Below are 68,144 nucleotides of genomic sequence, written 5' to 3'. Positions count from 1 at the left end.
TCTCTTTCTATCATCTCTTCCAATCTCTATCCCTTAGTCATGGTTTCTTGGCTTATCTATCTTTAGCTAAGTCCAGTTGTGATATGTTTACTTTAAATTATTTCTAGAATTATACTGCTATAAAAGTACAAAGTACAAGTTACAAGTTTATACACTAAGTAACTAAACTAAATATTTAAATTACAATTCTATTTTAAAAAATAAAATAATAAGGAAAAACAAAGAATAAAAGGGCTTTAGCTTAATTTTAATATTGATGAAGACAAAAATAATTCAAGCCCAACACCAGATCTGGCCCCAATCCAAAAGAAATGAGCCCAAACCAATCCCTTTCTTCTTCATTGACCAAGCGGCCGCTCACTCTCTGTCTCTCCCTCACGGAAATCCGCCCAACTCCCTCTCTTCTCCGCCCTCCAATCACCCCTCCGGCGACCGCAGTAACTACAGTCGCTGCCCTCGTTCTCACATAGACTACCGGTTCTCTTTAATCCAGCCGCCGCTCCCCGAACCCTCGCTCACACAAAATCCCTCCCCCCTGCAATTTCCGGCGAGCGGCGGTGAAATTCGCCACCACCGGTCTCTCCTTCGTTCCCGGTTCCAGCCGACAACAGCAGGGCTATCCGACTCTCCCTCTCCTCTTCTGCACTCCGGCGAGCAGTATCGATTTAGTGCTCGTTTGGTTCAAGTAGAGAAATGGAAAGGGAATGGAATCAAATAAAGGAGTGGAATGGTAATAATAACCATTACTTTTATTGAGTGTTTGGTTTAACAATGAAAATGAATCATTAGTAAGGGATTCTCTTTCTTTTGTTTCCCCTCTATTTTGAGGGGTAACAAATTAGGTGATTGGATTACCCTCAAGTAAGGGTAATGATTATCTCATTACCCAAACCAAACAACAAGTAATGAATTCAATTACTTGATTCCCTTTCCAACCTCTAAAAACACCCAACCAAACGGGGGCTTAGTCGTCACCGTCGCCGCCCCCTCTTCTCCCCAGTCGGACGACTCACGGCCACCCAACCGTGCCGTCCGTCGACCGCCCTCAGAAATCCAGCAGCCTCACCCCTCTGTTTTCGGCGAGCTTCGCCGCCCCTCCACCGACTCACACACTGACACACATACCACACAGACTTCCCCCCACAATACTTTTTTTTTTTTCAGCGAAAGCCATGTTTTTGAAATCATTGAAGGATATGCAAAAATTGGTGATTTACTATCCCAAAATACATGTATGCGTTCTTGTAATAAGTGATTCATAAAGGGGCTCAACATTCGGATTTCGGATCGAATTTTTACCTGATTCGATACGATTTGAAAATTTTACCTAATTCGATACGATTTGAAATTCAAAATTTTCCTAAAATTCAATCCGATCGAAACAATAATATCCAAAAATTTGAATTCGATAATTCAAAAAAATTTGGATACAATTCGATTCGAACTGAAAAATCCAAAATGTTAAAAGAAATTTTGAAATATGAAAAAAATTTGAAAACCGAATAAATTCGAACAATCCAAAATGCATATCAACCTAACAAATTTGATAATTCGGTCCTAATTAACAAATCATTAATTAAAATAAATCAATATGAGAGTATAGGGTTAAAATTTAGAAATATTTAACTATTTAAAAACTAATAATTATATATATATATACATATATTTATATATATAAAATTATAAAATTATTTATATTATAAATATAATTTGGATTTCAAATTTTAAAAGTGTCAATCCGATTCGAAATTTGCATAAAATTCAATCCGATCCGATTTGCAAATCCGAACAAAATTTTAAATTTTAGTTTGGTTCGAATCGAATATTTGAATTTCAGATATTCGGATTTCGAATATTTTGCTCAGCCCTAATTCATATCCGATGTATATGTGAAACATGTTGGAAGAATGAGTCGTTTGCATGATTTGTTGATATAGGTATATGATGCTTTTGTTTTCACATGGTATCGACATTGATAAAGAGAAGAAAGGTTTAGATGGCTGTAAAGATTGGATTTTTGTTTGTATTGCTTGATTACTCTTGTGTCAACTACAAGACCCTTTTATAGGGTAGAGAAAGATTTACATAAGGAAAAAATAAATCCTACTCTTAATCAAGGATTTTTGATTGTTGATTTTTATCCTTGATTGAACTCATCCAATATTTTCCATAAATACTTTCAACACTCCCCCTCAAGTTGAGTAACGGGATTTTCGATACTCAACTTGTGAAGAACTTCTGAAAAACTTTTGAAGTTCACAGCCTTGGTTAGGATATCAGCGAGCTGATCTTCGGACCTCACAAACGGGAGCTCCACAATCTTTTCCTCAATCTTCTCTTTGATAAAGTGCCTATCCACTTCGACATGTTTAGTTCTATCATGTTGAACTGGGTTCTCAGATATGCTGATGGCAGCCTTGTTGTCGTAGTACATTTGGCACGTCTTTGTTGGGTGAAGGCTTAATTCCATCAACAATCTTCTTAGCCAAAGGACTTCGGTTAACCCACTCTTGATCCCTCTGAATTCTGCTTCTGCACTTGAGAGAGCAACCACCTTTTGTTTCTTGCTTCTCCATGAGACAAGATTTCCTCCCACAAATGCAAAGTATCCTGCTGTTGATTTCCTGTCAACTGGGTTTCCAGCCCAGTCAGCATCAGTGTAGGCTTGTATCTCGAGATGTCCAGTTTTCCTGAACAGTACTCCATAGTCAAAGGTTCCTTTCAAGTATCTCACAATTCTGAGCGCAGCTTCCATGTGGTCGGCTTGTGGTTGGTGCATAAACTGACTCACAACTCCAACAGCATACGCAATATCAGGCCGAGTATGGGAAAGATAGATGAGTTTCCCTACCAAACGTTGGTATTTTCCTCGATCCGCCAATTCAGCTCACTTCACAATCTGTAGCCCATGATTGACAGCCATCGGCGTCTCAGCTGGCTTGCAATCTAGCATCCCTGCTTCTGCAAGAAGGTCAAGAGTATACTTCTTCTGACTGATAAATATCCCTTTCTTCGATCTGAGTACATCGATTCCGAGGAAGTACTTTAGTCTCCCAAGGTCCTTCATTTCGAACTCCTTAAAAAGATTTTCTTTCAACTTCTGAATTTTTTCTAAGTCATCTCCTGTTATGATCATGTCATCAACGTAAATGACTAAGCAAGAAATAAGATCACCCTGTTTCTTCAAGAATAAGGTGTGGTCTGAATTGCTTTGCTGGTACCCGAACTTCTTCATAGCTGTGGTGAATCTTCCAAACCAAGCTCTGGGAGACTGTTTGAGCCCATATAAAGTCTTTTTCAATCTGCATATCTCCCCTTCTTCGAACTCATCTGAAAAACCTTGGGGTACTTCCATGTATACCTCCCGTTCTTCTTCAAGCTCACCATGAGGAAAGGCATTTGTAACATCAAACTGATGAAGATCCCAATCCTTGTTTGCAGCAATGGAGAGGAGCACCCTGACAGTGTTCATTTTTGCCACAGGCGAGAAGGTTTCTGCATAGTCGATCCCATATGTTTGTGTGTAGCCTTTTGCAACCAGCCGAGCTTTGTATCGCTCAATAGATCCATCGGGTTTTCGTTTGATTGTGAAAACCCATCTTCATCCCACAGTTTTCTTCCCTTTCGGCAACCGACACTTCTCCCATGTGTGATTCCGGTTTAGGGCTCCTATCTCTTTCTTCATAGCATTTCTCCAATGCTCGATCTTCAGGGCTTGCTCTGTTGTTTGTGGAATCTCCTCATCATATAAGGCCGCTTCATAGGCTGTGGCATTTTTGGACAAGTTTCCCTTGGCGATATTCCCAATTGAGTATCGGGAATTCCTCACAATTTTCTCTGGGGTATACCGTTTAGGAGGTACACCCCAATTACTCCTGGGTGGTAGCACATATCTCCCAGTATCTCCATCTACTGTATTATCCTCCTGTTCTTCTTCAATGACTTGAGAAATATTATCAGCAAAATCAAAAGCCACAATAGTAGGTTCAGAAGCTCTTACCTCAGATATCAGTGGCGGAGAAGATATAGGCTCATGCAGCGGACTAGATTGTTCTGGAGTGGATGAAACATGCTCGGTGGCAAGGCTAACTTTTTCTGTTGGGTCTGCTTCCGGGCCTGGCATTGGTAACCAACTTAACAGGTCGATCTCACTCTCTTTCTCACTCTCCCCCTGACTGTTAAGGTGGGTACTGTAAAAATACTCAGCTTCAAGAAAGTCGCAGTTCATGGTAGTTATGATTTGACGGGTTTTAGGATTGTAACATCTATACCCTTTTTGGTTAACACCATACCCGACAAACACACACTTAATGGCACAAGGAGAGAGTTTAGTCCGTTCATGCTTGGGAATATGAACGAATACGGAACTACCGAAAACTCGAGGTTGAAGAGTAAGAGCGAGAGGTATATCAGAAAGAGTGGATAATTTCTGTAAAGGAGTTTGAAGCTGGAGGGTTCTGGTGGGAAGGCGATTTATAAGGTAAGCAGAGGTAGCGACAGCTTCAGGCCAGAAGTGGGTGGGTACCTTAGACTCAAACATCATAGCACGGGTCATTTCAAGGAGAATTCTATTTTTTCGTTCAGCAACACCGTTTTGTTCGGGAGTATAGGAACAAGTGGTTTGATGAATTATCCCTCTTTGTTGACAGAAATCTTGCATGGATCGATTGACAAACTCCCCCCCATTATCGGTTCTAAGGGTCTGGATGTATTTTTGAAATTGAGTTTGAATCATTTTAAAGAAATGAGTGAACTTTTCAAAAACTTGAGATTTATTTTTGAGAAAATACACCCATGTCATCCTAGTGCAATCATCAATAAAGAGTAGAAAATGTCTAAAACCTTGACCCCCCACAACAGGTGAAGGACCCCAAACATCAGAATGAACAAGAGAAAATATGGAGTTCACTTGTGTGTCATTAGGCTTAAAAGTTTTTCGGTGGCTTTTAGCTAAAACACAAGTCTCACAAGATAGAGTCTCATTTTTCACTAATTTAGGAAATAAGAGCTTAAGATACCCCGTGGATGGATGCCCTAACCGACGGTGCCAAAGCCAGGCTTCCCGGTCAGCAGTTCCGTGAGCCAGCATCACCTTGCCTTGCTGAGCTATCTCATCCACATAGTACAATCCATCCCGCTCAGTGCCACGCCCAATAATCTCCCCCGTCCTGATATCCTGAAGAAAACAAAAGTGGGGATGCATTATCATGGTACAATTGAGCTCTTTTGTAACATGGCTAATAGACAACAGTTTATGGGAAAGAGATGGAACATATAGACAATTTGAGAGACGTAGTGTAGGAGAAATTTCTATAGTTCCGGCTCCTTCAACACGAGTCAAATCACCACTTGCAGTTTGAACATGTGTTCGGTGGGATATTGATGACTTAATAATATCAGTTTTATCAAAGGTCATCGTATCAGTAGCTCCACAATCAAAAATCCACCCTTCCTCTCTATCCCTATTATCACAAGAGGTTTGATATGCAGCGGAAAAATTTAGGGACTCTCTACATAATTGGAAAGTGATTTTAGTATTATGTAGAAGATTGGGGTTTTTCTGGAATTTTCGAGAACTTAGGGGGGCAGTTTGCATAAGATGGGGTAAGTTCTGCAATTTAACAAAACCTCGGGGTAGCCTTTGTATTTTATTGAAATTTAGGGGGACAGATTTTAAGGGATGGGGTAATTTTTGCAAATAAAGGAAAGGAGGAGGGTTTAGTGTGAAAACACTAAACCCTATACCTAATTTTAATTCCTTATTTGCTTCTCCAGGCGCCTCTCTCTCACATTTGCTCCTTCCATTCTGCCCAGCCGCGAGCTTCCGATACGCGGCCACAGCCGCTGCTTTCCCGGCCACCGCTGTTGTTCTCCCGGCCACCGCCGTTGTCCTCGCAGCCACCGTTTCTACTCCGGTTGTTTGCTGTAAGTGGACTCGAGCCACCTGCTGAATGAGGCTGTTGACCTCGTCCTCGGGGTTGGAGAGCGAGGTGCTGCCGGCCATGGAGCTCTCCATTAGGTGGACGGCGGCCTCGGCAGATCTGTGGACGGCGGCCTCGGGATGGATGGCGGCTTCGGCAGATCTGGGGTGAACACGCTCCTTCTTGGCGAGGTGGGATTCCGGGTTGTACGTCGGAAAGCGTTGCTGCAGCTGCTGTTCAACATCTGCTGCTGAAGATGGGGTGGAGAGAAACTCGTCGGAGATGCGAGTCAAGCTCCCGGAGCAGTACATCTTTAGCTAGAAATTTGAGAATTTTGGGAAATTGAATTTGGTATTGCTGCCTTGTTTTTTTTTTTTTTAGGTATTTGGAACAGTGATGAACTATTTCTGAGTTTCCAGAATTATGCCTGCTCTGATACCATGTTTTCACATGGTATCGACATTGATAAAGAGAAGAAATGTTTAGATGGCTGTAAAGATTGGATTTTTGTTTGTATTGCTTGATTACTCTTGTGTCAACTACAAGACCCTTTTATAGGGTAGAGAAAGATTTACATAAGGAAAGAATAAATCCTACTCTTAATCAAGGATTTTTGATTGCTGATTTTTATCCTTGATTGAACTCATCCAATATTTTCCATAAATACTTTCAACAGCTTTAATCATATTTGCAACAAGTAAAAGAGTTTGAAATGAAACATTGTAGATGTTTGCTCAAAAGCTATGAAATTGCTTGGCTGTTGAAAACTGAGCTCTTCTTCGATAGAGTGCATTGTGGGAATTATTGAATAGTGATGATAGGGATTTGGATGAAGTATATATTAGAGTTGTCAAAATTGATCCGGCCCAATGGATCGGCCCGACTTGCCCAAGTTTTGGGTCGGGCTGAGGTTGAAAAAATGAAGCCAAAAAAAACTGGGCCTAGAAAGCTCGCCCAAATGGCCCATCAAGCCGATCGGGTTTCGGGCTTTTTGGCCCGTCCATTTATTTATTTTAGATAACATCCTTAGGGCCTATTTGATATGGGTTTATAGGTAGGATAAATTAAATTAATACAGATTAGTGTGATGTTTGATATCATGTGCAGTTAATATGGTCAACTCCTACTTAATCCTACTTCTCCATGCTATTTTGTGGGATTTAACCCATACTAATAATCCGCCCACCCCCCATCGGATAAATTTAATACTGAGAAGTTGGATAAAAATTCTGCTACCCTTCCTCATGCATATCGATGCAAATGCCCAAGTAATGGTGGACATACATGATATTTTTAAAATTATGTGAGGATAGTTTTGGTATTAGATAATATAATCCAACATATTCCTATGGATATCAAACATAATATAGGATTAAGTAGCCATGATATCAAACACCCATGAAAAAATATAAATCCACACTAATCCACACTAATTTCTCAAGATAATTTTAATCCTAATCAATCCTAAACTGCAAATCAAACGGCCCCTTATAGCTTTTGAAGCTATACATTCTATGAAGAGGAAAACTAGAGGCAAGTTCGGTACTTTTGCTTTAAAAATTGACATAAGCAAAGCCTATGATCGTGTGCATTGGGGTTATCTTGACACGGTTCTGAGGCGTCTTGGTTTTTGCGATAAGTGGTGTGATTGGATGAAGTTATGTGTCCAGACCGTGACCTATGATATTCTTGTTAACGGCGCTGCAGTGGGGCCTATTACTCCGGGTCGTGGTCTTCGCTAGGGGGATCCACTTTCTCCCTATCTCTTTATTCTTTGTGCTGAAGGGCTTTCGGCTATGATGCGTCATGAAACTGACAGAGGCACACTACATGGTATTCAGCTTGGTAGAGGGGGACCGACGATCTCTCACCTCATGTTTGCGGACGACAGTATGTTTTTCTGTCGTGCCACCACGTAGGAATGTGGTATCCTCAAACGGGTCTTGGGTATGTATGACGGGGCCTCGGGCCAGTCGGTGAATCTTCAAAAGTCTGGTATATTTTTTAGTGCAAATGTGGGTGCAGCAGATCGTGGTGATATTTCTAATCTGCTTAGTGTTACTCTCCCCCTTAACACGGGCCGGTATCTTGGTCTTCCTTCCCTCGTGGGACGTAAGAAACGTGAGATATTTCAGCATCTTCGTGACAGGCTTTGGAGTAGGATTCAAGGGTGGAGCGATAAGAAGCTCTCAAACGCGGGGAATGAGATTCTTATCAAAAGGGTTGCTCAGGCTATTCATTCCTATTGCATGGGGATTTTCTCTCTCCCTATCGGTTTGACGGACGAGATGGAGCGTTTGCTTAATGCTTTTTGGTGGGGTAATAAAGGCTCAGCGGGTAAAGATATCAAGTGGTTGAAATGGGAGCGGCTTTGTGTGGATAAGAAGTTAGGTGGTCTTGGCTTTCGCAGTCTCCAGTTACTTAATGTCGCCATGCTCAGAAAGACGGGCTGGCGTCTCATTGAAGAGCCGAATGCGTTGGTTTGCCGTGTTCTAAAGGCAAAATATTTTCCTCATGGTGATTTTCTTTCGGCTAAGATTGGTTATAGTCTGAGTTACACTTGGCGTAGCATTTGCTCCGCTCAGGATTTGGTAAGGAGAGGGACTAGATGGAGAATTGGCGATGGTTCGGGAATTAAATTTTTTGAAGATCCTTGGCTGCATTCTAATACTTCCTTTAAAGTTTCTTTCATCTCTTTGACTGAGCTTACTGGGCTTACAGTTAAAGAGGTTCTTATCCCGAGCTCTCTCTCCTTGGACGTTGAGTTACTACATCATCTTGTAAATGAGGATGATTTCAAGTCTATTGTCAGTATTCCAGTGATTCCAAATTCGAGGCAGGATAAGCTCGTCTGGTACTTCTCGGATGATGTGAGGTATTTTGTTAAATCGGCATATAAACTCGCTAGCTCTCTTACTCTTGATGGTTCTCATAGAGTTGAAGGGCATTGGGGGAATCTTTGGAAACTTGATGTCCCGCCCAAGGTCCGTAACTTTTTATGGCGGGCGGCACGAAATAATTTTCCTTCTAAGGAGAGGTTGTTGTCGAGAGGTGTCGAGGTGGGTGGCGAATGCCCTATGTGTCGTAGTGGCTTTGAGAATCTCTGGCATGTTTTTATTCACTGCCCTTTCATGAAGGATTGTTGGCGTTTGAGTCGTTTGTGTTTGGTTTTGGAACCCATTATTGATAGCTGTGATTCTGTCCAGAGTGTTCTTTTCCAAATGTTATGCAGCGTGAATGATGATGTTAAGCTCAAGGTGTGCATGCTATTTTGGCAAATTTGGAAAGATAGAAATTCGATTGTTTGGAGTGGTAGTTCCCTGCTTCCTGCTCGCTCTATTATGGCTGCAGCTGTGTCTTGGTCGGACTGGAAGCTTGCTCGTGCTAATGCTTCTCAGAGGGTTTCAAATCAGCCGTCTATTGCTGTTTGTACCGGTTGGCATCCTATTCCCGTTGGTGATGTTAGATGCAACGTCGATGCGGCGTTCTTCGCCCAGGATCATTCTATGGGTATTGGTCTTTCCATCCGTGATCATAATGGTAACTTTGTGCTGGGTAAGTCGATGAAAATGCCGGGGAGTCGGAGTGTGGAGGAAGGCGAACTTATAGGCATCAAAGAGGCGTTGTCATGGCTAATAGATCTTGGTTTTTCAAGAGGTTCTGTGGAGTCGGACAGCAAAAGGGCGTGCGACTTAATCGGCTCTAATATGAGGAACAATTTAGAAGCTGGTGTTCTTGCTTCTTTCTGCCGCCGTAAGCTCTTGTTGCTGCCGGGTTTCCGTATCATCAAAGTTAAGCGAGAACAAAATACAATCGTTCATTGTTTAGTGAAAGCTGCGAGAGAAATTTTAACACATCATGTTTGGATTGAACCCCTGTCTACTGTAGAGGGTCATCTCCATCTCCCAATTGATTTCAATAATATTTTCTCTCTTTTACCTCCAAAAAAAAAAAAAAAAAAACGTAAACAAATACAAACCAATATTCTTTATAATTTACAAATAAAAATATTAACATTTTCAAGGGAACATCGAAATAGAATAGATTTCAGTCTGCAAGCAACAAGGTTTAGGATTCAAATACAACTACTTCTTAAAATGAGAGCTTATATTAAAAGAGAAAAAGAAAAAACAACCAAGAAGAACCCTTGAAAGCACAAAGACGCAGACTAAGAGCCGAGCCTCATTAAAACCCCTTTAAAGAAAACCCTAAGGGAAAAACTTTACAGGGGGAAAAGAGTACTCGTCAAAAAGGAAAACACCAACGTGCAAAAAGAAGCCAAAAACATAAAGCCAGAAGGGAGTGGAAAAACTTCGGGAACTCCGGCCTAACCATCGTCCCCAAGAATCTCCGGTCTCCCAACTCGCAACCACAAACCAAACCTCAACAAAAAACCCAAACGCAGCCATAATAACTTGTTTCCAAAGGTTAAAACCTTGCAGGAGGGCTCGTCGACGACCAATCCAGCGCTCCGCGGAAACAAGAACAAATACAACTACTTATATCTCCCATAGTAAAATGAAAAATTACAAATGTCTAGCACTCATTTTAATTTAAAATTTAATATTACACACAATTTAATAAATTTAATACATGCATCATAATTTACTCAATCAACGTTTGAAAGAATATTTGACGAGGCCTGGAATGTGAGTATGCATAAGATAATCATCCCAATTTATACTTTTCAGATCAAAGTTAAAAATCTCATTCTCGATATCACCACACATCTCGTTTACGGAGCTTTTCAATTTTTCCATATTCATGTCGTCGAAACTGCATAAAAATAATATACAAAAAATAATTAATAGAGATATATATGATGCTCGATTTGCATAGGAAATGAAAATTTGCTAGGATACACTTACACTATACTGAAGAACATATAAGGGCTAAATAGATCGAACATCCGCATCAAGAACTTGACCTTTCTTGAACGATCAATATAGGTTCTATCAAAATATCCAAAACTTGCTGCATTTACAACACATAGAATCTGAAGGGGGTCGATAATTAGCATTAAAATATACGTGTGAAAAATAATATTTGAAGTTTAATTGAATTTGTAATTTATATTAAAATTTATTCAAAATCAAGTAATAGTTGAGACGGGAAATGAGGAGCTAAAGATATGTATTGAATATTTATATGATACTTAAGATTTGTTAGTGGTGGATACGAACCTTAATGGGAATCAAGTAATTGAGGTTGATGTATATTTGGATAGCAAGCTTAGTAGGCAACTGTGTGCCCCTTGTAACAATGACAGGCTTTCCATCTCGGCTCATCCATGGATTTTCTATGAAGAAACGAGTGTTGATATCTCGAATGCGAAGATATGATATCGGGTTTGATGCCGAAGATCCGACGTGGTAAATCATCGGTGTCGTTTTGTGCACATGTGTGGCTATTGATACCATCATAGCATTCACCACCATGTCTACCGGAATCTGCATGCACATTAACCAAATACTTGTTAATTAAACTGTATTTTACAATTTCGATAATTGGGGGCTGCAAATAAATTCCAATAAGTTTTACGATTTCGGCAAGAGAGAGAGAGGAAAAAATGGCTATTGAATGAGGGAGTGGTCTTTCTAACTATGTCCTTCTGCATAAAATATTGATACTATATGTGTGTATGTGTGTTAAAATGTCTTGGATATGAGAAGCCTTATTTAAAGTGTGAACATGAGAATCATTTTTAACCCATCAATCACCAAGATCTATAGTGAATGTATCACCTTGAAGGATGAATGCATACATCACCTGATTTCGATCACATTAATTAGGGACAAAAATTATATATTTTTTTAATGCAGTTAATTTCACGTACAAAAAATACAATAACTTTATACATTCACGGTAGTGTTCTCGGTCAATTTTCACGACAAAAGGTAGGTTTCACGATAATCAACCACTTAATTATATAATAAATATATAATATGTGTTTAATATTATCTCACCAGGTCTAATGTAATTTTGGGATTGCCTGGATAGCAAGTCAGTTTTCCAGTCCCAAATCCAATGATAAAAGCATCAATGGTCCTACATGCAATCCCCCAAAATAAATGAATAAGACATAATTAAGAAACACACAACAATACATGATGCATATAAAATTCTATGAATACTACATACCCTCTCCGTCCCCCCAAATAACTTTCTAGAAGGGAGGGGCTCGTGTTTTAAGACAAAGTTGTTGAGTGTATTGGAAGTGGTGAAAAATATTATAATTAGTATTGAAAATAGTGAAAAGGTGAAAAGTAAGAATGAATAGGGTATTATTAGTGGTGGAACTATGTTCCAAAATGGCAGAAGTTATAAGGGGGACGACCTAAAAATGAAAGATAGGAAGTTATTTGGGGATATATCATAAACTTTTTTTTTTAATAAGAAATACTATTAAAATACTAAATTTAGTAGTGTGTTATAAAAAGTATTAGGATATAAGATTCGAACTACAAAATATTGGGACAATGGATCCAAACCAAAATTCAATGTAACTCATGTGTGTTGTGTGTTTTTTACCTGACTCCTTCAGTCCAACCCGGAAAGGGTTGTTTGAAAGTACTAGTTACTATGGTAGGACGGATTATTATGAGAGGTATATTTTCTTTGAATTGTTCCAACATCATTTCTCCCATTGCCTTTGTGAAAGTGTAAGTATTTGGCCACCCATATTTCCTTGCCCTGTCATAATGAATCAAAAGTACAATTAAATTCAAGATAATTAACCCATCAAGTAATTAATTAACATTTTTTCATAGATTTATTCATTTTTCCACAAAATACATGGTTAATTAGGCTCGATGGAGCTCGAACTCTTATAGTAATAGTAAAAAAAAAGTAAAGAAACACTAATTGACTGATATGTAAATGAAATTCGACAAACCTTTGGAGACCTAATTCTCTCATCATTGATTTAATATGATTTTCTGGTGCTGAATGTAGCGATCGGAGATTATCGTCGACAATTTTCTTTTCCATGTCAATATTTAATCCCGGAGTCATGTTTAATGCCTCACCCATTTTTAATGGCGTTTCTGGAATAAGTCCCTCCTTCTCTCCACACACATATGCTGAAAATTAAATCCACACTTCATTAGTCCCCTAATATTCCTCCCCTTTGTAAGAACACAAAATCTTGGGTACACCCGAATGTACCGTACAATTGGGTTGACCCGTACCCAAAATAGTGTTATTTATATGATTTGGATCAATATATGGGTTCAAATTATGGTACGAGTTAAAGTCTGAGTGAATGTGCAACACAGTTGTACGGTACACTCGAGTGTACACAAGATCACCTCTTGTAAGAATGAGTGAAAAGTGTTGGAATATAAACTTGATTTGTATAGATATTTTATAAAGAGTATTCTAGATATTTTGAAAAGTAGATAGAAAAAGAAGAAAATTCTAGAATAGTTGAGAATGATGAGGAGATGAAGAAAAATCTAGAATTGTTGAGAATGAGTTAGGATAAAGTAGAATTAATTAGTAGAATAACCTAGAAATAGAATAATCTAGAAGGTGGGTATGTACCACTATAAATATGTAACTATGTTGTGGAATTGTAAGTAAGCAAGTAATTAAGGAAGTGAATTCAAGGAAAATTGTGTTAGTAAACAACAATCCTCCCACTCAAATTTCTAAGCACACATACGTCCACAACCAATTTCTCCAAATTTCCTCCTACCAATCAAACAAATTCTCCATTATATATACTTATATTCCAACAAATTGGTATCCGAGCCATAAAATCCTACCTGTGGAATGACCAACCTACAATTGTTTCAAGTCCCCATGCTCAACAAGAGCAACTTCGACAATTGGAGCATCAAGATGAAGGCGCTATTGGGAGCCCACGACGTTTGGGAGATCGTGGAGAACGGCTACGAGGAGCCGCGGGACGAGGCCGCTCTATCCCAACAACAAAAGGATAGATTACGAGACGCGAGAAAGAGAGACAAGAAGGCTCTCTGTCTCATTTATCAAGCGCTGGGGGACGACGATTTCGAGAAGATCTCGAATGCGAGTACCGCCAAGGAAGCGTGGGAGAAGCTCCAGAACGCGTGCAAAGGAGCGGAGCAAGTAAAAAAGGTACGACTTCAAACTTTAAGAGGAGAGTTTGAGTCTTTGCATATGAAAGAGTCCGAATCGATTTCGGATTATTTTTCAAGAGTCTTGGCAGTGTCTAATCAAATGAAAAGAAATGGTGAAAAATTGGAGGATGTTAGAATTATGGAGAAAATATTGCGCTCACTAACCCCAAAGTTTGAGCACATTGTGGTGACGATTGAAGAAACTAAAAATTTGGAGGAGATGACGATCGATCTCTTGTTGGGGTCGCTGCAAGCATATGAGGAGAAGCAAAAGAAGAAGCAAGAAATTTCAGAGCAACTTTTAAAGTTGCAAGTAAGCCCGAAAGAAAAAGAAGAAGGTCCGAGCAATGGTCATGGACAATTCGGGAGAGGACGTGGTCAAGGTCAAGATCGAGGAAGAGGTCGTGGACGTGGACGAGGACGAGGAGGCTTCGTCAATAATGGTGAAAGAAATGAGTTTACAAGTGGTCGGGGGAGGAGCAACCCGCAGTCGAGGTACGATAAATCTTCGATAAAGTGTTATAATTGCCATAAATTTGGGCACTATGCTTCCGAGTGCAGAAGTGAAAAAGTAAGGATTGAAGAGAAGGCTAATTACGCCGAAAGTACAAATCAAGATATTGGTAGTGTGCTTCTGGCATATAAAGGAGAAGCTGGAGGATAAGATGACACGTGGTACCTCGACACTGGTGCTAGCAATCACATGTGCGGGAAAAGAAATATGTTTGTGGAGCTCGATGAGTCGGTAAGTGGCAACGTCTCCTTTGGTGATGAATCTAAAATTCCAGTTAAAGGAAAAGGAAAAATTTTAATCCGCTTGAAGAATGGAAATCATGAATTTATTTCCAATGTTTATTACGTGCCCAATATGAAAAATAATATCTTGAGTTTGGGACAACTCTTAGAGAAAGGTTATGATATTCACATGAGAGATTATAACCTTTCAATAAGAGATGGAAAAAATAATCTTATTGCCAATGTGCCAATGTCTAAAAATAGAATGTTCTTATTGAATATTCGAAATGACATGGCAAAATGCCTGAAAGCGTGTTACCAAGATAAGTCTTGGTTGTGGCATCTTCGGTTTGGGCACTTGAACTTTGGTGGTTTGGAGTTGTTATCAAAGAAAGAGATGGTGAGAGGTTTACCATCCATCAAGCATCCCGATCAACTCTGTGAAGGTTGTCAACTCGGGAAGCAGTTCAGAAAGTCATTCCCAAAGGAGTCAAGCTCAAGAGCTCAAAAGCCACTGGAGTTGATTCATGCTGACGTGTGTGGGCCAATAAATCCAAGCTCACTCGGTAAAAATAATTATTTTCTGCTCTTCATTGATGATTTTTCTAGAAAAACGTGGGTATATTTCTTGAAGCAGAAGTCAGAAGTATTTGATGCATTCAAGAAGTTCAAAGCTGCCGTCGAGAAGGAGAGCGGATGACAAATCAAGGCCATGAGGTCTGATCGAGGGGGAGAATTCACATCAAGGGAGTTTCTAGAATTTTGCGAAGCAAATGGAATTCGACGGCCCCTGACAGTTCCGAGATCCCCCCAACAAAATGGAGTGGCAGAAAGGAAAAATAGGACAATCATGGAGATGGCGAGGAGCATGCTAAAGACGAAGAATCTGCCTAAAGAGTTTTGGGCCGAAGCAGTGGCGTGCGCGGTGTACCTATCCAACCGATCGCCGACAAGGAGCGTGTGGGGAATGACTCCACAAGAAGCCTGGAGCGGGAGAAAGCCAGGAATTTCCCACCTAAAGGTATTTGGGAGCAAAGCCTACGTGCATGTACCAGATGAGAGAAGGAAGAAGCTTGACGATAAAAGCGAAGCATTCATCTTTATCGGGTACGACTCTAACTCTAAAGGCTATAAGTTATATAATCCGAATACCAAGAAAACAGTGATAAGTCGAGATGTGGAGTTCGACGAAGAAGGAGTGTGGGATTTTAATCCCAGTGGTGACTTCACCTTCATCCCACAATTCGATGATGAAAGGACAGTCGAGCAAGTTGGAGAAGTCCAACAAGAGGTAGTGACTCCACCAGCTTCACCAGTGCCAGTCACTGAAGACTCGTCACCATCTTTCTTAAATGAAAGAGCCACACCACGAGCAAGGAGTTTGGGCGATATATATGAGGATACTGAAAGGTTAGAAAATCTTACCTTGTTTTGCCTATCTGCTAATTATGAACCTGTTAGCTTTAAAGAAGCGGCAAATAGTGAAAATTGGCGAGTCATAAGAGACGAAGAGATCAAATCAATAAAGAAGAATGATACGTAGGAGCTCGTGACACTACCGGAAAGGCACAAGGCCATTGGAGTCAAGTGGGTGCATAAGGTTAAGAAGAATTTTAAAGGTGAAGTTGAAAAATATAAAGAAAGGCTCGTCGGGAAAGGATTTCGCCAAGTTCGGAGTTTTGCTCAGAATGACAAATCAAGTTTAAGGGGGAGTGTTGGAATATAAACTTGATTTGTATAGATATATTATAAAGAGTATTCTAGATATTTTGAAAAGTAGATAGAAAAAGAAGAAAATTCTAGAATAGTTGAGAATGATGAGGAGATGAAGAAAAATCTAGAATTGTTGAGAATGAGTTAGGATAAAGTAGAATTAATTAGTAGAATAACCTAGAAATAGAATAATCTAGAAGGTGGGTATGTACCACTATAAATATGTAACTATGTTGTGGAATTGTAAGTAAGCAAGTAATTAAGGAAGTGAATTAATTCAAGGAAAATTGTGTTAGTAAACAACAATCCTCCCACTCAAATTTCTAAGCACACATACGTCCACAACCAATTTCTCCAAATTTCCTCCTACCAATCAAACAAATTCTCCATTATATATACTTATATTCCAACAAAAAGTATGTGAGTACCAATCCTCATCATATCCTCCAATTAAAAATAAATAAAAATAATAATATAATGTTGATTGTCTTAAAAACTCACAACTGTATTTACTAGTAGTATTTAGGTTAAATTACACGATTTGACTTTGTACATAGTTAATTGGTTCAATTACAGCATCACCTTCAACAATTTTGCAATCATGATTGGATTTTTACTTTGTACCGATGATATGTGATTGGATTTTTACTTTGTACCGATGATATGTCTTATATATGTAGCGGGATTGAAATGGAAAAGAAACACAAAAGGTAAATATGAGTTGAAAACAATTTTTGTTGAGAAATGACAGAGTTCGAGGGTTTTTTAGGACAGTAACTTAGATTGATTTGGAAATTAGGACAATAACTTTCGAACTTGTAAAAATATGACACTAATTTTTTTTAGAGTAAAATAGGACACTAATTAATAAGTGTTGCATCCGCAGGACATTTTTTAGCCAATTATTGACTGAGAAATGTCCTATTTTTACGACGCTTATTAATTAGTGTCTTATTTTACTCTAAAAAAATAATTAGTGTCCTATTTTTACAAGTCCAAAAGTTATTGTCCTAATTTTCAAATCAATCTAAGTTAATGTCCTAAAAAATCCCCTAACTCTTGCCATATATGCATTACTCATCGATCGACTTTGTCAATATGAGTATTATTCAACTATAATGTTTGAATATCAAACAATACTAACCAGTAGAAACGTGAAGCAACGTCCTCAATTTGCTGCATTTTTTCGCAAAACTCAAAACATTTGCCGCTCCAACTGTGTTGATTCCCAACGCTATATCGTATCTGTAATAATAATAATAATAATAATAATAATAATAATAATAATAATAATACGCTGAAGGAACGATATAACATATACTCCCCCACACACCAACAATTTTTCGGCAATGAAATTCATAAATATAGAATCAAGATTTAGCTAGTTTAATTTACTAATAAAAAATCAGCGTTAACAATCAAAATTCAATCGTTAATTTTTTCTGTAAACGATCGATTTTTCGTTTATTTAACGATAAAAAATTCAGTCATTAATATATTTTTATTATTTTATTAATTTTTACTTTTTAACGATCGAAAATTTTCGTCGTTAATATTATATTTTTATTAGACATATATACCTTTCATCAAAATTTGTAGTTGCGGCTGAATTGATGATAATATCCACTTGTCCAAACACCTCTTCCAAAATGGAGGTTTCTAATCCCAAGCAATCACGAGTGATATCGCCGCATACCACACTCACCTTTTCCTTAATAATGGAATCCAATTTTGCTCCATATTTCTCCCTCACCACCTTAAACAACTCATTCTCCATCACCTGTCAAATTATCTAATCATCAAATCTTGGGAGCGAATTGACCCGGGTTCGATCCCTCTTGAGAGCAAATTGGAGATTGGAGATATAAGGTGGATTTGGTGAATGGAGAGATAAGGTGGTTCTTGGAGTGGATGGGGAACTAATTACTAACATCTAACATGACTTTGCCCGATCAAAAAAACAAATCTAATCATCAAATCTTCATATTGCATGCATGTCATTTCTTTAATTTCCGTCGAAACATATAATTGTTGAATTATGTGCATGCATAATTATATTTTATGTAGTTCAAAAATACATAAATTATTTTAATGTCCATCTCGATTCCCTTTTGATGGAGGAATCTTAGTTAAGAACAAACCTCTGTATTGAAACGATGTAGAGCTGACGAAGAATCCACAGCCCTCAAAAGAAGATATAGTTTCTTCACTTCTGGTTGAACCCTCATTATCTTCTCAATTACAACTGCACAACATATATATAATTAAGTGTCACGTTACATTGTAATCTAACTTAAAAGTGCATGAGCTGTGTGCATATATGATATGCATGTTACCCTTTGCTAAAAAGCCAGTGGCACCAATGACAAGAATGCTCTTGTTTTCGAAAAAATGAAGAAACTTGTCCATTGCAAACAATAGGAATTTAGTTCAAGAATGAAGTAATTAATGATATATGTTGTGGAATTAATTAATTGGTGATCAGTATATATAGAGAGAATATAGCTAGGTTGGAGTGAGCCAATTAATTTAGTTTGATAATTTTCTACATCCTCGGTTGGTGGGACAAAGACAAGATTAGGTTTTAATTAAAAACGTTTTCCATATCTTTGGTTTGGTGATAAATTAAAAGACAAAAGGTTCTAAAAACGTTTGTGTGTACGATTTCTTTTTTTTTTCTTTTATGAAGAGAAAAATTCACTAATTAACCATGTTGTAGTGAATTTTGGCCTTTTGGTTAATATATGTTTGAGTAGTTTTTTCATCCAATGGTGTGGTTGTAAGCTGAAAAACTGTGATCGCAGATTAAACTGTTGTCTATTTTATTAGAAAAAAATTGCTGAAAGACCACGGTGTTTTATTAGCCATGTCTTTTTATTTGGTTTTATGTGAAATTTTGTGGCTAGGGGAATGATTATTTTTTTGTACTTCAAATTCTGCAGACATGGCGATGCTAGAAGTTGACGCATGAAGAACTTTGATACTATTTTTGTGCACGTAATTGAGTAACTTGATTGTTAGACTTATTGTAATGATGATATAAAATGAAAAAAAATTCATATACAATTTAGATGCAAAAATTGATGCTTGAAGAACATATTGCATTTTTGTACGTGTAGTTGTATAACTTGATTGTTAGACTTATTGTAATGAATATTAAAGGGTTAAATGCATGTAATATCATGAACTTTGCCCGAAATTCATTTTCCCCACGATCTTTAAAAAGTTCATTTCACAAACTTTGACATTTGTTCTATTTTCCCATGGTTTTTATTTTCCCTCAAATCAGAATTGACGTTGCGATGATGTGGCTCGTTGGCACGCGTCATACACTCATACTTGTTCCATTCTGGCAGTTAAACGCAACGTTTGATTATTCTAATTAAATCTCAAGAATTAAGCATTAAACCCTAATTTTTCGTCCTCCCCCATTCTTCCTCAGTTGAACGCACAGATTGCTTGGAATCTGCAATCGTTTCCTCTTTCTTTATTATCCTTCTTTCTCATTAGCTCCCTCCTCGCGTTCTACGCCATTTTCCCCAACTTTGATTGACCCTTCTGTCACCCCGCCAGTAATCCACCTGCCTCCCACTGCAGCGGTGGCGGGAATGCTGCCCACCGGCATCGAGAGATTGGCGAAGCACCAGTGCCAGCGATCGGCGAAACACCCTCCACCGTCGAGAGATTCGTGAGGGAGAAGAGGAATTGGCGAAGGAGATTTATTAATTCACGATGAGTCAGAAAAAAAAAGATGAATTTCTTTTGAAACACCAAGGAAGAATATATGAAGAAGATGTGTAATTTTTTTATGAAACACGAAGCAATTCCAACAAACTAGGGCTTTTTTATGAGTATTTAATATTATATGTGTAAATAATTTTAAATTTACATATATTCCACGTCAGTGTTTACGTGTAAAATTAAATCCACATCATTGCCATGTCAATTTTAAGGTCACCGGAAATAAAAACTGTGGAAAAATTGAACAAATGTCAAAGTTTGTGATTAAAAATTAATGAATTTTTTAAAGATCATGGGGAAAATGAATTTCGATCAAGGTTCGTCATATTAAATGCATTTAACCCAAAATTGAATATTATTGGTATTGTGTGATTTGATTTGTCTTTATTATTTATGAAATTAATTGGATATTAATTTATCAAATAATTGTTATAGCATTAGGACCATATTGAACTATCTGGGGTGTGCATTTCCACCCTTGCATTTCATAAACCCCATTCAGTTTAGTTTTATTGAAATAGGGTATGGATTCCTGTGATGGCATCGTCAAGTACTCGATCGACAGTTGAAAGTTGTATACGCCAAGCAAATTTTTTAAAAAAAGGAACAATGTTTCCATATAAAATCTAAGACAACGGTTTTCCGCTTCCGATTAACACTAATTCCGATCTGTTACCACAATTTAAAACTATGATCTATTAGTGCAATAGTTAGAAAATGGTTAATTTACCACTACGGTCACTACAAAAAACCGAGAATTACCGGGGAAATTACCGGCGGCGAAACGCCCGCCGGTAATTATCGGCGGCCCAACGACGCCGAAAGAAGGCGGGTCGGTTTTTTTCTTTAACGGCGGTATTACCGGCGGCATTATCACCGCCGGTAATTAGAGGCGGCTCGCCGCCGGTAATGTTAAATTAATTTAATTTAACTTTAATTTTAAAAAAATTGTTGATTAACGGCGGCATTGCCGCCGTTAATTAACGGCGGCAAAATGCCGCCGGTAATTCTTTAAATAAAATCGACTTCAGATCCCCTTTTCTTTCACAGCAATCACGCGCAGCCCTCAAACCCTTCTCCCTGCCCCCTGCCGCGCCTCCTCGCCGACCCAGCAGCCGCCGTCGACCGCCGCCGTCAGTCCACCGCCGCCGGCCAGCCACCCCTGCAGGTATTATTTCTCTCTCTTTCTCTTTAATTATCTCTCACTTTCACATTTAATTAATTTATTTCTTTAACATTTAATTAGTTGAACGACGCCGCGCCGTTGCCGACACCGCCATCGCCACCGCTCCGCCTACCACTACCGTACGCTTTCGTTCTCGTTAATTATTTGATTTATTTATTAATTATTTTGTTAGATTAAAATTAATATTAATTAGATTAATTTTAATTAATTTATAATATTTGAAGTATGATTAATTAATTTAAAATTTGTTTTTTAATATTATTTTGTTAGAATCTAATTAATGTTAATTTGATTAATTTTAATTAATTTATAATATGTGAAGTGTGATTAATTTTAATTAGTTAAATTATATTGAAATTTGTTTTTACAATCTAATTAATAATTAGTTGGAGTTTGATTAATTTTAAATTAAAGTTGTTTGATTAATTATAAAGCATGATTAATTTTAAGTATGAATTTGTTAGAGATTTATTTATGTTAAATAATTTTGTTAAATAAAGTATGATTAATTGAATTTTAAGTATGCTACGTATGTGTTTATCATGAAATGATATGATATTATATATTGTGGGATAGATTTAATCAATTTCTTAAGGATCTTCTCCCTTGGGGATAGAAATTGATTATTTCTTAAGGATCTTCTCCCAACAAATGATTGTTTTAAATTTCAAACTTTATTTTTTATTGCTTTATATGTATTGTATATTGCTTCGACATTGGGGGGCCGGGTAGACCTAGTATAGGCTTAGTAAATTAGGACCACTATGGTCACTATAGCTGCTGGTAGAGTCGAGCACTTGGTAGTTAGGATAGTGTGGTTATGCTGTCGAAATTTCGTTTGATTCAAGTAATTATATTTTATTTATTTTTCTCAATTAGAATTTGCAAGAATGAGTGATAATCGCATGTGGATGTATGCGAGATACAATGATCGTTCTGCATTTGAAACGGGGCTGGAGAGTTTCCTTGATTATGCGATAAATCAAACGGCGTATACAGATGGAGTAGGTAACATTAGGTGCCCGTGTAAGAAGTGTAACAATGAAGCCTTTTTATCTGTACCTACAGTCAGAAAACATGTTACTAGGCGTGGATTTGTCCACAATTACACAACTTGGGTTTATCACGGGGAAGCACCGATGTATATGGCGGCAGAACATGCTGGACCTAGTAATTACCAAGTAATGGATGAGGATGATGGGTCATACAATAACTATGAAAGGATGGTGCATGATCATGCTGGACCTAGTAATTATCAAGATGTGTCAAATCTGGAGGAGCCGCCCAATCCTGATGCTCAACAGATTTACGACATGTTGAGCGCGGCCGATAATCCATTGTACCCAGGCTGTGACACTTACTCACAGTTATCCTGGATGACTCAATTCATGAGCATAAAGACTGAAAGTCACATGTCAGAGAGAACTTACAATCAGTTGTCTTCGATGTTTCGAAATGCTTTACCGAATGATAACAACTGTCCAGAAGACTTCTATAGTACGAAGAGAGATCTGCGCGGTTTGGGTTTGCCCGTGGAAAAGATCGATTGTTGCGTTAATAATTGTATGTTGTATTGGGGGGAAACTAGTGAGCTACATAGTTGTATGTTCTGTGATCAATCACGATATAAGGACAATTTGCGTGCATCTGGAAGTCGTCGAAAGAAACAGGTGCCCGCCAAACAGATGTACTACTTTCCTTTGACGCCCCGACTGCAGAGGTTGTTTGCATCTGCAGCAACAGCCGAGAACATGCGTTGGCATGCGACTTCAACAGACGATGGGGTTATGCGCCACCCGGCAGACTCTCCGGCTTGGAAGCACTTGAATTCAGTTTATCCTGAATTTGCTCAAGAGACCAGAAATGTGAGATTAGGTCTATCTACAGATGGTTTTGCCCCTTTTGCACAATCAGGACGTCAATATTCTTCTTGGCCGGTCATTGTCACACCATATAACTTGCCTCCATGGTTGTGCATGAAAGAACAATTCATGTTCCTCACAGTTCTCGTACCTGGCCCATCCAATCCAAAGATGAAGTTGGACGTATTCTTGCAGCCACTGATACAAGAGTTGAAATATTTGTGGGACGTAGGTGCGAACACTTACGACGTATCTGTGAAGCAAAATTTTCACATGCGGGCAGCTCTTATTTGGACTATCAGTGATTTTCCAGCGTACGCTATGTTGTCTGGGTGGGGTACAGCTGGGAGATTGGCATGTCCACATTGTATGGAGAATACAGAAGCTTTCACTCTAACGAAGAGTGGAAAACAATCGTGGTTTGACTGTCATCGGAAGTTCTTACCTCGTAACCATGTGTTTAGAAGAAATAAAACCTCATTTTTGAAGAATAAGACTTGCAATGTGTATGCACCAGAACAGAGATCGGGGACAGAAATCTTGAATCAAATAGATCAGTTGGGCTTCGTGAAGGTTACAGAAGACTTTGATGGGAGAAATGCTCAACTTGCAAGACATCAAAATATAGGGTGGAAGAAGAAAAGCATATTTTGGGATCTTCCTTATTGGAAAGATCTTTTGATTCGACATAATTTGGATGTCATGCACATTGAAAAAATGTGTTTGATAATGTGTTCAATACTGTCCTCAATGTGAAGGGGAAGACGAAAGATACAAAAAAGTCAAGAGAAGAACTGAACGTCTTTTGTCGCCGGCCTGAATTAAAGAAACTGGATGGAGCCCGACAGTATCCAAAAGCATGTTACACGCTTGAAAGGGATGAGAAGAAGATTTTACTACAATGGATACAGAGTCTTAAGTTTCCTGATGGGTACGTGTCAAATATTAGCAGATGCGTTGATTTGAACAACCTGAAGATGCACAACATGAAAAGTCACGACTGTCACGTGTTCATGCAAATACTGCTACCTGTTGCCTTTAAAGAACTTCTTCCTAAGAACGTTTGGGAGGCAATTACAGAGTTAAGTTTCTTCTTCAGAGAATTAACATCTCGCAACATCTCAATAGATGATATGGGATCGTCGACATTGACGATGACGATGAACCAGAATCAGATGATCAACCGTTAACATCTGATGACGACGATAGTGATGATGACAGTAGTTGATAATGTATTTGTTTGCACTAAGTAGTTGATAATGTATTTGTTTGCACTCAGTAGTTGATAATGTATTTGTTTGTTAACAGTAGTTGATAATGTATTTGTTTGCACCCAGTATTTGATAATGTATTTGTTTGCTTGGTTGATGGATAGTGGGGGTTATGCTGTCGAAATTTCGTTAGATTCAAGTAATTCATCATATTTTGTGTGTGTCAATGCTTATATAAATCATTTTGAAACAGGTAACATGTCTCGCCGTAGAAGTATATTTTCGTTTGCTGCATCTACTCGGTCTGATCGAGATGACCAGCCGACTGATGACACATCTGATGGGTCCGGCACAGGGATTTCTACGACTCCTGAGACCCCCCAGGCGTCTAGTAGTTCACGGGCTAGAAGGCCCATCGCCCCTCCAGCTGCCACCATCAGGGCCAACGCGCCTAGGGAAGCTCATGGGAGGATTGTCTTTCAGAGGATGCCCGATGGGTATGTATTTTAATTTAAATCATTATTTTTCGTACAACAAACAAATCCTTAAAGTATCCTTTACACAATGTTTTGATGGAGCCAGTGGGCATGGCCAAAGCCTGCACTAAAGCATTTAAGAAGGTGGATAACCCAGGCGGGTACACTTGGAGGTTGACTCCCCCGGATGTGAAGGAGTTGTACTATGCCGAATTACAGGTATGATTGAATTTATAGTGCATATAAAAATATTTGATAATCTATTGTAAAATGTTATATATTAAATTAACTATTTCATTCAACAGAAAGAGTTTTCTTGGTCGCCTGCGGACGAGCTTGAGGTCAGGGCCATGTGGGAGGTTAAAGCCAGCAAGAGGTACAGTGACATGATGAGCGACTACAAGAGGAAGCTCAGGGCTCATACTGATGCAGGTCGGGAGATGGATAGACCCGTCTGGATGTCTGCCGAATTCTGGACAGGACTCAAGGCATACTGGAGTCAGGAGGCTGTTCAGGCCGTTTCCGAGCGAGCACGTGCGAACCGGATGTCTGAGCCCGATGGACCCGGTACTGGGATCAGCAGGCACGTGGGAGGGTCTCGGTCCACTCGTGTCCTGCAGCAGAGTCTGGTTAGTAATTATCAAATAAATTCATAAGTATATATATATATATATAATATCGCAAATAATAACTTGTTTATCTTATATGCATGCATGGACAGAGCTTGGACACTGGACTTCCCCTGACTGCACAGAACTATAGCACTTTCCTCCTCCTCCACATGCGCGAGGATAGATCTTTTCTGTCACAGAGGGATGCGGACATTGATGTAAGCGGTTAATTAGTTTAATCAAATATTAGTAATTCATAGTGAAATGTATTTATTTTAATACAATTTTCAATTGTTATTTCTGAATTAGGCGGAGATTCGTCGCATTGCTGTTGAGACTGGGCGAGAGGACCGGCTGCCTGAGATCTACTTGGAGGTCGTACGGCCCGACAGGTCCCGGCTCTACGGCACTGGAAGTGCCGGTAGGAGCCAGGTTAGTAGGGGGTCTTCTCAAAGCACAGGCACTTCCATGATGTCTCAGCAGATGTATGAGACACGGATCTCCACGCTTGAAGAGCGCCTTCTGGCCGAACAAGCAGAACGTGAGGCCCTCCAGCAGCGTATGGCTGAAATCGAGGCGTTCATGAGGCGGTCGGGTCAGCTACCTTGAGCAGCACTTTATATTTTGGAACTATTAATTTAATGTTTTGGACTATGTAATTAATTCATGTTTTGGAACTATTTGTCTGAACTATGTTTTGGAACAAAATTACACTTGCACTTTCTTTTTACATTTATATATGTTATGTTGAGCAACTATTAATTTCATGTTTTCAAACAACATTACAATTAATTCGTAACAAAGTAATAAATTCAAAATAACGACGAATGGAAATAAATTCAAATTACTTATCTTATAACAAATTATCTCCTTGTTTTTTATAAAAATAAGGACGTATGGAAATAAATTCAAAATACAATAATTATCATCATAAAATACTAATGGAGTATATAAACTATATTGATTAAAAAAAATTAATTAATTAATTAATAATAATAATAAATTAATAAATAAATACTTTTGCGACATAAAAATAAAGACAAAAACGAGTTCGATCCGTAATTAACAGCATCTCATCGATATCATCTTGATATATTATAAGGTTATGAATATATATATGATTTTGTATATTGAATTAGACTTTAAATGAATTAATAGGTACTCTATATATCAATAATACGAATGTTCTGTACTGGTGACCATTCGAAATGAACTTCAAAGTTAAGCGTGCTTGACTTAGAGCACAACTAAGATGGGTGACCGACTGAGAAGTTCGTCTAAATAATAAATAATAAATAAATTACAAAAAATATTACCGGCGGTATTTTCCCGCCGGTAATTAGCAGCGGCATTTTACCCGCCGGTGAATATCAATTACCGGTGATACTCACCGCCGCCGTCCGGTGAATATCACCGGCGGCAAACCCCCCGCCAGTAATTAACGACGGCATAATGCCGCCGGTAATGTGCCGCTATTTCTCCGCCTTTCGCCGAGGACAAATAACGTGTCACGACCGCACTTGCTAAGGATAGCAAATTCGGGAAAACCGCGACTAAGGGAGGGAATTTAGGAGCGGGATTTAGAAAGGGGCATATTCGGTTTCTTGATGACTTGACTTGTATAAAGAAATCAATCGAAATATCTAGATATCAATGAAGGCCACAAGGGGACCGTACATAATATTATTCAAAGGGGTACTCAACGAGTTTGAGTACATTATTAAATAGTACATATTGTTTTGACAGATAACATAATGTCTTAGTAAAATCAGTGTTTGCAGCGGAATAATAATTTGAATATATGTATGAAGACATATACTCTACTCTGAGGTACTCATCCTAGATTGACAGAAGCTCCGCTCGCACACTACATCCTCGATCACAGCTCAACCTGCACATTTAAAAATACATGCAGGGCTAAGTACAAAAGTACTTAGTGGACACTTGCCGAAATTTACATACATGCATAATATTTTATTGTCAAGCCTTTCAACAGTAGTAAGATACGAGGGTTTTCCTTTAAAGACTCGTATTTACCAAACATAATATCATTTCTTTCATCAATAACCCGCGCAGGTATTTTATATCATTAATCACCATATCAGTAACTCGTGCCGAGAGGGAGGCCTCCCTCTACGGACACTATGATCGGCCAACCCGCTAGATGACTCACGATCACAAGGTGTACACTAATTCCGAAGGGATTTGCGGTCCCATCCAGAATCCGAATTCGATTAACATCAGATAGGCAATTAATAATAAAACATAAAGCATTTAGGCATTGACAATATCATTTAAATTCATAAGCATAAAGTCTTAACAATTCTAATATATAATTTTAGTTTATACGTAGAAAGCCCACCTGAATAGCAGACTCACGGTTTAGCTCTAACTCTGGTGCTTGACCTTTAATCCGAGAAAATAAAATAAGATTCTAATTCTCGAAAAATCTCAATAAATGAGGATGCGTGAAATGATTATGCATGACTCATATTCCTTTAATTAAATTATGAGATGCTAATCCTATTTAAGGAATTAAAGCTCGTCTTATGAGGTCGGATTATTAATCTTTAATAATCTACTCATCTTAAAATAATCTAATTCACTTACTAATTAATAATTAGTAAGTCTTAAAATTTTCTCTAATTAAACTTAATAGAATAATTATGAAGACCCAATTAAAATAAAATAATCAAGGCCCAAAAGGAATTTAATTCGAGCCCAAAAGAATAAATTCGAAGCTCAGTGCATTAATAATATTAGGCCCAACATCAATTTATTTCTAGAGCCCAACAAATGAGGCCCAAGATAATAAAATCATGAAGCCCAATAAGTGAGCCCATCATCACCCTTAAAAATTAGTAAATTATAATATTAATCTTATCTCGTCAAAACCTTAGACTCAAAACATTATCACATAACTATCATTTAGGTTCGAAACTATTTATTCGAACATCAACATGCGCATTAATCATAACTCGTTCTATTTATGTCATCAAGTCAAATATTTCGTCATTTAAAAACAAAACCTATAATATTACATAGATAAATTATATCATCATAGATCATGCTTTCTCATACATAAAACAATTTAATCATTTTCAAATAATCCATATTAATAAGTCATTTGAAAAGAAATAAGAATTTAACTCAAAATATTTTATTTTAAAAGTTCATTTGTAAATAATCAAATGGAAGACTCCATTTAAATAATTAATTTAAGAGGTTAATATATAATTAAATTAATCAAGCTCAATTTAAATTAATAATTAAGAGCTCAAATAATTTAAATAGATATAAGCCCAAATTAATTAGATAAATTAAGTCTATCATGTTTTTCTTTGAATAAGGCCCAAACAATTTAATTAAAATAGGTCCAAATCCTTTAATTAAAAGAAGCCCATCAGTTAATTAAATAAGGGCCCAAACACTTATTAAAATCGGCCCAAGTCTCGGCCCAAACAATTAATAAAATCGGCCCAAACAATTTAATTAAATTGGCCCAAGAGTTTAATTAAATCGGCCCAAGAATTTAATTAAATCGGCCCAAACAATTAAAAAAAATCGGCCCATACCCGGCCCAAATCCTAACCTAAATATACACACACACTAAATACACTCAAACACACACATAACACAAGCTGCGCCCCATCTCTCCTTTCTCACTCTCTCTCTCGCCTTTCCCTCTCTGTTCGGCTGAGGGCGGCGCCGCCTCCGGCGCGCCGCCTCGCCGTCGCCTCCTCCCCTCCTCTCCTTCGGCCACCGCGACCAGCCACCAGGTGTCGCCACCCTCGACTCCCTCGCTCCCTCGGCCGCTGGAACCAGGCGCAGCAGCGCGACCACGCCGCCGCTGTCATCTCCTCCGCCTCTCCTCCACGGCAGATCCGCCGCCGCCGTTCAACGCCACGGCCACCCCTTGTTCTCCCTCTCTCTCTGTCCCTAACTCTCAACTTCATCTCGATCTCTCTCTCTAACCTCACTGCCACACACGCCGGCAGACACGGCGTAAGCCGCGCCGCCGCGTCGCCCTCCCTCTCGCTGGCTGCACAGGCCCACGGCCGTGGAGGAGCCGCCGTCGCCGGAGACAGCCCAGGTAAACCCTAAGTTTCCCCTTCTCCTTTCATTTTTTTTTTAAAACTTGAAGCTAAAAACCCCCTCTTCTTTCATTTTTGGCAGATCGGAACCACGGCAGGTTCACCGCCGCCGCTCCGTCGCCGGCGACGAGCCACCGCGGCTGCCGCCTCCCTCTGATCTCGACTCACACACACACAGTAGAGTCAGCCCCCCCCTTCAAAGGTTTCAAGCCTCAAATTCAGTCGAACACTTAGTACATAGGATTTGAGCAAAAATCAAATACTGTAATTGCTTAATGAAATCTGAAATTCTTTTCTTGAAACTGAACTAGTCTGTAAATTTCAGTTCATATGTGCATATGTAAACATGTTGTGAAATATCAGAACAGCCGTATGAATTGGTATGAATTGGTGGTTCCCTGAGGGTGATGATACCTTGAGTAGGTGGATAATAGTCTCTGCAGATATTGTATATCACAAAAATTAGGAATCAATTTGGGAAGAGAATGGAAAGATGCAGAAATTTCTTTGTTGCATTACCTTAAAATTGGCTGTGAAATTGGGCTGCAGTAGTTGAAAATGGTGGTGTGAGAATGGTGAAAGTGGCTGTGGTTTTAAAGAAAAATGGGGTGGTTTGGATGGATGAGGATTGTGGAATTTTTCAACTTACAGGTATGAACCCCTTTCAGCCTGCATGTATGACTGAAGAATTTCTTCAGCATGCGCTCAAAATTCTTCAGCATGCTTAGGATTCAGCATGCTTAGGATTATATATGTAATAAAATATCTAAGAGATTAATATATTAATTATATGGTTCCAAACTCATTTAAATACATTAAGACATATAAGCCTAATTCTTATTGAAGCATAAAAATCCATTTGAGCTTGCTTCTAACATAAATTAAATTACTCATGGGCTTAAGTAAACAATCGATAAAAGATTCATATTTAACACTTCAGTGTTAAATTCTCCACAATAAATTAATGGACTCAAAATATATTTTGAGTGCATCATCTATAAAAATAAAAAATAAATAAATCATCACATATATAAATTATCAAATTCATATAAGTTCGTATTTTATTAATGGATGCTGAACTCTAATTACCATAATAAATCCTTAAATCAGTAATTAAAAGTATATAATCCTTAATAAAAAGTCGGGTCATTACATACTATCCCCCTTAAAAGAAATTTCGTCCCGAAATTTGCATACCTATGTGAAAAGTTCTGGGTATTTTTCTTTCATCTGGTCCTCAAGTTCCCACGTTGCTTCTTCCGGTCCATGGTGTCTCCACAGTATTTTGACTGACGCGATCGATTTATTTCTTAACTCTTGCACCTTTCGGTCCAAAATGGCTTCAGGTTTTTCCTCGTACGTCAAGTCTGGGTTAAGAATCATTTCATCTTGGTGAATCACGTGTTTGGGGTCAAACACGTACCGTCTCAGCTGTGACACGTGGAACACATTGTGGACGTTTCCAAAGCTAGGTGGCAGTGCCAACCTATACGCTACGGGACCTATTCTTTCAAGGATCTCATAAGGTCCTACAAAACGGGGTCTCAACTTACCCTTAACACCGAATCTAACGATCCCTTTCGAGGGTGATATTTTAAGGAAAACCTTGTCTCCAATCTTAAATTGTAGTTCAGTTCGTCGGGTATCAGCATAAGACTTCTGTCTGTCCTGAGCCTCTTTAATTCTTGCTCTAATCTGGCGGATGGTCTCAATCATCTCGCTTACTGCATCTGGCCCAAGGATTTTTCTTTCACCTACCTCATCCCAGTAAAGTGGTGATCTACACTTCCTTCCATACAGCGCCTCATAAGGTGCCATATCAATGGTTGCCTGGTAACTATTGTTGTAGGCGAATTCGATTAACGGCAGCACTGATTCCCAACTTCCTCCTCGGTCTAGCACCACTGTCCTCAACATATCTTCAAGGGTCTGAATTGTCCTTTCTGATTGTCCATCTGTTTGAGGGTGAAAGGCGGTGCTAAAGTTTAATCTCGTTCCCAACTCTTTCTGCAAACTGATCCAAAATCTAGAAGTAAATTTTGAATCTCTATCTGAAGTAATGGATATTGGTATTCCATGTAGCCGTACAATCTCACGAATGTACAGTTGGGCTAGTTTCTCCGATCCATGGGTAATTGGAATCGGTATAAAATGAGCGCTCTTTGTGAGACGGTCTGCTATTACCCAAATAGCTGTGTTGCCCCTATTTGTCTTGGGTAAACCCGTCACGAAATCCATCGCTATGTGCTCCCACTTCCATTCTGGGATTTCCAATGGCTGTAATTTCCCATATGGTCGTTGATGTAAAGCTTTCACTTGCTGGCATGCAAGGCAACGCTCTACAAACGAGGCTATATCTCGTTTCATCCCGTCCCACCAAAACTTCTGTTTTAGATCTTGGTACATTTTGGTACTCCCGGGATGAGCGGTATAGGGCGTGTCATGAGCTTCACTCATGATCTCGTTTCTGAGTTCCTCGTTATGGGGAACACACAATCTTCCTTCAAAAAGAACTGCGTTATCCGTTGCCTCTTGGTAGCCTCCTGGCGTGCCTGTTCGGATCTTGAGACGAACTTTTTCCAAGCTCTCATCCGCTCTCTGGGCACTGACGATCCTTTCTCTGAGGTCTGGGACGGCTACTAGAGTTGCAATAATTGCTCTTGTCGTTGCCGGTGGCTGAACCACTTCTATCTTCAATTTGTCAAAATCCCTTACAAGCGTGTCCTCTTGAGTGAGAAGAAGTCCTAACTCGGATTGAGTTTTACGACTTAGAGCATCAGCTACTACATTAGCTTTTCCCGGGTGGTAGTTGATACCGCAATCGTAATCCTTCACGAGCTCGAGCCATCTTCTCTGTCTCATGTTCAAGTCTTTCTGCTCAAAAAAATACTTAAGACTTTTGTGATCAGTGAAGATTTCACATCTAACTCCGTATAGATGGTGTCTCCAAATTTTCAAAGCGTGCACAATTGCTGCCAGTTCCAGATCATGAGTGGGGTAGTTCAATTCATGTGGCCTTAGTTGTCGCGAGGCGTAGGCAATGACCTTTCCTTCTTGCATCAACACACAACCTAGCCCATTTTTTGGACGCGTCTGTGAAGATCACGTATTCTTTATCGGCTGCTGGAACTGCTAGCACTGGTGCAGTTGTCAATTTCTTCTTCAGCTCTTGGAAGCTGGCTTCACACTCTTCGTTCCACTTATACTTGATTCCTTTGCGAAGTAATTGCGTCATTGGTCTCGCTATTTTAGAGAATCCTTCGATGAATCTCCGGTAGTATCCCGCCAAACCTAAGAAACTCCGGATTTCATTAGGTGTGGTTGGTGATTTCCACTCGCGCACTGCTTGCACCTTGGCGGGGTCCACCTTGATTCCATCTGCTGATACGATGTGCCCTAGAAACATTACTTCTTTCAACCAAAATTCGCACTTGCTGAATTTGGCGAACAACTTCTCCGTCTTTAATGTCTCCAGGATGATTCTCAAATGATTTTCATGCTCTTGTTCATTCTTAGAATAGATGAGAATATCATCTATAAATACTAAGACAAATTTGTCTAAGTATGGATGGAAAACTCGATTCATGAGGTCCATGAATACTGCCGGTGCATTGGTTAGACCAAATGGCATGACAATGAATTCATAGTGACCATATCTTGTGCGGAAAGCGGTCTTAGATATATCCTCTGGTCTGATCTTCAGTTGATGATAACCAGACCTTAAATCTATTTTTGAGAATACACTGGCTCCTTTGAGTTGATCGAACAAATCATCTATCCTTGGAAGAGGGTATTTGTTTTTAAGCGTCAGTTTGTTCAACTCTCGATAATCAATGCACATCCTCATGGTTCCATCTTTCTTCTTGACAAAGAGTACAGGCGCTCCCCAAGGCGAGACACTGGGTCTGATGAAACCCAAGTCCAAGAGTTCCTGTAGTTGCACCTTCAATTCTTGTAGTTCCTTTGGGGCCATCCTGTACGGTGCCTTTGATACTGGGGCAGATCCAGGTTCTAGATCAATGGTGAAATCTAGTTGCCTGTCTGGAGGTAGTCCTGGCAATATTTCAGGAAAAACTTCTGGAAAGTCTCGTACTATTGCCACATCTTCCACCTTCTTGTCTTCACTAGCTTCCCCGTTTAGGTAGACGAGATAAGCTGTGCTTCCTTCCTTCATCATCTCTTTTCTGGCTTGTAATGCGGATATCACTGGTACTCTTTTCTTCATACCTATGCCGTGAAATTCCGTCGGTTCCTTTCCAGGTGGTCGAATAGAAATTTTTCGTTCACTACAAAGGATGGTGGCGTGATTCTCAGCTAGCCAGTCCATTCCTAAGATTATATCTACATCCCACATGAGCAGAATATTAAGATTGTTCGCTACCATCTTAAGTTCTCCTATTTCAAATTCTACGTTCGAGCAAACATGTGTGGTGGTAGATCTTCCTCCTGAGGGTGTAGTGATTCTTAAGGCACACTTAGCTCGTTCTGATTCGATTTCTAAGGTATCTACGCAAGGGGCAGATATAAAAGAATGCGAGGCACCAGTATCGAACAGAATCATTATGGAAAAACCTTTAAGCTTGCCCATACCTGCCAGGTTTCCCTGGTTTTTCTCGGGCTGGTTTTGGGTGAGAGCAAAGGCTCTTGCCTGCTGCGGCAATGGTTGTTGCCGCCTCTGTTGCTGTTGGCGTTGTTGGTGCTTGTGTTGGTATTGCTGCTGGTATGGCTGTTGTTGGCGGGGCTGGTATTGGTATTGCTGCTGGTATGGCTGTTGTTGGCGGGGCTGGTGTTGCCCTTGAACTGCTTGCAGGGGCTGGGCATAAGTGGCCCTGATTGCCGCGCCCTGCTGTTTGTTGGGGCATTGTGAGGAGTAGTGGCCCTTCTGGCCACACGTGTAGCAACTGTCAGTTCCAGCCCTACAGACACCACGATGTGGTTTGTGGCATTTTGGACAAAGGGGAACTTCATTTTGTCTTTGGCTGCCTCCAGCTGGGGCAGGACCCTGTTGCTTCCCTTGTCCTTGTTGCTGATATTGTCCCAACGGCGCACTTCCTTGCCATGGCCTCTTGTTAGTCTGGTTTTCATTTCCTCTATGGTCGTTCCAGTTGCGCTTCCCTTTAAAGTTCTGAGGGCGTGCAGGTGGGTTGGCTGGCGCTGAGGTCTGTGGCGGAGCCAACCTTTCTACTGGCATCGCAGCTTCGATGTCCAGTGCCCTGTTCAAAGACTCAGTGTATGAGAGTCCACCATGACTAGCTAGAGTCATCCGAATCTCGTGCCTCAGACCGGCACAAAATTTCTCCGCCATTTTCTCATCAGTATCCACCTGTTGCGGAGCATAACGTGATAGATCGCAGAACTCTCTGTCATACTCTGTCACCGTCTTCTTCCCTTGTTTCAGGCTATAGAACTCAGCCTCCTTCTTCTTTCTGTAGCTCTTGGGAATATACTTATCATATAATCCCGTCTTAAAGTCTTCCCAAGTGTATGCTGCCCATTGTTCGGGAGTCAGAGTCTTTCGGCGGGCTTCCCACCAAAAGTCAGCCGATCCGGCTAGTTGGAAAGACATACACGAGAGTCGCTCTTCTTCTGTGCAGTGTAGGAAGGTGAAGATACGCTCCAAGGCGCGTATCCAAGCTTCGGCCTCGGCTGGGTCGCCTGTCCCAGTAAATGTGGGCGGATTCTGTCGAAGAAACAGTTCTTCAGTCCTTCTAGCAGGGGGTGGAGGGGGTGGGGTAGGTTCCCTATCGTTTCGCCGCCCTTCAGGTATTTCATCGCGATTTCCATCATTGTTAACGTTTCTCCTAGGGGGGCGACCTCGTTTAGGCGGCATTCTGCAAATTACAAACACCCTTTTTAATACATTCTATACAGGAATCTCTAAGGCAATTAATAAAGAACTGTTTGTTAAATTTAACTTATCATAACTCCAAAACTAATATATTAACAGGAACCGTTGCATACACAAGTCACATTATTCAAAGTTACTACATTCTTAACTGACTCGTGAAAAATAAAACCCGTAGAGAAACATAAAACATACACGGGATCGTCGTAGAAAACCCATGCTAGGGTCATTTATATCTCATGGAAAATTGTCTCATCGAGGGCTTTTACATTGTCAACCCAAAATGTAAGTAAAGTCTATCCAGTACTCCCTATGATGTACCGGCTTACTAGTTAAGCAATCACAAAAGGGTTTTTATTCACGGAACGTCCTAGAGACCAACATTTCCGTACTAATGCTAGCTAGAAATAACATAAATAAAATCATAGTCATTGGAACGAATTATAGTTTCCGGAGTACATCCACAAGCTAAAACTATCAAATTTGTGAACTCTGAGTCGCGGTACGACTGTTCCTCGGTGACGCCAGGGGGTCCTCTTCTGGATCCTCCTCGGGGTCCTCCTCCTCATCCTCCTCGGGGTCCTCCTCCTCATCCTCGCCCGGCTCCCAGCTGGGCAACGGAGTCTCTCCCTGGCCCTCGCCTGTCTCCTGCATGATCTGGGCTGAGCGGAAGATATCGTCCACAATCTCACGGATCGGATCGTCTCTGGTGCTGATCCTGGCCGTGGCACGAGGCTTGATCGGAGCTGGAGTTGGCACGGGTTCAGGACGAGTAATCCTTATCGTACCATACTGCGCTGTATCGTCATCCTCCTGCATAGGGTATTTGCCCCTATCTAGAAACTCCCTCATGTTGGCCATGACCCTGTCGACATCTGCCATGGCAGCCTCAAACCTTGCGTCTATCGTAGGTATCAGTGGTGGTGGAGGAGTAGTAGCTCGGATCGCTGAGTCAGGAGGCGATGGGAAATCCCTGCGAGCCCGTGGACGAGAAGGGCCTGTCTCGTCATCGTGCCTACCACGGCACCCTAGAACTGAGGCACGTGGTGTAGAATCTCGTGGCAAGACCATCGGAGACTCAGGGGCAGTAGCGGGTGTCTCCGCTGGCATAGGCGTCCCCACTTGTACGTAGTCTCCCGGAAGGATGTAGGGCCCTAGAGGAGCACGGCCCCACAAAGTGAAACAGATCTGAAGCTCCGCAATAAAGCTAGGGAAGTCTCCCATGAGGTCGTGGTAATCTTCTCGGCGAAAGATGTAGTGGGCAGAAATCTGTCTAGCCCATCCCTGCCACTCGGAAGGTAACAGTAAGATCAACCTCTGGATACCGTCATACCCTGATACTCCATGTGCACTCGCCTCGACCCAGTGTCTGTGAAAACCTGCGAGGAACTGTCCGAGGTTATCCCCGTGACATGGAGCATAGGTGCGGTAGGACCGCTCGACCTCCTCTGGACTAGCCCATGGGGGCAGTGGTCGTCGTCGGGTGAAAACAGTCCTCGCCATCTAACAAAGGAAGTTCTATCGTCAAAAGTAGCACACGACAAGTAACTTAAGGGGATAAGGTTCTAAATATCTAAAATCGGAAAACAAGTTTGGTTCAATAACCATAACGTGCAAAAACACCTCATCATCTAAATCTAGCATTTACACAAGCCATACAGGTTCTTAATACTTAATCACAGATTACCAATTCGACTATCGTATAGTTCTAGTGTCGTTGTTTTCCGAACTTAGGGCTTGTTATGTGATGATGATATTTTCTTAAATCTAGCAACGAGCACTAAAAGTTTCAACAAAATAAGTTCAAAAGGCCAAGCTAATTCGAGATCTCATCGTAGAAAAACACTCGAATATTTAAGCTATGCCCATGTCATCAACGTACTATTGGCGTTCGTTACGCTGTTCAATCTTCATGCTCGTGGTTTCATCATGCGACCCTTCATGTGATTCTTCTTTCTCTATTTCGACCGTCATTGTCGATGTCATCGTAACATGAAGAAAAAGAATTAAGGCATCTCCCTAAGTTCTCTTCTATGTTCCGTCGTGAGAGTGAGCATATATAACTTAACAGTTCTAAGTTCTTGTGATTCATACCATAGTCATACTTATTCATGCTTCATACATTTCAAGAAATTAACTAAATTAAAACTTGAAAGTACTTACCATAACCTCCGTTGAGCGTGACGAGATGTAGTGCCAAGCTTTTGTCAACTAGTTCAAAAGTGTATTAACTTACTTAATCTAGACTCAACTTAGAAGGAATGAGTAGTACTCAGAGCAAAAGAAATGCTCTGATACCATTCTGTCACGACCGCACTTGCTAAGGATAGCAAATTCGGGAAAACCGCGACTAAGGGAGGGAATTTAGGAGCGGGATTTAGAAAGGGGCATATTCGGTTTCTTGATGACTTGACTTGTATAAAGAAATCAATCGAAATATCTAGATATCAATGAAGGCCACAAGGGGACCGTACATAATATTATTCAAAGGGGTACTCAACGAGTTTGAGTACATTATTAAATAGTACATATTGTTTTGACAGATAACATAATGTCTTAGTAAAATCAGTGTTTGCAGCGGAATAATAATTTGAATATATGTATGAAGACATATACTCTACTCTGAGGTACTCATCCTAGATTGACAGAAGCTCCGCTCGCACACTACATCCTCGATCACAGCTCAACCTGCACATTTAAAAATACATGCAGGGCTAAGTACAAAAGTACTTAGTGGACACTTGCCGAAATTTACATACATGCATAATATTTTATTGTCAAGCCTTTCAACAGTAGTAAGATACGAGGGTTTTCCTTTAAAGACTCGTATTTACCAAACATAATATCATTTCTTTCATCAATAACCCGCGCAGGTATTTTATATCATTAATCACCATATCAGTAACTCGTGCCGAGAGGGAGGCCTCCCTCTACGGACACTATGATCGGCCAACCCGCTAGATGACTCACGATCACAAGGTGTACACTAATTCCGAAGGGATTTGCGGTCCCATCCAGAATCCGAATTCGATTAACATCAGATAGGCAATTAATAATAAAACATAAAGCATTTAGGCATTGACAATATCATTTAAATTCATAAGCATAAAGTCTTAACAATTCTAATATATAATTTTAGTTTATACGTAGAAAGCCCACCTGAATAGCAGACTCACGGTTTAGCTCTAACTCTGGTGCTTGACCTTTAATCCGAGAAAATAAAATAAGATTCTAATTCTCGAAAAATCTCAATAAATGAGGATGCGTGAAATGATTATGCATGACTCATATTCCTTTAATTAAATTATGAGATGCTAATCCTATTTAAGGAATTAAAGCTCGTCTTATGAGGTCGGATTATTAATCTTTAATAATCTACTCATCTTAAAATAATCTAATTCACTTACTAATTAATAATTAGTAAGTCTTAAAATTTTCTCTAATTAAACTTAATAGAATAATTATGAAGACCCAATTAAAATAAAATAATCAAGGCCCAAAAGGAATTTAATTCAAGCCCAAAAGAATAAATTCGAAGCTCAGTGCATTAATAATATTAGGCCCAACATCAATTTATTTCTAGAGCCCAACAAATGAGGCCCAAGATAATAAAATCATGAAGCCCAATAAGTGAGCCCATCATCACCCTTAAAAATTAGTAAATTATAATATTAATCTTATCTCGTCAAAACCTTAGACTCAAAACATTATCACATAACTATCATTTAGGTTCGAAACTATTTATTCGAACATCAACATGCGCATTAATCATAACTCGTTCTATTTATGTCATCAAGTCAAATATTTCGTCATTTAAAAACAAAACCTATAATATTACATAGATAAATTATATCATCATAGATCATGCTTTCTCATACATAAAACAATTTAATCATTTTCAAATAATCCATATTAATAAGTCATTTGAAAAGAAATAAGAATTTAACTCAAAATATTTTATTTTAAAAGTTCATTTGTAAATAATCAAATGGAAGACTCCATTTAAATAATTAATTTAAGAGGTTAATATATAATTAAATTAATCAAGCTCAATTTAAATTAATAATTAAGAGCTCAAATAATTTAAATAGATATAAGCCCAAATTAATTAGATAAATTAAGTCTATCATGTTTTTCTTTGAATAAGGCCCAAACAATTTAATTAAAATAGGTCCAAATCCTTTAATTAAAAGAAGCCCATCAGTTAATTAAATAAGGGCCCAAACACTTATTAAAATCGGCCCAAGTCTCGGCCCAAACAATTAATAAAATCGGCCCAAACAATTTAATTAAATTGGCACAAGAGTTTAATTAAATCGGCCCAAGAATTTAATTAAATCGGCCCAAACAATTAAAAAAAATCGGCCCATACCCGGCCCAAATCCTAACCTAAATATACACACACACTAAATACACTCAAACACACACATAACACAAGCTGCGCCCCATCTCTCCTTTCTCACTCTCTCTCTCGCCTTTCCCTCTCTGTTCGGCTGAGGGCGGCGCCGCCTCCGGCGCGCCGCCTCGCCGTCGCCTCCTCCCCTCCTCTCCTTCGGCCACCGCGACCAGCCACCAGGTGTCGCCACCCTCGACTCCCTCGCTCCCTCGGCCGCTGGAACCAGGCGCAGCAGCGCGACCACGCCGCCGCTGTCATCTCCTCCGCCTCTCCTCCACGGCAGATCCGCCGCCGCCGTTCAACGCCACGGCCACCCCTTGTTCTCCCTCTCTCTCTATCCCTAACTCTCAACTTCATCTCGATCTCTCTCTCTAACCTCACTGCCACACACGCCGGCAGACACGGCGTAAGCCGCGCCGCCGCGTCGCCCTCCCTCTCGCTGGCTGCACAGGCCCACGGCCGTGGAGGAGCCGCCGTCGCCGGAGACAGCCCAGGTAAACCCTAAGTTTCCCCTTCTCCTTTCATTTTTTTTTTAAAACTTGAAGCTAAAAACCCCCTCTTCTTTCATTTTTGGCAGATCGGAACCACGGCAGGTTCACCGCCGCCGCTCCGTCGCCGGCGACGAGCCACCGCGGCTGCCGCCTCCCTCTGATCTCGACTCACACACACACAGCAGAGTCAGCCCCCCCCCCTTCAAAGGTTTCAAGCCTCAAATTCAGTCGAACACTTAGTACATAGGATTTGAGCAAAAATCAAATACTGTAATTGCTTAATGAAATCTGAAATTCTTTTCTTGAAACTGAACTAGTCTGTAAATTTCAGTTCATATGTGCATATGTAAACATGTTGTGAAATATCAGAACAGCCGTATGAATTGGTATGAATTGGTGGTTCCCTGAGGGTGATGATACCTTGAGTAGGTGGATAATAGTCTCTGCAGATATTGTATATCACAAAAATTAGGAATCAATTTGGGAAGAGAATGGAAAGATGCAGAAATTTCTTTGTTGCATTACCTTAAAATTGGCTGTGAAATTGGGCTGCAGTAGTTGAAAATGGTGGTGTGAGAATGGTGAAAGTGGCTGTGGTTTTAAAGAAAAATGGGGTGGTTTGGATGGATGAGGATTGTGGAATTTTTCAACTTACAGGTATGAACCCCTTTCAGCCTGCATGTATGACTGAAGAATTTCTTCAGCATGCGCTCAAAATTCTTCAGCATGCTTAGGATTCAGCATGCTTAGGATTATATATGTAATAAAATATCTAAGAGATTAATATATTAATTATATGGTTCCAAACTCATTTAAATACATTAAGACATATAAGCCTAATTCTTATTGAAGCATAAAAATCCATTTGAGCTTGCTTCTAACATAAATTAAATTACTCATGGGCTTAAGTAAACAATCGATAAAAGATTCATATTTAACACTTCAGTGTTAAATTCTCCACAATAAATTAATGGACTCAAAATATATTTTGAGTGCATCATCTATAAAAATAAAAAAAAAATAAATCATCATATATAAATTATCAAATTCATATAAGTTCGTATTTTATTAATGGATGCTGAACTCTAATTACCATAATAAATCCTTAAATCAGTAATTAAAAGTATATAATCCTTAATAAAAAGTCGGGTCATTACATAACGGCGGTACCTACCGCCGTTAATTACCGGCAGCGTGTTTTGCCGCCGGTAATAGTGTTAACGACGAGAAAATTACCGGCGGCGAGACGCGGCCGGTAATGCCCCCGGTAGACTAATTTCCGGCGGCCGTCCCCTCATTACCGACGGCAAAACGCCGCCGGTAATCTCCGGTTTTTTTGTAGTGGGTGTTAAATGATTGTAGATATCTACGACCACAGTTCTAAAACCGTTCTATAACAACAAATTTTTTCCTAGGGTTATAGTTTTAAACATTTGCGAGTATATTTCTTGTAGTGGGTCATGGATTTTCTACCATACCTCTGGAAGTTAAAAATTTTAGTACTCGACAAAAAAAAGAAATTGTGACCGGCTAGCTAGATATTCTTGCTTTGTCTTTCTTGAAATTAGGCTTACTAGCTACCATTTCATAGCTGTCACATAATATTTTGGTGCACAAGCAGTCCAACATCGAAAAATAATGATTGCTACCATGCACCCTACCCTATCATTTTTAAAGGGCAACTAAAATATTTTGGAGTATGTAGGTTGGTACTACTTAAGAAGAGAGTATATTTTAATGGAAACAAGATTAACTATAGTTTCTTGGCTTTATATTCTGATGTACAAGCAGCATTACGTTTACGTGAAATTAATGATTGCTCCCATGCACCCTGCCTTATCATTTTTAGAGGGGAAGTAAATACTGGTAGTATTTTTATTATTTTTCCTCCACAATAAATATGATATTTTTATTTTGATAGGGTGCGGTTATAGTGAGAACCACAATTATCGTGAGAACATAAGAACCAATAAAATTACTGCATCTGCTATACAAATTAATGCATCCGCTATTAAATTTAATGCATCCGAAAAAAATAATTTTTTTGCTCCCTTCAGGATTCGAACCCAGCACCTGCATCCATCCACCAAAATGATGCATCCACCGTAGATCTTGATGATCGAATGGCTTAAAATGGTTCTCCATTCTTATTTTATTAGTGGTTCTTATTTGAACTTCTCCCTATTTTGATATCTATATATATATATATATTCAACTTTATTTTTATACTTAATATTTATAAAAAAAATACATCTCACATACTATTTATTAATTGTCTAACAAATCAATTTTCTGGATCCATTTCTCTACCTTATACACATTAATTTCGTAACATTTTCTTAAAAATTGTGCCAACCAATTCATGCCACATTTTTTCTTCAAACATGTGTCGTCCAATACATACCACACTTATCATGGACAAAAGAAGTAATATATGTTAGTACTACTTAAACAAGATATATTTTAATTGCAAAAAATTGTGTTCATACATGCTAATGAAATTCAATTAGAGTGAATTAATTTCAATTATAATTTATTACTATAGTTAATCAAAATTTAATAATAACAACAATTTAATTTGTGTAGATATTGTGCATCCAGATGCACCGAAACATGCCTCTATTTTGAATTACTCCCTCATTCCCGTAAAAGTGTGCATAATTGTTGGTGACATGAGTTTTAATAAATGTTATGTGAGTGTGTTTTTAATGGAAGAAGGGGGCCTATACTTTTATTAGTGAAAGAAGGAGTTCAAAAAAGAAAAAGTGCACATTTTTGTGGAACGTCTTAAAATGGAAAAGAGTGCACACTTTCATGAGACGAGGGAATAGAAGATAGGTAGTAGATGTTGTCTTGTGAAAATGAGACTATACAAGGTGTAGACATGAGTTTGGCTTTCATTCAAGGTCAATTAATTAATTGAGCCTAATCGTCTTATATATAGCATTCCATATATTTCATCTTTTTATATTTTTCTTTTTATATACATTTTTCGAATGAATGTAGTATATAGAAAAGAACATATATAGTGTGAAAATATTACCTAGAGTCCATAGGAAATCACAAAATGATTAAAGTCTGAATCGACACGCGTTAAAATTTTCTAAAGAAAAATAAAAAAGCTCTAGTGTAAAAAGATCATTCGAAAAAAAATCATTTTGAATAAGCAAGATTGACTATAGTTTGCTCTAAAAAAAGGATAAAATGTTTTGGAGTATGTGGGTTGGTACTACGTACTTAAAGAAGATAGTAGGATATTTTAATGGAAACAAGATTGACTATATATAGTTTGCTCTAAAAAAAAAACAGATTGACTATAGTTTTTTGGGTAAATATCACTTTAAACCCCAAACTATTTCCGCATTATCAATTATACCCTGAACTATTGAAAATAATTTTTTTAACCTTCAACTATTAAGTTTGTATCACTTATACCCCGTGTCCATTTTCCGGCGCCGAAAAACTGACATGGCTCGCCGGATCGCCAAAGTGTATTTTAATTTTTTTTTTAGAATGATGTGGCATTTCAACCATTAAAATGATGTGGCATTTTCAGCCATTAATTTTTTTAAAAAAATACACATTTACATTAAAATGATGACACCATCTATTTCCAAAGAAACATCACACAAAAAGAACATAAGAGGTGCAGCCATCATTTAAAAGGAACAAGGCGATGATTTTTTTTTTTTTTTAAACAAGACGAAGCTCAATGGATAAAAAGAACAGAAAAAAGATAAGCGATTGACACCCATATTTGCTTGAATGTGTAATCGATTAACGGCTTCGAATCTGAAAGTGTGCTAAGAGAAGCGATTGACACCGATATTCGCTTAAATAGATTGACACTCAGATTTAGAATAACTTGTGTCGAATATAAACTTAATCGATTGACGGCATCGTGATGAAATGGTGTTCTTGATTGTTCTTAATTTGTTTCTGCGTATTGGAGGTGGAGTTGGAGTTTGTATTAAATTTTTTTTTTTTTTTTGGTTTTTAAGCTGAGCACACCACCTGCTCGATACAATGCCTACGCGAAAGATTTTTGGATATTCACTACTAGAAAACGACACAAATAAAAGAGTTTTGAATCATGAATGATAATCGCACTCACCGATCGTATGTATCACGCAACACTATAAGCATTCTTATTGTTGGAGATACAGACGAATCTTGGATGGGAGTGAAATCTCTCAATTTTAGGGTTCTTAAAATTAGGTTGTGTTTTTCTTCTTAATTCCAAGAGTGACGATTTGTTTTAGGGAATGAAGATGTTATTTTTGGTGTTAAAGGAATTTTATATTTATTTTATCCACTCCAAAAACTTAATAGATAGGCGTGTCATCATTTTTTTTAGGCGAGGTGTGTCATCATTTTAATGTAAATGTGTATTTTTTTTTTAATTTTAATGGCTGAAAATGCCACATCATTTTAATGGTTGAAATGCCACATCATTCTAAAAAAAATAAATTAAAATACACTTTGGCGATCCGGCGAGCCACGTCAGTTTTTCGGCGCCGGAAAATGGACACGGCTATAAGTGATATAAACTTAATAGTTGAAGGTTAAAAAAACTATTTTCAATAGTTCAGGGTATAATTGATAGCGCGGAAATAGTTTAAGGTTTAAAGTGATATTTACCCTAATTTCTTAGCTGTCGCATTATATTCTGGTGCACAAGCAGCATAACGGGAAATTAATTATTGCTCCCATGCACCCTGCCCTATCATTTTTAAAGGGTAAGTAAAATATATTCCCTACATCCATGTTACCAGTAGTCTTTTTATTATTCTTCGTCCACAATAAATAAGATATTTTTATTTTGATATATATATTTTTTTATTTTTAACTTTATTTATGCTTAATATATATAAAAAATACATTTCACAAATTATTTATTAATTGCCTAACAAATCAATTTTCTGGGTTCATTTCTCTACTTTATACATATTTCGTAACATTTTCTTAAAAAATTGTGTCCTCCAATCCTACCACACTTATCATGGACAAAATGAGTAATATATGTTGGTACTACTTAAAGAATATAATATTTTTAATGGCAAAAAATTGTGTCCATACATTAATCTAATGAAATTCAATTAGAGTGTATTAATTTTTAATTATAATTTATTACAATATCTAATAATAATAATAATAATAATAATAATAATAATAATAATAATAATAATTTAAGTTGTGCAGATATTGTGCATCCAGATGCGCCGAAACATGCCTCTATTTTGAATTAGAAGATAGGTAGTAGATGTTGTCTTATCTTATAAAAAGGAGGCTATCTATACTATATTAAAACAGCAGTTTTCAATTAGAAATTGATTTCAAATCAATTTCAATGGCAATTTTGTGATTTCTTACAAAAGTAATGACTTATTGTATATATTCAAAAATTAAGTAACTAACTCAATTAAAATTGCATAACCCATAATTTTTTAAAAAATGCACACCCCACGTTTAAAAAGAAAAATTGCATAACCCACGTTTATAATTCCATAATAAATTATTGTTTATATGTGTGTATATACACAATTTATAAGGCACTGGTTATAAATAATTTATAAATTTATATTTATATAATAATTTATAATATATTAAGAAGATAATTTTCAATTTCAAATTGATTTCAAAATTAATAAGTGACAATTTTGTAGTTATAAAAAATTGAAGTTTTATTTGTACAATATAATTTTTTCTTTGTGTTCTTATTTTTTAATATTATTTATTTCTAAAATTGTGAAATTAAAATTATTTATAAAATATATCAAATTAAATATCATGATAAGAGCATTAATTTGATATATTTTATGTAAATATTTGATTTAAAATGGAGAGTTATATTTATTTAAAGATTAATGATTTTTAAAAATTCTATCTCATCTCTCCTCTTTTTTTGAATAAATCATTTTTTCTATTTTATTCTTTTTACTTATTATTTATGCCTTTTCACAATATCAATTTTTATTATTGTGAATTTTTCTTTGTTTTTTTATTTTTTTAATATTCAACTCAAATATATTAAGTTAAAATTAATTTTTTTCTTATATTTAATTGAGCTGGTATCAATTTATATATATAAAAATATAAAAATGTTTTCCGTGCATTGCACGGGGTGCAAATGCTAGTATAAGTTGTAGACATGAGTTTGGCTTTCATTCAAGGTCAATTGATTGAGCCTAATCGTCTTATAAATAGCATTCCATATTTTGCCAAAATTATCTTCTTCTTTTTTACAATTTTCTTTTTATATACATTTTTTGAATGACCTAGAGTTCATAGGAACATCACAAAATGATTAAAGTCTCAAATATGAATTGAGACGCGTTAAAATTTTCTAAAGAAAAATAAAAAAGCTCTAGTGGAAAACGGTCATTAGAAAAAAAAATCATTTTCAAAAAGCAATTAAATAAATCTAGAGTAAATAGTAAGTATGACATCCGTCTATCAACCACCCAATTACAGGTTCCGATCCGTATCTATATTAGCTGAGGCATAAGTAACTTTTATTCCTACTCGAAAAATATGAGATATTTTTAAATTGTGTATGAGATCATTACTCACACAAATATAAAAAAATTACTTACACAAAAGTAGAAAAATTATACCGTACGTAGACGGGATTGAACTCAAGATCTCTTATAAAAGAGAGTCTTTGGGTGCCTCAACTCTGCTTCTTGAGCTAAGTCTTATTTACCACTCGAGTGAATTTTAAGACGTCAAGGAACTGCAATTGTGAACAAACTCAATCACATAGTATATCTAAAAAAACATGTAATGCCGTTGCCTTAATCAGTTCTTGCGGTCCTAAAATTATAGGCACGTATTAGCGAGCTATAATTGCATTATCCGCTTAATTTATTTATATTTTTGATAGATATCTATTAAAATTAAATGCTAATTATTTCTCAGGCTCATCAAGTTCGATAAATTTTTATTGCAATTTAATAGCATCCAATAATCCCTTTAATGAAATTTTAAAATTGTTATCCACCCAACATTATTTTAAGGGTTAAGGTACAGATACCCCCTAAACTTGACCCCCCTAGAACGTATACCTCCCATTCTCCAACTTGATACAAATTGCCCTCCAAACTCGATGGAAAGTATACAACTAACCCCAGCCCACAGACGGACGTTAGACGCCGTCCAGAAAATAATTTTTTTTATTTTTTATTTTTAGTGGGCCTCACTCCTCTCTCTCTCTTCTCCACGGCCATTGTCATCAATCTACCACCAGAAAGCAAGCTTTGAATCTCCAATCAAAAATCGGAATGACATCGTCCTCTCTGTTCGACGGAGGGAGCGTAATGGGAGAGAGATATCTCCCCTTCTTCTTCTTCTACTTTCGAACCAGACAGAGAAATCGAGAAAAGATAAAGGGAAAAGGTGCAGATTGGCCCCCGAAGTAGTAGCCCCTATAGCGTATAACCCCTCTTACTCACTGTGTGTGCAACTAAACCCCTGAACTCCGAGAAAAGGGTGCAAATTTCCCCCTCTGACCTAACGCCGTTAAGTGTCCGTTAACGTTTGAGTTTAATTGCACCCTCTACTTCAGGGGTGGATCTGCACCTTAATTTTTTTTTTTTTTTTTTTATTTCAGCAACCCACCTCCGGCATCAACTTAACCACCGCCGTACTCATCGATTCTGACTTGCACCTTGTCAGCTCGCACGTGCTCAATCTCTTGGTTGTCGACTGCCCACCGCTTACATGCAGCAATGCCACCAGCTTCTTCACCGCCCCGCACAACAGCATCTCCTCCAACACCTTAACCTTTGAGGCTTATCTTATGATATTAATTGTGTATATATTTATCTATATAATATTTATTTAAATTTTATTTATTTATTTTTGAATAATTATTAAAACTCTAGATAATAATTATGATTTTATTTTTGGCTAATTTAATATTTATAAATTTATTTTAAAAGAGAAAAAAGAATGGATCCGGGTCAGGACTGTAGACCCTGTGAATCTAATAGATCTGGACATGAATCTCGTTTTTTTGGACCTAATGAATTTGGACCAGATCCTGACCTAAGTAAAAAAATACGGATATGGATTTGGACCAAGCATGATTCGATCCAGGTCCACATCTGGAGTTGGTGATGATGCTGCATGTCGGCGGTAAGCAGTCGACGATCAAGAGATTGAGCGCGCGCGAGCTGGCAAAGTGTAAGTTGGAGCCGATGAGTACGGGGGGCGGTTAAGTTGATGCCGGAGGTGGGTTGCTAAAATTATAAAAAAAAAATAAGGTGCAGATCCACCCCTGAAGTAGAGGGTGCAATTAAACCCAAACGTTAATGGACACTTAACGGCGTTAGGTCAGAGGGGGGAATTTGCACCCTTTTCTCGAAGTTCAGGGGTTTAGTTGCACACACAGTGAGTAAGAGGGGTTAAACGCTATAGGGGCTACTACTTCGGGGGCCAATCTGCACCTTTTCCCAAAGATAAACAATAATCACCTCCAAGTTTTCCACTTCGAATACAACGACCTGAAATTGAACGGTGCCGGCGAACATAGTTCAGTCAACGGAGCAAAATTCCCTTAATTATATTTCTAACTTACATTATTCATTCCAGAAACTTACAAACCAATCAAGCTAATTTCAATAATGAATAAACTAAGACCATTTACCGCATGCAGTGAGAGGTGAATGAGGAGATCGACAAAGGCGCCGACGACGTATTCGTGATTGCCTTTCTCATTGACTCTGAGGTAACACGTCGGCAGCTCCTTGAGGCTGTTCCTGCGCTTGATGCCGTGCGCCGCCAGCATCTCCGCCATCGAGGATCTGATTTTGCCGCCGCCACCGCCACTGTAGGGAAAGGTGCGTGCTTTTGCCGCGCCGTCTCCTGAGGATGGAGCTTATCTCGCCAGGCTCGAAGAAGAGGCAATCGGATCAGAGGCCTCCGATCACGGCGGTCTCATCGGGGAATACATGCGACGCCGCCGCAGAGGCGGAGAAGCTCTCGTTGCGAAAAGAGAGAGTCTTAGGGCTAATGACGCAGGCCGGCCACGGCCACGGCGACGCGGCTGAGGTGGCGGTGGTGGGGGAATCGGTGGCTTTGAACAAAAAGGGTAATTTATTGGCGGAGATATCGTTTGAATCCAAGAGAGAGAGAGAGAGATCAATTGGAGAGAGAGAGAGAGAGAGAGAGAGAAGTGATAAAAAAAATAAAAAAAAAATCGCCGTTTAAACGCCATTTAACGGACGGGTTTATTTGCACCATTGTTTCAGGAGTTCAGGGAGGTCAACGCGCCTTAACCGAGTCTGGGGGTATACGTTCTAGGGGGGTCATGTTTAGGGGGGTATCTGTACCTTAACCCTTATTTTAATAATTGTAGCTAAATTTAAGTATTTTAATGGTGTTCTAAACATATCTCGAAGGTCTTGTGTAGTTGATGTAGGCATTTCTGATGCCTACCAGCTTTTAATAAAGTTTTATTTTTCGAACAAAAAAAAAAGTATTGTGGACAAAAATTACCCTTAAAGTGTATGCACAAAAATCCACAATCTTACTTTTTTCTCACATTTTCTCTTTCACACTGTCACTACTAGAAAAACGCTCATAGATAACGGATTTTATCCGTTATCTATGAGCAAAAAAAGCGTTGTGTATAGTGGTGTTATCTATTATAGGTGTCATACACAACGGTTTAAAAACCGTTATCTATGAAGGGAAAAGATAACAGTACAACCACACATACATAACGGTTATAAAACCGTTATCTATGAAGGGAATAGATAACAGTACAACCACATATACATAACGGTTATAAAATCGTTATCTATATTGATTATACATAACGGTTTTAGACTGTTATGTATTATAATTTATCCGTTATCTATTCCATAATATATATTTTTTCATATTATAGTTAACAGTTTTTTATACTTTTTATAACGGTTTAAACCGTTATCTTTGTAAGAAAAAGATAACGGTTTTCGACTGTTATGTATTAGAATTAATCCGTTATGTATTATATAATATTTCTTTTTTCTCATATTATAGATAACAGTTTTTTATACTTTTTATAACGATTTAAACCGTTATCTTTGTAAGACATAGATAACGGTTTTGTATATATTAGATGACAGTTTTTCGCATATTTTTTATTTATTCTTAATTTTTCCTTTTATGTATATCTAAAAATCAATAAAAAAAATTCAAATAATAAAATAACATTGACAAGATAATATTAGCATATATAACATAGCATCCAACAATTCGAGCTACACAAGTTGCCTGTTAATACATGTTTTACTACATGAAGCATCGGCAGAGCAACTCGTTTCTTCTTGGAGATGGGTACTGGAGCTGAAGGCAATCAATGCCGGCTCGCTTCTTTTCCATTCAGAAGCTGCTGCTTTGTGATTTTAGCACGCTTTAGTGAGTTTGGCGCTTGTACAAGGATTTGTTCTTGCACAGGTGAATTCGCATCCTTCGTCTTCACAAGGTATATATGCCTTTTCCGTAGAAACCTGATTATTCCATTGTTATTTTGATCAGTGCAACACGAACATGGGGGATACCAAAATAAGACAGCGATGAACTAGGCATTTTTACTCGTCAATATTTGACAATGCGCGGAAACATATATCTGCGGAGAAGCCACATATACAAAGATAAACGTATGTATTTGGCTTCATACCTGATTGAATATCATGCATTTCATTGCTCAAGATCATAGCAATCCAACATAAAAAGCAGCAAAATCGCTACAAAACATTACTACAACAAAGAAGGAAACATATATTGCAGACAAGATGTGGACCAAACCATTGATTTCCAAATTGTGTGCCATCAATATATAAAGCAAAGAAACCATACGACATACACCATGAGAAAATCTTGAAGGCAGTTAGATTAAAGGCATACAGTATCTAATCAAATTGCATACCGAACTTCAGCAGCGAGCATCAGCTTCCTCTCTTTCGCCGTCTCCAATTTGCTTCTCATAACATCAGCCTCCTGCAATATCATAAAGTTATGAAATTAATCTCCTAACAATCATTCAGCAACGGAAATTTCTATCTTAATCCATCATCTACCCAAAATCAAGAAAAATATAAACGTAGAAACTCTTCAGACATCTCAACATGAAGAACAGAAGCATAAGCTCCTAATCGTATGTGAGAAATAACTCATATAATCTCACAAATTGTATTAGACCTAAAGAGCCTTCCTTCAAGATGAGATCTAATAACAAAAGATCAAGATGTAAAGAGAAATAGGAATACAAATTAAGGGATTAACAAACAATCAAAAAACCAATAGACAAACAAGAACAAAATGAGGCTGTATTATCAAGCCACTTCATAAGTTGGATACATGACATAGATGGATACATGAAGAAGCCAGTTGTCTCAAACATATGGCAGCATGCAAGACATAGATGGATACATGAAGTATAAGGCACATTTAATCTAAAAAGCAAACAACAAAAAAGAGATTGGGCACGAAAATCACCTTAGCCCAGCTGCCGCACTCATTTGGCTAAGTTCCTTGTCCATTTCATCACTGAAATCTGAGTTCCCTAACCCCCATTATTTAATTGAACCACCATGCCTCTTAGAAATATGTTATAACAAACATTGAAAAACAAGATAGAGAGAGAGAGAGCAGAAACAAAGTGAAGAAATTCTAGGTCTCGCAACTACATTAGCAAATTAAAAAACAAAAAATACCCAAAACCACTTAACCTAATCAGCTGCTTTGTATTTAATTTATTGTTCTCATATCTTCACTCCACTTTCATCTTCAACCAGCAACAAGCTAGAATCTAATCCCTTTTCTTGGTCACAAATATGCTTTAATCTGATCATTTATAGTTAACAAGAAATAGAAAAGTTTAGCAAGCAAACAGTTAGAGTTGCTTTGATAGCTTAACTATGTTCGTATTCAAGCTTAACTAATTCAATACTTTAGAGTTGACTGAGCCTCATCGATTCCATGCCCATGAAGGGACAATTAATTTTTATTTTTTTTAGAATTACTGCTCACGTAGATTAAGTGACGAACTCTCGATCTATTACTTGAAAGAGAATCGTCTTATCAACTAAGTTGTGTTTCCTCGAATACTCGCCTGATCTCATCAGATACCTTGCCCAGCTTGCTGAGCATGAATAGCTTCAACTTGGCCGGATCCTCCACCATCTCTTTCTCTGCACCATTTTTCGCAATGAACTTTAGCACACACAATGTGAAATGGTACAGTTAGAGACTAGGAAAGAAAGATATGAGCACCTTGAGATGAAGGACTAAAGGTGAAAAACCAGTAAACAGTATAATCATCACAGGGGATAACACCAAATCTAACACCCTTCCCAAAGAACTGCATCAACTTTGGCTCGAAAGCATATCCATCCTTAAAATACACGAAGCCCCTAACAGCTGCTCGACCAGCATAAGCCGGCTTACTAAAGCCTAGGAACTTGGACACCACAGAGTTCACTCCATCACATCCAATCAAGACCTATTCAAAGCCAAGAATTCTATGACAATTAACAGTAAACACAAACTAATTAATAACTCGAGTAAGCATTCTTGTTATCTGCATTAACTACCTTAGTTTTCAGGACAGTTCCATCGGATAGATGAATAGATTCGACACGATCCTCAATTTGTATATGAACCACCTTGGAGGAGTACCTGATTGTACCTCTTGGAAGTTCATTTTCTAGTGTTTCCAGCAGCACTCTCCGACTCACACACCGAGACTCCAGATCATCCCTAAATGCAGTCAGACGTAGTCACAATCATGTATTAGACAGTGAAGAAATTCAATCTTTTACTATACACACTAATTTTTATATGAAGTTACCTCTACTCGGAAAATAACACGAAATTGCAGTGTCGCACTTACTGTGAATGCGAAGCCCTAAATGGTAGCTCAGCAGTCTGAATCCCAGAGTTAACCGATGTAGTCACAATTCTGCAAAACAAGGCCTAATTAACTACTTTGAAGATAAACACTTCAGAAATATCAATGAATCACAGTGAAAATCATACAGCTGATCTAAATTTAAATAAAAAAAGGAACAAATCGACGTTACCTGCTAAGTTTGTGGTGTTTTGCGCGAAGTATGTCGCCTACGCCAATAGCATCCAGTGCCCTCCAACCATTTGCTAAAATTCCTAAAGCAAATCCCGAAGTTCTCAAGCTATCTGCTGACTCCACAACTACGCTTCGAATTCCCAATCTACTATTATCAAACAGCAACAGTCTTAAAAAGTTTAGCTCATAATCATCAAAGCGAATCAGTTTCAGCAGCATACATGTTCGATGAAATGTCTGGATCTCGATTGAAAGATTTTTGAGAGGGAATTTTTTGAGGATACCTGTGCAGCCCTAAAGATGTTGCGAGACCTGCAATTCCAGCTCCAACAATCACTATCTCTTGCTCTTCCATTCCAAATTTGGTTCCTTCCTCTTCTCTAATCTTCATCCAACTACCCTTCATCCAACTACCTGAATCCGCTCCACCGTTGCTCGATTCCAATCCAAAGCTCCCCTTTCTCTCATACCTCCTTTGCTTAGAAGAAGGGGCAAAACTCTTGTTCGACGCCTAATTATCAACCTCATCCGCTCTCGATTGCAAATCGGATAATTAGGGCTTTCCCCCTTTCCTGCCTCGATTATGTGGAGTTGAGAAGAGAACCGGCCGTAGAACACCATCGGCTCGCCGATCCTCGGACCACCAGCAACGATGGGCGGGCTCTAGGCGTAGCTCGCCGGTCTCCCTGAGATGGCGACGGCTGGGTTATACCGAATAGAGAAGAACTAGGGCTCGACCTTTGCCCTAGCTATATGTTAGAGGAAAATGAAGAGGCGAGGTCACGGCGACCGATGTCGCCGGAAGAGCGCGAATAGCTACCATTCGCCGGAGAGAGAGAGAGATTTGGGGAAGAGATGAGACGCAGCGAAGGTGGGCGGCAGCGGCGCGACGCAGTGACAAGGGTGGGCGGGCGCGAGGCAGCAGCGAGGGTGGGTGGGCGCGGGGCAGTAGCGAGGGTGGGCGGCGACGGGCCGGCGTGGGGCAGCGGCGCCGGCGGCGGAGTCGAGAGGGGAGAGAGAGAGTCGAGAGACAGGGAGGACGCATGAGGAGGCAGAGAGATTAGATGAGAGAGACGAACAAAACTAGGGCTTGTAGTTTTGGGGGGTTAATTTCTAAATTTCCTAAATAATAGTATCTTATTCCTTTTTTTTTTCATTTTTAATATTCAATTTTTGGTATTTAGATTTCTAATTTAGAATTTATATAAGTGTTACTTAATGATAAAATAAAAAAATATTATGATTTTTTTATTTTTCAAAGTCTATATCTAGGAATAAATTCAGATTTTAGGATAAACAATTTATTTGTTATTTTTAATATAATATAATATAATATATTATTATTTTTAAAAAATTAATAAAAAAATTTATACATAACAGTTTTTATAGACGCTCATACATAACGGTTCAAAAACCGTTGTAAATGACTCTTATACATAACGGTTCTTTAACGTTATAAATAAACCGTTATAAAAGATGGTCATAGATAACGGTGGCATAACGGTTTTGTAAACCGTTATGTATGCAACTAATAGATAACGCAAAAACATAACGGTTTTTCAAAAACCGTTATCTATGGATATAGACAACAGTACATAGATAACGGATTTTTTCAAAACCGTTATCTATTCCTAAAAGTGCGCTCATACATAACGGTTTTTGAAAAAAATCGTTATCTATGCACTATTATGTATGTAAACTTTTGTAGTAGTGTGTCTCTCTCTCAAACCCTAAACTGCCGACACTTCTCTCACTCTATCTCTCTCTCGTCGACGAGTCGACGACTACCTTTTCGTTGTTGCCGACAACATATATAATCATCAGATTCACTTGAACGTCGTCGTCGCCATTTTACTTTCCAAAATCCGAGGAACTCCACCACTGCAACATTGTCGCCAGATCTCTGTGAGATCTATGAGTTCCAGATTTGAAGCGATATTGTATTATAAACCCAACCAGTTGAAATTTATTTCAAGTACAATAATAATGTTAGAACATTTTAAACTCTTGGATAATATGTTAATAAATTAAAGCTGTCAGATATTCGTAATATGAATAATGATAGATAGTGCAATATTAATCATTTAATGGAATAGATTAATATTAATATACTTAAATTTAAGTTCTAATAATTTATGAGGGTGTTTGACTAAGCTTATTGTAAAGAGCTTGTAACCTTCAATAGCTTATAAGATGTTGCAAGAGCTTAAAAGATGTAGTTTCTCAAGTGCTTATAAGTTGTTAAAGTGTTTGGATAATTGAACTTATAAGCTAGAGAGATAATTTTTTAATAGAGAGAAAATATTTGTTTGAGAGATAAAATCGAGGAGAAATGATGTCACAGCCGAACTTAGCTAAGGATAGTTAAGTCGGGAAACTATGACTAAGGGAGGGATATTAGAAGCGGGGATAGAAAAAGAGTGAACAAATAATGAATGATAGAATTCAAATAATTGTCAAAGAAGAAAATCCATAAGATAACTGATGTTTTGTCATATAGACCCAATAAACTTGTAAGTTCGGATGAATCCGACTTAGCTAAAAAGACATAATACTTAAGAGTACACAGCGAAATAACAAAATATGACTACATGTATGAAGACATGTATCCCAAGAGTTCATTTATAATACTACGACAAGAAATCCCGCTCGTCGGATCATTCATAAAAACTGTAAATTGTCATGTCATCACATACAATACAACAAATGAGTTTTTAGCTAAGAGGTTCAAGCTTATTAAATTCATTTGTGATTTTTAAAATTCGTCTGATCAGACTAAGTCTTTTGAGATTCAATCATATTTGGGACTGTGTGTCGGAGAGGTGGCCACCTCTCGTGGACACGTGACCGGCCAACCCGCTCGATGGCTCACGGTCACTGTGTACACTAATACCAGCAAGATAGCTATCCACTCGGGATCCAAATTCGATTATCAAATTGGTAAAGCCAATACAGATATAGATCATACACTAAATTAAAACATTTATGGCAAGATAATACTTAAAATATTTCAATTCAATTGCTTTTGAAAAGAATAACTTGCTCAAATATAACATTAAATGTCATTTGATATATATGAAAGTAAGCTCACCTGATAGCAATTTTTGCTTCGGTGCAGTAGCTCCTATACTAACACTTACTCTTGGACTTGACCTTGACGAGAATATAAAATAAGACATCGGCTCATGTAAAATTCTCAAATAATTATTCAAGAATTATTATTCTAAAATAATAATCCGAAAATTCTATTATTAGTCCTAGCTATTGGATTAAATAAATAAAATAAACTAATTAAGGCTCGTCTCATGAGATAAGATAAATAACTATAATTAATCCGCTAGCTCATTTTAGGGTGTTCTAACACCCTTACTAATTAAATAGGTCTTGCTCTATTTATTCAACTAAAAGTACATAGCTAATAATCCAAATAATAAATTAATCCGTAATTAGAAGCAGTTGAGTCTAATTAATCACTTAATCAATACTGCTCATTAATCTGGCTTAAATAGATATGAAATTAAGAAAATAATAATATCGGCTCAAATAATTAAAAGGCCCAATATAAAGTAGCCCAATGATTAAATAAGTAAAAGTGGGCCTGAATTAAATAAATCATGGCAGTCCACTACTATATAAATCTGCAGCCTACATAAAAATAATAGAAAGGCCCAAGTAATATAATACATCTTGGCTCAAATAGTAATAATAATAACAGCCCAGCTCCACAAAATCGATCCAAAGAAAATGTTCAAGTGAATGAATTAAAAAATTGGGCTTAAATAATGATAATAATGCAAGGCCCAACTGAATAAATCTCCAACCCATTCTACTAACTAAAATCGATCCTCTTGATGAAGTATGGTATGTCTATGATTGATACACACGAGGGTAAAAAGGGTGCTAGTTTTGGTTCATGTTGCTATTCTACTTCGAGGGTATGACCTTTGTTCTTGCCTTGAGTATTAGCTCAAGCTTGCTGATTTTGAAACTACGTTGATTAAGTCATTCATGATTCTCTCAAATGATGCATTTCTAAGTAATGAACATTGGTTTTGTGTGAAACATGTAACTAGAGGTAGTAAACTGAGATAGAAATAAAGTGCCTTGAATTATTTGTTGGTTGGTTGTTGTTGAAGTATTAAATGAGGGAATAACTGAAACAATCAAGGTTGTTGTTCTTTGTATTAATATTGGTGGAATTTAGAATCATGAATTGGAGAGAGTTAAAGAATGCTTACTACCTCTTGAAGTTTTTGGCAGAGCAATGAATGAAGTCTCTGTTCCCTTTGGTTGTTGATGGACTAAGGCATGGATGGAAGGAGGGATCGAAAGTGGTAAAGGTGGCGGTTGGCTGAGGGGATGGCTGTCATAGGGTGGTTGATTGACTCCCTAGGTGTACTTCTTTTGGTATGGTTGAATCTGCTCCAGCTGTAGAGAAGGGATGGAGCTGATGTTGTAGTTGCTCTTGCATTACTCACGCACGTCCCTTCCCCATTTATTTTCTTTCTTTGCATTTGCCCTTTGTTTTGTTAACAGATGGTGTAGTAGGGATGTGGTAGAGGTAGAAAGTTGTAACTTGTAAAGTGTGATGTGATAAATAAAATCCTTTAGTATTCTTTGGTATTTCTGTATTTGTAATACTAGTTCCGATCTTGTAGTTTAATTTGTGATTCGTTTGCGCTCACGAACTTGTAGAGATGATTTACAACTTTCATTTAGATAATTCAGCCTCAATATTTATGTATGTAGATTTCATAAAAGTTTGAGCAAATATCATATTTCACAAGATAAACCAATTTAAACACAAAACAATTATCATAAATTAAATTTCCTACAAAATTGACATCTTAATAACATTAAAAACGATAGAAAAGTGAGTGTTATCACATCCCAATATTTGACATTGTCACACCCCAATTCTTGAAGGAATAAATATAATCGAGGTGTGAATAATTCATAGAAATAAACAAGGGAAATACCTTGTTGAAACCCGAAATAGGATAGAAAGTCAGGCTAGGCCCCTTTGGATCACAAGTTTTGTTTCATGCTTCTGACAACCGACGTTCATTAACATAAAACTATAAATTTTAAATTTAAGCTCAAATGAAGTCATCTTAAGTTGAGAAAACAAAAGATGTATAAGAGTAATTGCTACAGCGGAAGTCTAACATAGGAATTTATCTCTAGTCTCAGCTCCGTCCCGTCAGCACCGGCCAGCCAACCTGAAAACATTTGAAAGTATTTTTGGGCTAAGTACTAATGTACTTAGTGGGCATGCATTTTCATAAACATTTCATATTTTCTTAAAGGCAGTTTATCCAATCATAATTTACATAACTTAGAAGGTTTTAAAATGAAATAACTTCTAAGCATGTTAAAATATTTTCTTTCATTTGTGCGCACATGTCACACTCCCTTTCCGTTACTCGCTGTGATCCCTGACCTTTTAGCCACCGACGGATCCATTACTCCTGCTTTACTTGGACTGAGGGCGTAACCCAGCCAAGCTCCCATTTGGGACCCAATGCTCCGGAACACATCCCGTCGAGCACCCTTATAACGCCTCATACATGATTAGTGCCCGATGGAGATCAACCCACCAGGTCAGCTAATAGGTGTACACAATTCTCAAATAACGTGTTAGGTCAAGAGAGAACCTCGATCGATTCATTGTTGCGAGCCTTAAACGGAGCAGAGTGCACAAAATATTTTATTGGATAAACAGTTTGCATTTAATAGAATAAACAATTTGCATTTCATTGAAACATTTAGAGCTTAATAACTCAATCATACTTTATACATTTGGAAAGTAAGCCCACCTGGATAGGCAAAGCCTGAAGATCATAATCACATAATCTCGTCTTGGGAAAGCAGCGCTAATCCCCTTGGTTCATAAAGCCTACAAGAAATTCTATTCTTAATAGGTCTCCTTGAATCTAATCTTAAGTCATGGTGTAGTGCTTAATATTCTATGATTCACTTAGCCGGGTTTTCAAAATTTAATGAATAAATAATTGAAAACATTTCTCTTGAGTTAAGAACACCAACAATATTCTTACTCGTCTTTCTTTAATAATTGGATTTAATGAAAACCAATTTAAATCATGATGCAAATGCATAGCTCATTTCATACTTTAATCATACATATGAAATTACTTAAAATATACAAATAATAATAATATAATATTATTATGCATATTACCTTTAAACAATTAATCAAACTAATGATAGTCCAATTAAACAAGTAGTGTAGCTCATTTTAATAAAATTCTAATAGTTAAGGCCCAATCCCTTTTTAAAATCTGCAGTCCAAATATTTAATAAAAGTCAGGCCTGGCAAATAAAAGAACACAGCCCAACACATTAAAATAAAACTCGGCCCAGCAGAGAAATAATTTGGCCCATGACAGAGCCCAACACCTAACCCTTCTCTTCAATTCACCTCAATACTCTCTCTCTCACCACTCTCATCGGCTCCCTCTCTCCTTCTCGCCACTCTCTCTCCCTTCCTCTCATCTGACGTCGCCGCCGCCGCCTACAATTCCGCCGGCGCGTCGCCGGCGTACCACCGCCGCACTCATCTCTCTCTATCTTTCTCCCTTCTCCCTCAATTCGCCAAACCCCCAAACCCCCAAATCCACAAATCCTAAATCCCCAAAATCGTCAAAAGCCCTAAGCTCCTGCCTACCCATCCACCGCCTCCTTCCTCCGGCGAAGTCGTCGCCATCAGCGACTGTCGGTGACAACAGCAGCCGCGGCCGACGCCATCGCCACCTCCTCTGTCTCCCTCTCGCCTAACCCTTCTCTCCGTCCAACCGGCAAGCAGCAGCAGCTAATAGGCCACCGCTGACCTCCCTCGCAATCTCTCTCTCTCTCCTCGGTCAGTGGCAGACCACCACCACCGCCGGACGGACAGCAGCGATGAGCCGCCGCCGCCTCCCTTTGTCCTGCGGCCCTCTCTCTCTGTGTAGTGACCCGCTCTTTTATATATTTTAAATCCAGTAATGAGTGTTTATTTTTGTTCATCAGTGAATGAAAACGGTTTTTATCCTAATATGAATTCAGCTTATGATCCTGAATTTATATTGTTAAAGCAGTTAATGATATTATTTCAGAGTTATAACTGACTTAGCAAAGTCACGTTATTTATTTAAGCGAGATGAAATTTGATTTTATTTTACTCAGATCGTGAATTATTTCCGACTCAGGAAGTTAATTAAATCTGCGGATTTAATTTAGATATCAGAACAACGAACGAATTAAATCTACGGATTTAATTTAGATTCATTTTATAATTTATCGGTTTTAGTGAGAAATCACATGTCGAAATACGAGATTTATTTAAATAAACAGTATCAAGCATATACGAGCACACGATCCATCTTACAGTTACAGAATCACCGAGACAGAGAAAATACATCAATAATTCTCCTCTACATTTTTTTTTCCCTTCTTTTTCTTCTCTTTTTCTTTCCATTAATTTTGTTCCCCACTCCATCAACTCCACTACCCTATGCTCCCCACCATCTCCACTACCTTTGCTCCCCATCAACTCCAACACTTCACCCATTCCTTCCATTTCGCACCAGCAATCACAAAGAGAAGGAAGACTTGGCTTAACTACTTTGCCAAGATTTCAAGCTGCTCCAGTCCAGTAGTACCCCAACACTCGAAGCTAGAGTTTATTGGGTGAAAAACCGTGCATGAGGTAAGGCAGCGAATCTGCCATAAGCACACTGCTCCGGCAGTGTTTTGCAAGGCGATTCCAGCCATCCAAACGGTTCCCAAAAATTCCCAAATTAATTGTGTATCATCTTTCATACATTTTCTATATTTTGGTAAAATTTCAGAATATTTAGAGCTCGCATGATTTATTTATGAATTTGTAAACATCACTGCCCATCTGGAATACATTTTTGGTAAACAATCTTTGGGAGATCATAAGTAAAGTTTCACTCGGTGAAAACCTTTGAAACTTGAATATGTCACTCTAGACTCCCGTATCTTTCTTTTGACATCGGCCTCACCATTTTTGAGTAAGGGAAACAACCGGTATAAATTCTTGAAATCTAGTTCTTATTCCATGTACCATCCAGTAGATTTTACAAACCTACGACTTTGAGATGGAAAAGGCCGACTTAAATATTTGATTCTCAAGCCTATCTTTCTACTGAATATTCACTGACATGTTGGGAACTTACTTGTTCAGTTTTAGAATTTTTGGTGAAGCTTAAAGTGGTTTTTTCCGATTTATGTTCTGAATCTGCCAAACTTGAACTCTTTTTGTGCACTGAACTTTAGATAGTCATATCTTCTAAACCATGAAGGTTCTTAGAGTAAATCCAACTGGAGAGTGTTATGATCTCTCCCTAGTTTCCAGATTGACCTTTGGGGTTCCCAGTGGAGTTTTGTAAATGGAGATATGAATTTTTAAAGAAAGCCCACTGACTTGGTTGTAATCTGGAAATATGAAATTTACAGATTTTTGCTTGTTAAATACCCATCTTTGAGAGGGCATATCTTGCTCGTTTGAATTGTTTTTCATTCGATTCAAATTGGAGAATGATCCTTGAAATGTCTAGTTTCCAGAATGTCTTTTGGAGCCTCATTTGGAGATCCGAGGTAGATTTGGTGTCTGTTGTAAAACAACCCCTTAAGAGCTCAAGTTGTTGAATTATTTTCTATGTATCAAAGTTTATTTTAAAGGATGTTTCGTGAAAGATTTAGTATATGTGCGTAACAAGTTTGGGACTATTTATTTTAAATGAGGTCCGTTCTTTATTTAAATTAGGATGGACTTTTAATGAATATTTTTGGGATTAAACAATTATTTCTTGATTTATATAAATTATTTTTAAGGACTTATAAATATGAATTTCGTAGGCCTACTGACCTACTGTGATCGACGGTTTGTCGATGTCTAACAGCTTTGAAAATTTTATAGCAAGTCCCTACATGAGTCTTGAGTACCCTGGTAAAATTTCAAGTCATTCCAACTTCGTATGATACTTCTTTAAAATGTAAAACCTAAACTGCACATTACTACTGAGAATTTCAGAGAACAGAGAAAAGAGTCATTTATTTCAGTAGCTTCCTGGGTGATCTAGCTTTCCAAATTTTTATGGTATTAACCTTATTGTGTTATTTAGATATCCACCAAAGTTGAGCCCAGTTTGACAACGTTTGCTATTTTTCAAAAATACAAGTTTTCGATTGTTCAAAACTGCCGAACATGGTAGATCGTGGTAAAAACGTCATATCTCTCAAACCACTTGGAGTTTTCGACTCTATTTTTTTTTATATGAAACTAGACTCGAAGATCTTTCTTTCGGTATGAGTCTCGAGTCCAGGAGATGTCGGAGTCAGAACAGATTAAATTTTGAAGTTGAGTCAGTGTAAAAGCAGAGCATGTTTTGATGATGTTTGATTGTGATTCTTATGTGCCTTATGTTGAGCCTTTTTATTTTATTTTATTTTTTTATTTTATAACATTACTTGTTCTTATTTATTAAGCCCGATTAATTATGAGATTATAAAGCGAATAAGTTGAAGTATTTATTTTCTATTGACTACGAGGAGCGGGGTTTATTTAATTGACGGATTAGAACACCCCGAAGAGAACGGATTAATTTTTGTTAATTATCCGGCTTCATGAGACGAGACTTAGCTTTTGTTTAAATCCGATAGCCTGGATTAACAATAGAAATTCCCTGATTATTATCTCAGAATAATAGTTCATGCATACGAGATTCATGCATAGTTTAATTACGCATTCTCATTTAATTGAGAATTTTCCCTCGATTTAAAGTCTTACGTTATTTTCTCGGATTAAAGGTCGAGCGCAAGAATAAGAGCTCGTCAAGGAGTCACTAATCTGTAGCAAAGCTTTGCTATCAGGTGGGCATTACTTTCATATATATCAAATGAGTTTAAATATTACGTTCAAGCAAGTTATTTCATGATTAAATTAATTGAAGTTATTTCAAATATTGTCTTGCCATAAAATATTTAAATTTCAGTATGATATCTATCTGATGTGACTTTTATCATGTAATCGAATTCGGGTCTTGAGCAGTTGATAGCTATCCTGCCAGGGCTAGTGTACACCAGTGACCGTGAGTCATCTAGCGGGTTGGCCGGTCAAGTGACCGTGAGAGGTGGCCACCTCTCCGGCACACAGTTCCAGATATGATAGATTACAAGAGAACTTAGTCTGCAGACGAACTTTAAGAATCACAAATGAATTTAGTAAGCTTGGGCCTTTTTAGAGAAAAACTCCCTTGCTGTACTGTTTATGATGGCATGACAATTTACAACTTTACGAAGCATGTTATATTTCATAGTAGGCATATGTGCCCACTGAGTACTTTTGTACTCAGCCCTGCATATATTTCTAAATGTGCAGGTTGAGCAGCTGCCGATGGTGATGAAGTGACGAGCGGGACTCTTTTGTCTTATTATGTATTAATGAACTCTAGGGTTACATGTCTTCATACATGTAATCAGAACCTTATTCCGCTGCGTACTCAGAAGTTTTATGTTATTTTGGATAAGTCGGAGTTATCCGAACTTGTTAGTTATTTGAGTCTATACGACAAAAACTCTGTTATATTATAGATATCTATGTTGTTAACAATGATGAAATACGATCCTTTCTTGTTTGATTATTCCCCTTTCTACCCCGCTTCTAATCTCCCTCCATTAGCCACGATTTCCCGGCTTAATTATCCTTAATTAGGACCGGTCGTGACAGAGTGGTATCAGAGCAGTTCATTTGCTCTGAACCCTAGAGTTAGCCCATTTTTCTAGTATGATCACTAGTATATATGAGTCAGTCAGCCAAAGCTCATCACTTCATCACATCGTCATGCTCAGCAAGAAAGAAGGTGGTAATGATTTAAAACATTGAGAAGTTCACGTTTTATATGAATGTACTGATGCTTACATTCAAGTTTATGCATTATTGATTGATTAGATATCTCAATGAACTTAGATGCGTTAAGAATGCATGATCACTGTTACGAAAAGAACAATAGAAGCTAGGAACTCAGTCATATTTCACTATAGCCATGGTGAAGAGCTAAGAAAGAGGAAGAGAATCCAATGAAAGCAGTGCAAGCAGAGTGCCACGCACGAATCACTGAAGCAGGCATAGTTCTTCATTCAGGTTGTTCACGCAAGACGGAGCACCTAATCGACTATTGCCTTCGATGATAGTTTAAGTACAATATTGCTTATAAGTGATGAGTGCAACTGATGTAATCAGTTAGCTAATCCCTAATAAGCTGAGACTCGCTTCTAGCCTCGATTATCACTAGCTATGGCTTGAGGATAACCTTCATGATTCATGTATGAACTTCAGAGTTAGACTTACGAGGGGTCAAAATGCTTTGTATATGATGTTATAATATTACGATTAAAGCTATCAGCTTATAGTTTCAGATATTCGGAACCATTCTACTTACAGTACCTATCGCAATAGATAAGGACATGACTGAGAATCCCTATTGATTACGATCACCTACTACGAATTGGAAAGACGAGATGTGATATGGGTACTAGCAGTTATCAACCATTATGATTGATCATAAAAGTTTACGCAAGTGTATAAGACGAGAGAAGTTCTCGAAGATGGTTTAGAGTTTAATAATAACTAGAAGCGCCGACAGTGGATCAATGCTGGAACAAATGAATTAAGATTCTAATGAGACCCTAAGGATATACTCAATATAAGTATATATATACCTTAATCTATCGAGGACATCGCCTCAGTTAGAACGTCTTGAATTATGCATTTAGTCTGGTAGCCGTAATGAGAGCATTGACTAAGGTCATTCCATGACTTAGCATTATACATGGTGACACATACCCTATAAAGGTGCTCAGATGAGCAAAAGCTATTACCTTATTGAATGCGTGATGATTCAGAAGGTCTTTTACAATAACACGGAAGAATGCTTCAAATTATATGGTTGCATTTCAAGCGCTATGTGAAGGGACACTAAGTACTAGAAGTACTACATTAAGATCATATAGAAGAACATTGTTGAGTAAGGTCGAACCTACCTTATTTAGCCTATAGAAGATGTTTAAGGATTGCATTAAACTAGGAGTCAGACTCCAAGTTTGAGAAGCTCTAGAATATTCTCAATGACATTTTCAAGATATTAAGAAGAAAGTGGTGATTTTAGACCAAATATACCTTTTGCAGCCAAGGAACAAGAGTTGCCAAGTTCGGAAAAGTATTTCCGAGTGACTGAGAAGTAGTTGTGTCGGACCTGGCCAGTCCACATGGCCAAAATCTCAGTAGTCGTCATATATAGGTCTTTAAACCTATATATTTTAAACCTTCATCTGAAAAGCCAAACGGGTTCAGACTATTAGGTCATTTCGTTTCGACCTTTCAGTTAATTCATTTCTACCCTATGGTTATTCATTTTCAATTGTTTGGCAAATTATTGAAACACTTTGTCTAATTGCCATTTGTGATTTGAATCATTGCGATCTACTAGCTGTTGGTAGATTTTCTGTGACCCAAGGACAAACAGATACTCATCAGATTAAATCAGTCAAACATGTATGCTTCAACCCAAGGGTCAAGCACGTAATGCATACAGACAATCTCTTGTGCATTTAGTAGGATGTTATTTGTGTATTTCGAAAACGATGATCATTTCGATGCTTTTGTATGCCCCTATGTTGGCTTAGTTATTTTGACTAGTATTAGTACGGAGACGCGAAACCTTGGGGCGTTCCGTGATTGAGTACGTTTTGTGATGGCTTCGTTAGGTATGTGGTACTTAGATAGGTCTTTGAATCTAGACTTTTATGACGATGTAAAGTCCTCATTGAGGCAATTTTCCCTATGTTATATATGGTGACCTTATTGGTCTTTCGCGGCAAGTCATCCCGCTATGTTTTAATTATATGTTCGCTTAAGTTTTAGCAGGAGCAGAACTCGATGAGTTAAGGAGTAACTATAGAAATGATAGTATGTCCTTATTGCATTTTAATGCGTTGACAACTTGTGTTTTGACCTAATAGAATGCCGCCAAAACGAGGACGACCAAGAGGAGGGGGCAGGATTCCCCGAAATGAAAGAAGAGGCCCAGAAACAGGGCCAGAACCAGAAATAGTTCAACCACCTGTTCAGCCAGAACGATGGATTGAGGAATTATTCTTGCGACAGAACCCACCTACCTTCAACGGGACAGGAGACCCGGCAGAAGCTGAAACTTGGGTCCGCGCTATTGAACGCATTTTCAACTTCCTGCGTTGCACCGACCAAGAACGTTTGACTTGTATGTCCTTTCAGTTGACTGGGTCAGCTGATTTCTGGTGGGAAGCAAGGATGAAAACGATGACAGCAGAGCAGTTAGAAAACCTGACTTGGGAACAATTCAAAGCCGGTATATATGACAAGTATATACCCAAGAGCTACCGCAAGAAGAAGGAAGCTGAATTTTACAATCTAAAGCAAGGGAAGATGTCAGTAACTCAATACGACAGGATGTTCTGCGATATGTCTAGATATGCGCCGGAACAAGTTGACACAGATGAGAAGATGGCTGAAAAGTTTTGTGCCGGACTGAGGCACGAGATTAGGATGGCTTTGGCAAGCCACGGAGGATTGTCTTACACTGAGTCGCTCAGCCGAGCGTTAGACATTGAAGCAGCCATGCCAGGAGAAAGACCTGCAACTGTACCTGCGCCAGCACCTTCACATGATCAAAATCATAATCAAAATTTTAAAGGGAAGAGGAGATGGGACAACAGTAACCCGAACCAAGGCGAGAAGAGGCCATGGCAGGGACGGGTCTTCCAGTCACAGGGCTATGGAAGCCAGAGCGCACCGAAACAGATGGGAAATAACCAACAAAGAGCCTCACATTGTCCCAAATGTAACAAAAGTCATATGGGAATTTGTAAGGCCGGCAGTGATAGTTGCTATATCTGCAACCAGAAGGGGCACTATGCAAATCGGTGCCCGAATAAGCAACATGGAACGAGTTTAAGGCCAAACCCACCTATCCAGGCTCCGCATCTGCGAGCAATCCAAGCTCTGCCCCAACCATACCCAAGGCAGCAACCACAGTATCAGCAGCCACAGCAGCACCAACAGCTACAGTACCAACCACAACCTCAACAACCGTATCAGCAACAGGCCCGCCAACAACAGCAGCGACAACAGAAACAACATGAAAAGCCTCGTCATGCTAGAGTCTATGCTATGAGGCAGAAACAGCCCGAGAACAACCAGGGAAACCTGGCAGGTATGGGCATGCTACTCAATACTCCTGTTGTACTTCTATTTGATACGGGCGCATCGCATACTTTCATTTCAAGTACATGTGTTGACACATTAAAACTTAAAATGGAAAGAGCTGACCAGGAGTTGAGTATATCATCACCTATAGGAGGGATGACGACAGTAGATCATGTGTGCTTGAACCTAGAACTGAACATAGGGTCACTCAAGATTGTAGTGAACAACTCCTATGTTATACCGATGGGAGATGTGGACATAATCCTAGGAATGGACTGGCTAGTCGAGAACTATGCCACCATCCTTTGTAACGAAAGACGGATATCGTTTCGACCCCCAGGAAGGGAGCCGTCACATTTCCACAGAATTAGTATGGGAAGAAGAAAAATGATCATCTCCGCCCTGCAAGCAACGAA

General features: G+C 38.3%; 2 protein-coding genes and 4 long non-coding RNA genes across 6 annotated transcripts; 3 read left to right on the top strand and 3 right to left on the bottom strand.

The window, feature by feature from the left end:
- Window positions 1-10,153: 10,153 nt before the first annotated feature.
- LOC131020944 (fatty acyl-CoA reductase 3-like) lies at window positions 10,154-18,925 on the bottom strand. The gene is made up of 10 exons (XM_057949997.1): window positions 18,811-18,925; window positions 18,616-18,719; window positions 18,055-18,254; window positions 17,619-17,719; window positions 12,817-13,003; window positions 12,453-12,614; window positions 11,888-11,969; window positions 11,105-11,371; window positions 10,790-10,917; window positions 10,154-10,697 (listed from the first exon to the last, which is right to left on the bottom strand). Exons 1-10 carry the CDS (start codon window positions 18,881-18,883, stop codon window positions 10,535-10,537), a joined length of 1,467 nt encoding a protein of 488 aa, XP_057805980.1. The 5' UTR covers window positions 18,884-18,925; the 3' UTR covers window positions 10,154-10,534.
- A 6,247-nt stretch (window positions 18,926-25,172) lies between these two features.
- On the bottom strand, window positions 25,173-25,752 carry LOC131020937 (uncharacterized). The gene is made up of 2 exons (XR_009100809.1): window positions 25,643-25,752; window positions 25,173-25,564 (listed from the first exon to the last, which is right to left on the bottom strand). It is a non-coding gene; the product is annotated as an uncharacterized LOC131020937 (long non-coding RNA).
- A 3,228-nt stretch (window positions 25,753-28,980) lies between these two features.
- On the top strand, window positions 28,981-30,014 carry LOC131020931 (uncharacterized). Its single transcript, XR_009100808.1, has 2 exons — window positions 28,981-29,654; window positions 29,738-30,014. It is a non-coding gene; the product is annotated as an uncharacterized LOC131020931 (long non-coding RNA).
- Window positions 30,015-39,938: 9,924 nt separating this feature from the next.
- LOC131020923 (uncharacterized) lies at window positions 39,939-40,752 on the top strand. Its single transcript, XR_009100807.1, has 2 exons — window positions 39,939-40,390; window positions 40,474-40,752. It is a non-coding gene; the product is annotated as an uncharacterized LOC131020923 (long non-coding RNA).
- Window positions 40,753-50,576: 9,824 nt separating this feature from the next.
- LOC131020914 (monooxygenase 2-like) lies at window positions 50,577-53,889 on the bottom strand. The gene is made up of 8 exons (XM_057949966.1): window positions 53,747-53,889; window positions 53,461-53,607; window positions 53,271-53,339; window positions 52,972-53,137; window positions 52,652-52,880; window positions 52,491-52,569; window positions 51,306-51,376; window positions 50,577-50,886 (listed from the first exon to the last, which is right to left on the bottom strand). Exons 1-7 carry the CDS (start codon window positions 53,866-53,868, stop codon window positions 51,361-51,363), a joined length of 828 nt encoding a protein of 275 aa, XP_057805949.1. The 5' UTR covers window positions 53,869-53,889; the 3' UTR covers window positions 50,577-50,886; window positions 51,306-51,360.
- A 6,817-nt stretch (window positions 53,890-60,706) lies between these two features.
- On the top strand, window positions 60,707-64,129 carry LOC131020851 (uncharacterized). The gene is made up of 3 exons (XR_009100787.1): window positions 60,707-61,170; window positions 63,297-63,359; window positions 63,868-64,129. It is a non-coding gene; the product is annotated as an uncharacterized LOC131020851 (long non-coding RNA).
- The last annotated feature ends 4,015 nt before the right edge of the window (window positions 64,130-68,144 follow it).

This window comes from Salvia miltiorrhiza, chromosome 1 (assembly GCF_028751815.1).
Source record: "Salvia miltiorrhiza cultivar Shanhuang (shh) chromosome 1, IMPLAD_Smil_shh, whole genome shotgun sequence".
NCBI classification, from domain to species: Eukaryota; Viridiplantae; Streptophyta; class Magnoliopsida; order Lamiales; family Lamiaceae; genus Salvia; species Salvia miltiorrhiza.
The sequence above is the reverse complement of the archived record's forward strand: the minus strand, read 5'-3'. Positions and strand labels throughout refer to the sequence as shown.

Excerpts from the sequence above, each read along its gene's own strand:
- LOC131020944 (XM_057949997.1), bottom strand. The coding sequence starts at position 18,883 with ATGGACAAGTTTCTTCATTTTTTCGAAAACAAGAGCATTCTTGTCATT. Across the intron at positions 18,720-18,810 it reads CACTGGCTTTTTAGCAAAGG|TTGTAATTGAGAAGATAATG; the intron begins GTAACATGCATA and ends TATGTTGTGCAG. Across the intron at positions 10,698-10,789 it reads TATATGTTCTTCAGTATAGT|TTTCGACGACATGAATATGG; the intron begins GTAAGTGTATCC and ends ATTTTTATGCAG.
- LOC131020914 (XM_057949966.1), bottom strand. The coding sequence starts at position 53,868 with ATGAAGGGTAGTTGGATGAAGATTAGAGAAGAGGAAGGAACCAAATTT. Across the intron at positions 53,608-53,746 it reads ACATCTTTAGGGCTGCACAG|ATTGGGAATTCGAAGCGTAG; the intron begins GTATCCTCAAAA and ends TGATAATAGTAG. Across the intron at positions 52,881-52,971 it reads GAACTGTCCTGAAAACTAAG|GTCTTGATTGGATGTGATGG; the intron begins GTAGTTAATGCA and ends GGCTTTGAATAG.